At 45.0% G+C, this 72089-nt stretch overlaps 1 protein-coding gene across 1 annotated transcript; it reads left to right on the forward strand.

Annotated features, from left to right (window-relative positions):
- The first annotated feature begins 5234 nt into the window (after positions 1-5234).
- Positions 5235-60533, forward strand: cdh2 (cadherin 2, type 1, N-cadherin (neuronal)). Its single transcript, XM_076144682.1, has 16 exons — positions 5235-5507; positions 7181-7289; positions 40123-40343; positions 43418-43585; positions 44503-44658; positions 45529-45673; positions 45996-46168; positions 47231-47368; positions 47813-47998; positions 48682-48935; positions 49642-49784; positions 50621-50854; positions 51634-51867; positions 52167-52306; positions 56287-56451; positions 59633-60533. Exons 1-16 carry the CDS (start codon positions 5448-5450, stop codon positions 59837-59839), a joined length of 2733 nt encoding a protein of 910 aa, XP_076000797.1. The 5' UTR covers positions 5235-5447; the 3' UTR covers positions 59840-60533.
- Positions 60534-72089: the final 11556 nt, after the last annotated feature.

The raw sequence follows: 72089 nt of genomic DNA on the forward strand, positions 1-72089 counted from the left end.
TTATGATGTTTTTTCTTTAACTTGAGAAAATCAAGGACACTATGAAGAGTCACACTGATAAGTTCTATGAGAGATTGCAACCATTTCTTTATTATTTCTTCATTTTATATTATATCCCAGGCGGGCTAAGACAGCGTTGTGTGAATATTGGGTTGTGTGACTGCTGGGTTGGGTCGTTTCCTCTTCTCTTCTTTTCTTTCTCTTCTTTTCTTTACCAAAGCGTATGATGCAATCTGTAGTTGCCTACACTGTATGTATGTGGGTTTACATCACAGACTCCCCTCTAAGACAGGCTTGTGATGCCCCTCATGAGAGACTTGGCTAACCAAGCCCATTTATTTGGCAGTTGGGACCCTTGTTTGATATCATCCTGTAAAAATTGTACATATGACATCATCTTACTGTGCCATGTTCTCACTACCTTCAGCGTGTGTGGCTTCCTGCTGTTTCCATTGCAATCTTCATATTGCCTATTTTACCTCAGGGTTAAACAACAATGATAAAAAATTATACAACCTTCTTTCCTTTTTTCTTTCTCTCTCTCCTTTACCCCCTCTTTCTGTATAAAAAACGCTCTCCAAAATGTCCTATAACTGTACGCGCACTGTCAAATGCCTGCTTCAATAAAAATATACAACAACCAAGGATACCCAGGAAGGCAGGAGGTGGAATTTCTGACTTTGATCGCACCAGTAATCTGCAACTTATGATTGGGATCATAACAAAATAACTGTCAATTAAACCATGATTTACTCTTTTGACTCTACCAAGTTCAGCGATGCTTGCAGGGTTCCACAGTTTTGAATGGAAATTATGAGCAAATTAGCAAGCAATAATTAACAAGCGCAATAACATTTGGACATGGTTTGAATACACAAAAACAAGGGAAGAATCAATAATTGAGACAACCGCCTCTTTGTGCACATGTGGCATCACAAATCAATAGTCACGCTTTTATTGCATCACTAAAGACGCTTTCTTCTCTCCTTGGGTTGCTGCAGAGTTCAACACAATTTGCCCTAATCAGGCAATCAATCGCTATTAGATCTGTGTGCCACGCCAGCACACAGCAGGCAGATCTGGCCCCCAGCTAAAAGTACGACGCCTAAATTGGGGCAGACACACATTCGCATGAGCCCTGTGACTCAGTGGAGGTCGTTGCCAGAGCTGCTGCCACTGCCAGAGCTCGCAAAGCAACATCTTTGCTTTATTTGTCGACAACAGGGAGGGGTGGGCACCAAGCTGCTTTAATGAAATGTCATTTCACCAGGAATGACATCGTCGCTTTGCATGAAATGACAAAATCAGACAATCGGGAAATTCTTAATTTGCACTAAAATACTATTTAATATTTTAAAACCATTTGCTGTATGCTATGTATGGAGATGATGGCATGCTGTGTACATACTGTAAAATACTGTAGCAAACACACACGCCCACACACTATACAGAAACATACCATGCACATATGCTGCTGTTTGCACCCCGAATACACACACAACTCTATTTGGCTCCATTGTTCAAATAGCATAAAAGATTGAATGAGCCGATTTGGCACATGAGGGGAATAATCAGAGCATTACTGTGGTCCTTTGAGATCCTTTATTGAATGCATAACAATGGAGCTTGATTGGAATTGATAATGGCTTTGAGGACTAAGTTGCTCCTTTCCATTCAGTAATTTGTTCCATTGCAACCTTTGACGTGCATGGGATCGCCCATGACAAGGTAATTAGCCAACTCTTGAAAGGGGTCAAAATATGTGTGTTTACACCAGAGCAGAATACATTCTCCCTGAGTGATTTAATGCTGAAGCTGAGTGTTATTTGAAAGTACTGCATGTAAGTCCCTGTCAATTCAAGAAACCAGGCAAAATCCACAGACGGGAAGCATGCATCTCTGTGAAAAATATGTTACATTCTGTGTTCGTTTCTCTGCAAAAAATGACTGAGCTGTGCAATCCAGTGTGTGGGTGTGCAGCGTGAACTGTGTGATATTCCCATTTCAACACAAAGTCAGCATGAAGAAGTGCCGCGGTTGTGAAAGTGTTGCTGACCTCGTCCATTTTTGTCCCGGTGCCATCAAGGCCACTGTGCTGCAAAGCTCCACGTTGCATCCAATTGTGCAGAGTAAAAGGTGTGGAATCAAGGGCTCGTCCAGGCCACCAACCCTCATCCACCTGCACTTATGAGAGTCAACCGCAGTGTCAGCATCGCGACCAGCATGCATCACTGCTGTCTCACAGCTGCCTGGAAAACAACGTTATCAGTCTACACATAGACAACACAAGCTTGAGTGCGTAGCGTCCAGAAACTGCACTGCGGCTATGGTAGTAACATTACATTTCTCTTTTGGAATGCACATTTTAAACCATGTCAAAAAATGAGTGTGTGGCCAACAGCATTATCTTGCACACATACAGTTCTCAGGGGCTCAGATTGGTTTCATGAAATATGAAACATGATATTGTTTGATTGAATGCACCAAGTCCAAATTGGATTCCCACTAAGGTCTCCTCCCCTCCCTGTCGAGACAAGTACTGATGAGAGATAACCGCTTTTGCATTAATCAAAGAGATGGAGCATTTTGATCCTGCTCTCAATTAGATTAGATAACATAAATTTAGCAATTTGTAAAGAAAGCGATATGAATTATCAACAGGTCATTCAGTTCTGCTGGATCAAATTAGGTTGAATACAACAAGCTGAATCTTATCTTTTCAGAGAAAAAAAAGATTTTGTTCCATTCTTCGTAATGACTGTGAGGTAAAATGAGTGTTTGTGCTACTGAATTGGCTTCATTGTAAAACTATGACAACAACAGCCTTCTTTCAAGGGGTTTAAGCATCTCATCTTCATTTCCAGGCTCTGTTGTTGGCTGCATTCAATGAGGCGTCTAATTATTATAGAACATGTATGATCATGAGAACGGCGTGAAGTGACATGAGTCGCTGATTATGAGAAATCAAGTGAGCACTTTCAAAAATCACTCAGCTTGCTCTTCCTGTGCTCTCTGACTCTAAGTGGGATGTGATAGTGCCTGCTGTTTGTTTAGGATTACAACAGACTCTCAGGAGTAGATGGTTTGATTTGTTGAAGGGAGGGAAGCAACATCTCTCTCCCCTCTGAGCACCAGTAACTTGGCAAACTGCAGATTGCCCAGAAGGAGGTGAGCCGAAAGTCAGCACTTGTTTATCATTCGGAGATATAATAAGCATTTTCTAGTCTAACCAAACTGAAATATCTATGTGTCACAGATACGATCTATTCCACAGAGCAATCTCGTGGTAGTTAATTGGGTGTCAGCAGCACAACTGAGGTAATTTAACCTTCATCAGGCTGTATCACATGGGAAGATAATGTGAGGGAATTATTCATTGCATATTTTAGGGAAACATGAAAAAACTTTACTTATGGATTCTTGGATTAAGTAAAGATGAATGAATGGAATGCAAAATTCAAAAATTCCACACTGATCGAGTCATTTGTGAAACAGTAATCTTATTAGGAGGCAATGAGGGAGGCTGTATGTGTTTGTGCTTGTGTGCGCGTAAGGGAGAGAGAGCGAGAGAGAGAGAGAGGAAGAGTCAGCACCAAAGCATGGACAATTAATACTCCCAAAGATCAAACCTGTAGTAAACAACAATTATCTAAGGGCAGCATGATCAAAATCTATCCTAATGATCAACAGAGCCTGTGCAACTCAGTGAGCAAAATCAGAGACAAGCAACTGAAGCTAAAATTACAAAAGCTCCTCATGGCTGGTAGATTACATCTTTTCGAAATGAGGCTATAGCTAATAAGCATGAAATTCAAAAATACAAAGAACTGGTGGATATTGATAAGAATAATTTTCCAATAAATTGCCAAAAAATTGATGATTACCCGACGCAGTGTATGATGATATGATTTAGGACAAGATACTGATGTTTGTTTTTAGGATTTGTCAGTCTTTGTATTTATTTAATGCCAAATGAATCTTGGCAGGCCTGTAAAAGAAATGAAGCAATAAGCCAGTGACCCCTAAATCACATTAAAGCTTAGGAAACCAGTGTAGAACGTTGTAATCTAAAATGTGAAGATATATAGCTCTTAGGGTAACAGTATCAATGAGATTTATTTGATATTAAGACTGTAAAATGGCTTAGTGGGAGATGAAATCATGTTTGTTTGGAGAAATGATAAAGGGTGAGGTTGAGGATAAACCCACAATAACACTCTTGAGCTCTTGAGTTATCTTTTCAGAATTTTAATTTTCATCAAAGTTGGTTTCATAAAACATCAAATCAAGAAGACTTATTATCAATATTAGATTTGAGGTCGAATTTTAAGACAAAAGAGTAAACACATGTTTGTTACTTTCTGTAACACTGTACAATCAATGTATTTTTAACATATAATCAGGTCAAATACATAACAAATTTGCTGTGAAGAAAGAAATTATGTTTATTTTTTTTTTCATCTTAGACCCCCTTTTCAGCTGTTTCAAATGTCATTTATTCTGATAAAAACAGCATAAAAAACTACTGTGATTATTATTGGAATACATTTCTTTTGGACTTGTCTGAAGTCAACCTGATGACCCTGTTGCAACCAATCAAGAAAGCAAAAACTGGTGAAAAGAATATAATAATGATTTAAAACTAAGCAGTGAATGAACATGAATCCGTAAAAAAACCACTTAATTATTTTTTTACTTTTGAATCATCTCTTTGAAAAACAACCAAACAAGATAAATCACTGAAATATTCAAGTCACATTTCAGCCATTTTGAATTTTTTTTAGGAGAAGGTTGGGAACTTGGGGACACAAATTATGACTCCAAAGCTATTTTTTACTCTGTGATATGTTAAATGTAGTAGTTCTATCCCTCAAGCTAAATTGTGTGACACAAGTAGAAAATAAAAACGCTAAAAATAAAAAAACACTATAAAATGACAAAATGCTGTATTTGCCCCTTGTAACTGTATGTCGTCCATATCTGTCTGGCTTTCACGCCAAAAGTTGTGACGCTTTAAATACCGCGACATCACATAGACTTCAAACAAAACCTCTATTTGCTTCAACGTAAAAGAAGTCTTAAATCTTAAAAGTAACCTCCTCTCCTTCCCCCGGCAGTGAAATTGTCCGTGCGGCCAGTAGGGAGAGACAGTGAGACGGTCGTTTTGGTGTTATTGTGCGGGTGTGGATGGGAGGGAGCAGCAGCCTCAGTACCAGGCAGTGCTCAGCTCCTCTCCTCTCCTCCGTGTCGCCTCCCCACTGCACAGATCGGATCGAGGAGGACGAGGCTGCGTACATGCTGCCGTCGCCGCTCCTGCTGCCGCCTTTGTCGTAGAGGAACGTTTTCTCCGCAGAATTTAAACACAGGGATATTCTTTATATTTCTACTTTTTTTTCCACCACTACACGGATTCCAAAGAAGGAGATTAAGCAGCCGAGGGCGCAGTTATGTACTTAATCCACGAAGGCAGCGGTCTGCTTCTGCTGGCGCTCTTGGCAGGACTGCAGGTACGTTTCCTGACCGTTTTGAAGCGTAGTTACACCGGACACTTTGCCTCGTTGTTACCCGGTGCGGACACTAGCTTCCAAACTGACTCGCAACTCACATTTGTCCGTTTTTAACGCATTTGGAAAACAAAGCTAACCCAGATTAACGACCCCGCTGCTTCCACACTATTTTATTGTTCGCTAATGTGGCGCTTGGCAGTTAAAAACTACGGACAAAAGCGAAATTAAATAACGGTTGGTGGTGCGTTTGAGTGTCGAAGCCTAACTGATTAGAGGGTGATACGTTTTTGAAGCATGAAGTGGAACAATACAGACGCATTAGTTTAGGTTTGTTAATATTTATGTCTCCTGTCCGCCCGGAGAGCTAATTGCCCTTTTGCTAATGAATAATGTAAAGTATCGCTGTAAAATATAGTAGCATTGCAGGCGACTGTGTTGATCGCCGTCCAGCCCGCAGGATGGAACAGTCTTCGTGTTGTGGAGAACCTTTGTGCCACAATTCATTCCCTATAAACGCTCTTGATTTATTTCCCAGACTACGGTGCTAGTTGTTGGAATTGTGTAGTTTCCCCCCCAGAGCAGCAGCAGCGTGTTTGCGGATTCTCTACAGTACAGAACAGCAGTCACTCAGAAAATAGAGCAGAATCTTGGCAGAATTGACAGATGAAACCTGAGTTGCCCCCGTGGATTGGATTGTATGTTAACAGACATTTCCAGAATTGTACATCCCGGTGCATGTTGTAGAGCAGTTTGAAGCCCAGCCCTGCTCCTCCCCCTCTCTCTTCAAGCGTTTTCCCCATTTAAATTCCTCTGATTAAGAATGGCAAGTGGCACAGATACGCACAATGCTCTTTTTCAGCAGGACTCCTCTCATTTTACATTCTTTTGAGAGTGTAAGCAAAGAAACAGGGCTCGGCCCCAGTTTTAAGAGCTGGATTAATACCCAGGCTGTGTCATGGAGACTACTTGGACATGCTTGTGCTGAATTTGTGCTTCTAATCCATGTTTTTTAGAAGTGTTTTAACTCCAGAATAAGAAATGTTATGCTCCATTATTAAACAGATGTTTCCTTTCCTTCTTTCTCCTAATCTCTAAAATCCCATATTTTTCTAAACACCAGCCCCATTGATTCCCAGCAGCAGGCTCGTTATAGATTAATATTATTTGGTGTTGACAGCTGAAGCTAGGCTTCATTAACTAAAATTATACAAAACTGCACATGCGCTGTTTTCATGATGACAGCATAGCTTTTCTGCTGCATTTCTCTCAGTTATTCACACGTCCACACGGAAATGTTTTCATTGCCCCAACTGTGGAGCGTTAGCATTTGCTTTTATTTCCTTGTCCCTGTGCTTCAGAGTGGAGTGTTTGTCCAGAGTGGTGTGGTGATCACAGAGGCCGACCAGGAACATTGGCTGTAACCCCAGCACAGGCCTGGGCCCCTCCGTGGGGACAAATGGAGCTTGTTCTTGCCTAGCCATGCTCTTGGGCTAATGCTTAACCCTTTTGGCCTCATTATCCTAATTGCGGTCCCTGCTATAAAAACAACAGATGCTTTTGTACAACGGTGGGGACTTTAGAACGTGACCAAGAGGTTGTGGTGGTATGGGAGAGCATTTTGGAAGGTTGATTTATGGCTCATTTTTGCTCCCCCTCTCTCCCCACTATCCCAGATTGCAGCAGAGGCCAGGGGCACCCCACTATGCAGACCAGGCTTCTCTCAAGACGAATACAAGGTTGCAGTGGCAGATATCACAGAGAAAGGACAGCCTCTTTTTAATGGTGAGTTGTGAAATTCTCCTGGTGCTGCTTCTGCATGCTGCTCGCCTGTTGTGTTTGTGTGTGTGTGTGTGTGTTGGTATGCACATGCATATATGTGTCTTTGTGTTTACCCCCATGTGTTACGTCCCAGGGAGGATCAGTGTAAGCCTGACATATTTAAACAATTAGCTTCAGTATACTTGTGTGGTATCGCCAGTTGTGTAGTTTCCCTTGTAAAACAACTCAAATCTGGTTCAGCTTTATATAGCTTCTGTCCATTGTGCTTACATCTGTTTTTATTTGAGGAGAAACATAAAACTTAAGCAAATTCTTGCTGAAATGAGAGGACATGGAGAGTTTGTGTTTGAGTGCAACTTGCGTCTTATTACCTGCTAGGTCTTTTTCCATTGTATATAAGACTATTGATTTGACAAGAGACACTCAAAATCTGTTTAATACAGATTTCAATACTTGTTTTTATGCTGGTGGTAGTGAATTGTTCCATATATCATATATTAGTATTTCTCGAATTGGTGTTGTGCTTATTAAACAGATACTTCAATTGCAGTGCAGGAAGTGTGTCTGTCAGCTTTTGCTAGGAAATTAACATTTCAAAGCCAACAGGTTCCTCCTAGAACGAAATGAGAACGTGTCCAATGCAGTGTTACCTTGCTAATCCTACTCAATGGCAGTAATTGTTCGTTACAGCAATTAAGGTATCTTTCCAAGCGTTTTGTTGGAGCAGTAGTCCTGAAGGATGACAGTTGTAGCTGCTTATAATGTGTCCAACAACCTGCTGCTAAACAAGAAAGGGGAAAAATAATGGTAAAAAAGTAAGTCCATTACATTGCAGCAGGCATGACGAATACTCTCTCTTTGGAGTTTAATATTGGCAAAATAAGGATGCAGCCACCGTGAAACACTTCGGAGGCCTATAGACGGCAATAAAAACCTGGAATATATCACCCGCGTGCCATTAGAGGGGTTACAGCCTTGAGGTCATTTGGACCAGAAAGCATCCTAGCTCGCGCTGGATTTCACAGTGTGCGTCTAAAACTTACACGCTGCCGTCGGTGTGAGTCAGAGGGGCGGAGAGGGGGAGGGTAGGAAGTGACGAGGAGAACAGAGAGTGGCGTGGCGAGAGTGTTTTGGATGGGCGGGTGCAGCTTTCACCGTGCTCTACCTTGTGCACAAGTTTCCGTTTGATCCTGTAGGTGATGGATTTCCCTCTCTGTTGGCTTGTGGATGAGCCGTGACCGGGTGTAATCAGGTTTCCTTTTGTTTGTTCCCCCCCCCCCCCTCCCTTCCACACTCCTCTTCACTTTTCTTGGCGTTCCCCTCCCCCGGTCTAGTTGTGGATCTATGGAGACTTCCTTGTCAGAGGGGGCACTCTTGTGTCATTGTGATTCAGCAAGGCTCAGCAGCGTGGGATGATGTTAATGAAACTCCATTCTCTTATGAAAAAGCTCCTGTGGCACGTTTTTGAAAGACAAAGCCCCCATGTCGTGACGAGTATCCCCATAGTATTTCAACTTTGCTTTCACCCATGCTGGCTGGGAATATTGCTTTGACCAGGAGCAGAGGGGTTGCTTTTCTTCAACAGGATGCTTCCATAGCCGCATGTTGCTGGCTAATGCTTTATGTTCCCATGCATTTCATTAACTCTGTTAATTATGCCCTTAAGCTTTAAATAATGAATGGAAAAGCACTGAGTGATTCTTGGTGGGAGTCATTCTATTAAACATACGTGAGAGTCTGGCCATGTTTCTTGAGAAAACTTGGCCTTTGTTATTCTATAAATAATCAGCTAGTTCCAGCGCTCATAAACCTGTCCTCGTGAGAAGTTTTGGTGAGTGGTTGCTACTTCTCTGTTGAGTAGTTTGCTCGTTTGAAATGTGATCGGCTTGGATATCAAGGTAATACTATCAGTGCATTGTGTAAGGTGTCAGTAATATGATTCCGTTGCTCTTGCTGTATTGCTGTTGACCCCAGATATGCAAGAGATGCGGGGATGGGGGGGATGGGGAAGCTTTGAGATATCTTTGTCCATCTAACTGCAGGCTCGTCTTTGCTATTGATTTAAGACAATCCACATCCTGGGGACAGTAAAACCCGGAAATAGAGGCAATTCAGATGCAAACAGTTGACATTGTATGCGCTGAAGACATCCTGTGTACTTGATGATGGCAATTGCAGAACAGCTATTTGATGGCAAGATTTAATCATGTTCCTCAGGGCGTAGATCTGGACTTTAACTGTTAGCCGGCCACGTGAACGCCCCATTGATTTTCAATAGAAATGTTCACATGCGTTTCTTCAAAGTTGCCGGGAAGAGAAGAAAGCCAGGAAGGACAATTATTCTTCAACGAACGCTCATCTCCACTCATCCATTGAAGGCGGTTAGGCTCATTGTTTGCAAATGCAAAATCTCATCAGGTTTAGGAGGCTACCCACTGTCTACCCTCTGGGGCCCACATGACCTTGTCTTTAAAACTGGAATGTTTGCTTTGGCCTATTACTCAGGGAAAAACACCAACGCGTTAACTCTTATCACTGCAATCCTACTGCTACCATCTGTGGCAGGGATCTTTAAACATTTGTGCATTGCTTCCTCCAATCTTGTTTAGCCGTCTGATAAAGTGACTTGTTTTTCCAAATTGCATTTAATTTCAGGTATGCTGCGGGCGGTTTGCCCCTGGGTGCATAATGGAATTTGTTGGCTTTAGAGAGCTGACACACATTGTTCCAGGTTTGAGATGAGGCCTTTAAAGCGGGATTGCAAAGTGAGTCAGACTGAGCATTATTCAGCAGAGGCTTCCCTCTGAAAAATGGGTTAATGAAAAGCCCAAAAGCCTAATTGAGCTTAATACACCCTCCTATGCTGCTGTTCCACCAGCCCAGCCCCCCAACCATCTATTCCTCTCTCTGCTGCACCCTACAGCTTTTTTGTGTTGCTGCCTTTCTTGATAGCGACGTGAGCGCCGATGACAAAAGAGGAGCATGTTTATATTCTGGTGGAGCCTCATTTTCAAGTGCTTTAAATGCGATCGTGTCAAGTGGGCCAGCGAGCTCCACAGAGGAGCTAGAGGAGTGATTCACCAGTTTAATATTGTGATTGCAACAATTAGCGATGGCATCAGCAATCAGAATATGACCTGGAAAGATCTCTCGAGGGTAAAGGTATGTTAGTGTTTCCAGTTAAACTGTCATTATGTGCAATTCTCTCTTCTGTGTTTGACTAAAGCAAACATTTTATACACACACCACTTTTACCCCTTTGACAAGAAAAACATTGCGGTGCCGAAGTCCAGACTATTTCAGCGGCTGAATCCATTTTCAGGTTGTTCTGGTTCTCTGCGCTCTGTTAAGATTTTGATGGACCCAAATACAGCTGGGGCCACTCACATGTGTTTTGGGGGGCCCCAGTGTTTGGTCAGACATGACCCTGCTCGACCCTCTCCCATAAACTGGGCCAAGTCCTCAGCAACAGACTCAACCCCCTTTCCTGCTCTACCACGGTGGACGAGGACGGTGGGGGTTTTCCACCCAGTGAAATCTGGATGAATGGGAGACCGGTTAAGGAGGTCCTGACCAGTCACCCAGGAGGCCTCAAACGCAGCGCACCTCTCAGCACATGTTGTCTTGACCTACGGTGCTGATAATTTATCACTTGGGAAAACAGACAAGCCCAAATTTTTAAAACCTGGAGTGTGCAGGCAGCGATAGCAGTTATCTTTGTCTTCCACCGGCGCGATTGTAACACCGAGTGTGGCCCCTGTAGACTTTTTAGTGGCTTTCTCTGCAATGAATTTCAAAGTTTTCGTTAAGTACAAACAGACTCTGTTGTTTATTGGAATATTCAATAACTAACTTAGAAGAACAGGCACAGAACACATGTTTGTTAAAGCCCACAGTTTCAGAAAAAAAACCCGCCTTCAAAGGGCTCTTTCTGTGTCGTTGAGATCTTTGTGCTTGAGGTGTATGAGGTCAGCGCTCATGCCATTGCTGAATAATTACGTGATCAAACGCGATTTTTTAAATAATCGAATCCTTGTTAAGGATGAGGTCTCGCTAGTGCAGAGGAGAAATCTTGAAGTCAGATGAGAAGAATTCAGAGCACTGGACATTTTTCACAATACAGGGGCCGCTGTGTGTTTGACGCATTTTTTAATCGCTCTCGCTCTCATATTGCGACATCATGACTAAACGCCGTCCTCGCCTCTCCGCTTGCTGGCTGATTTTTAAAACAAAGCCGGCACATAAGCTGTTCTGCGGAGCTACTCCATTGCTCCCCCCATCCCCCTCCCTTATTTTTTTCTGGCTGTGGATCAATAAATCTTTGTTTGCAGCGATCAATATGTTGTAATGAAGGCTGGATTGCAATTCCCCCCCAGCTCAAGCACGACTGGGTTGAATTTGTTTAATTCTTTAAAGTTATCAACCAGCATACATTTATTTTCATTGGCAACTGCTGTGTGTTTGTGTGTTTGTCTGTTTTTCTTGGGAGTACCATGGTTTTCGATCAGCACCGCACATTGTGTTTTTTTGCTGAATAGTTTTATCGAGGAAAGCGTTTGACATGACAATGAGCAATGAGGCGAAGAAGAAAAAAAAACATTAATGAGAACAAGGATACGTGACACACATGTGAATTAGGTGGAAAAAAAACAAGAGTGACTAAGCACAGCCAGTTATGATGACATCAGAGAGTCGCTTGAGTCGCCCGTGGTGCGGTCACGACCTTAATTTGTCAGATGATGGTGGTTCCATTGTTGTTTTTGGGCCATATAGTAAAAATAAAGACATAATAATGTTAGTGTCTGTGGCTAGTTTGTGGGGTTGTTGTCAGGGCCTGCTGGGCGAGATGACAGGAGAGGACATATTTTATTTATGCCTGACCTCTTTCCACCAGCGGCCCGATAACGAACAGGTAGTCTGCGTATCGCCTCTCCATATTCGGAGGCAGACTGGTGGGCTTTTGTCATGCCTAAATGTAGATAAAGTGTTTTGTCGTAGGCTGACATTACCCTGCGGGCCTCGTCACCACCTCTAGTCATATCGCTCGTATCAGCCACAAAGCCCTGCCCTTTGCTACCGGCACCTAAGAGTGAGTGTGTGTCTGACATTGGGCAGTTGCTGAGGTCTCTCTCACCCCCCCTTCTCTCTCTCTCCCTCTCGCGTGCCTGTAAATGTGTGTGGCCGTTTGTCCTTGGCATATAATTAGCTTGTTCAACCCAGACAGCTCTTGATGGTGACGTCGCGTAGAAGAGAGAGAGAGAGATTGTTTGTTGTTTAATACCATGTTGCCTATAACTGCATTAGATTTGATGGTCTATTGTAATCCACACGGAGCGGATACAGATTTAAAAAAAGGCCCGTCTGTCATTGTGAAGCTCCCTCACACAGCCACATGAAGGTTAGGAGGGTTTTATAGGTTATTTGGTCCTAGATCACACCTGGGCCCCTCCAGCCTTGATGCAGTATTGCAAAGGTTTTAAAATTGATGTGTGTGCTTCCATCTAAAAGACTGTCAAGAGGGAAAGGATTTATTTATTTTTCTTAAACAATCCCCTCGCCTAAGCAGCTGGCTGTGGCGTAAGAGGGAACCAGGGGATCATTCTTCGTCACTGCGGGTGCAGAGAGCCGGACAATCTGGCTCAGGTTTTGAGTTTTATTTAATGCGAAAGACATCCTGAAAGTGCAAAAGATGACCCCGCTATGTAATGAGGTCGTGTATAAATAGCCGTATTGACCTGACTTTCTGCATGTATGCCTCCATATAACTAGGCTAGTGTTATTTTTCCACCAGTGTAATGCCAGAACCAGCGTGTAGAAAGAAAATGCCAGCTTGCACATAGAGGACAATAGATCAGCACCATGAAGTGAATTGTTTACTTTTCCAGGAACTGATTTGTGGATTTCGCAGCTATTTTTCTTCGGTGGGACAGCCTTTTTGGCTGTTAAAGTAAACAGCTCCATATCTCTTTCACAGCTCTACAAAGAAAGGGCTGTTTGCAGTGTTGCCCCAGCCGTTTATCGTGCAGCATTCGTACCCCCTTGTTTCGATTTTGTCTGCCTCTCTCGCTCTGCTGTGCTTGTTTTAACTCATTACGTTACGCTTAGGTCATGATATGGAGAGACGTGTTCTCAGGTTTTAGCCCGCGGCCTTCATTTAGACATCAGCATGCATTGTTCTTCATTCATGTTCACAAATACCTTAATTTGATTTCTTGTTTGTAAGGTACACGTAATGCACTCAGCGTCAGCTTCGCTTGTGTTGGCAAGGAGAACGTTCGCCAGTTGGCTAGATGCAGATTATGCAGTACTTATCTGTCTCACGTGCCTGTGAACGACAGACATTGCCTTTGTCTGCAGGGTCAAACAGGGAAACTAATACCTCAAATGAATATATTAATGAGGTAGTTTGAGTGAACTTAGAAAACACCTCAGCGGTACAGACTAAACTCTGTACTTCTACTTTGGGTTTGATAGTGTTGTGCACAGCTCACAGTTCCAAACCTCATGCTGCGTCCCAGAGACTACACAAGTTGTCACACCATTATTCCCCCCGACAGCAAAAGAGAAATTTGAGGCAGGGACACATTAATTGACCCAGATACTGAAACCGTGTTCACAAAGGCCAATATCCTGCCTGGGAAGAAGCGGCTACCTCCTGCGAGTCCACGCCAACTATTGTGTTCCGGCCGATGCTTCATTTCAACGCACCAGCGCTTCTCTGGACACTGGCCTCTGATGACTGGCTAGGTCGTATCTCCTGACATTCTTAGTGTATCTTCCTTCTGTGCACCCCCCCGCAGCACCACCACCTCCCCCCAATCACCTACCCCAGCCACAATTTCCGCACCCCTTCCCCCACCTGCCACCAGCCAGCCTGAAGACGGAGGGGCTCCCCAGGCTCCACACAGTGATTGATGTGTCTTAATTGAGTAATGCATGGACATAACTACAGCATTTAGTCCTTTTTATTCTACAACTGAGAGTGTTTTGCGGAGTGACCTTGGCTCAGTCATAAGTGTGATGCGGGATTTCCGCGTTGTAATATTCTTGATAGATACCTGTCAGGCATTTTGTGGAGTCGGTGTTTAGTTTATATTTCCCTTAGGCTAGTTTTTTTTCTCTATCTTGCCTTTACTAAAGACTGCTCTCTTGCCCGCTGTGTCAGAGCCTGACACAAGACAGAGTATGAGTAATAATTTAATGCTAATAGCATTCCAGGGAGCTGAGAGGCAAGCAGTGTTTGCTTTGAAATTTCAGTTCAAGATAGGGGGGCAGGGGGAACTCCTTACATATATTTGTCATCGATGAATCCTTTAATGTAAATTCAGCGATTGGCAACATTGCCTCTCAGCTCCTGGCCAAAGTGTTTGCTCATCAGACGGGCATATGTTGCCCACGAATTAGTTGTCTGAAGTGATCTACTGTTATAAGACCTTGCTGACACCAGTGCCTGCACAACACGGATATTATGATTGACCTACAGCAATTTCTGGTCTCCATTTCAGCATATACTAGGGCAGCGAGCAACATCGCTCTGTCGCCGGTGCTGTCTCGGTTTATATTATCTCTCCCTCTCTGTCGATATTTACTGAGGCATTAAAGAGCTCGGAGCATGTAACCGTTTTATTTCCTGTAGCAGTGCCGGCTCAGCAGGACAGATTCTGGAGGTGTTGGAGTTTTACTCAAGGGTATGACTGCTACTGTAAGCTAAAGGCCTGCTCACGACACTTTGAAAAATAAGTTTGAAGCCACAATGTTAGGCCTGCGGTGTCTTGAGACGTTTGTGTTAATCGGTTTATCTAAACTAAACGGCAAATCATTTAAATTTCAAGTGTGGGTGGAGATCATCATTTGCAGTATGAGAATTGCTGGAAGTGCCACGCTTGTGCTCACTATTTGCTCCATCCATCGCGAGTTTTGAACTGTAGGGAGCAGGAAAGTGCCAAAACAGGTATTTGACCAGCGAATTTGGACTTAAACATTGAAATCAAGCTTTCATGGATTGTACGTCAGGTATCATTTGCCGGAAAGCGGAGGAAAAAATTCCCACTTGGGTCCTCATGACTTCACTCTATCTATCACTGACTGTGACTGTGTACACCACCTCCTCAGGAAACAATGTGGCCTCTTTGCTTTTGCCTTGCTGGATGTTATTTTACCAGACTGTCTGATGAATCACCTCTCTGCCCTTTCACCCCCGGGCAGGAAAGTGTACCATCAGCTTGTGGGAGCTTTTTGGGCGGTGAGTAACAGCCCACAGGTTTATACGAACCATTTGGCGAGTTAAAGCACCTGAAAGTTGTGCTGAGCTGCAGAATTGCATGATGACTCTCTGTGTGATTTACAGTGCCGGCAGGGCTCTCACATCTCGGGGAGTCATTTGTGTTATAGTTAATATGATATAAGTTCAAGCTTAAACATTTTGTCGAGGAACCTGACAGAAAAGTCCGAACCCTCCCTGGTTAATCTGTATTTATCTCACAGCTCGACTCTCACTGTGTTTGTATGATCTGGGTAACACAGGTTTCCAGGTGCTTTCCAGCGTCGCACCAAACTCCCAGCTTACTCTGCCATACACTCTACCCATAGCCTCTGTGTCAGCCGTTCCCTCACACACTAAGTGATCTAAGCACTGTGACCTTTGTCGGAGATAAGCTTCCTTCGGCTGACTTGAAGAATTTGGAATAACGGCCTCAACCATTAATTTATGGCATTACTAACCATATGAGGGCTATAAGCCAAGGTTATTGACCTTTCACGCCTGTCAGTAGTGATAGAGGGAGCCAAATCCTGGAAGAGAATGAATTGGGCTTATTAAAAGAGCTGGGCTTTGAATCAAAACCTCGGGACCAACTTGATTCCCCAGTATACCTTTCATTTAAATCAATGCATCTGTTCTCTTGGACCAATTGTCATGCAAAGATGGAAAATACACTGTAACATTGAAGCACTGCCCATACTAATGCATATAATAATTCAAAGTGCAACTATTCTCTCTCCATTTAGGCCGTCCATTCACACGCTAATGGTCTCTCTAATTCCCGTAAATAATAGTCAGATCAGAAGGGCTCTTCAGATTGAATTAATGGTGGACTATGGAGGGAAAATGTATATTTGAACATATGCTACAGTTTAGCCGAAGTGATAAGATGCACAGTTGTTGTAGCCTCCAATTGTTTGTGTAAACGTTCATTTTGTACATCAATGCAGTCAATCAAACAAGTCAGGCCTTTTCTTTGACATGGATTTATGCAAAAGTGCAAAAAAGCCCATGGATTGCTTTTAGCCTTGGTTAATAATTGGCATTTATTTATTAAATCACAATTTATGCTCTGTCTGTCTGCGGAAACAAAAGAAACTTCTTTGGATTAAACACAATTAGGCGATAGTGGAGAGGAGGTGGCGACAAAATGGAGGTTAAGCCAGCTGAAATGTACATGAACGGCACCTTGTTTGAAATTAAACACATTTTATCTGCCTTCTTGTGGACATGGCCTGAATCGGAAAGCGTCGACAAATTTGCTGTGATCAGGGTAAATGCGTGCGAACTGGCCAGCGGATCAGCCCAAATATTAAAGCAGCGGATTTGAGCAGAAGTCGTAATTATTAGATGAAGGGTTCTGCGGATTCTGAATGACTGATCTCGGTTCTTATGCAGAGGTAATTAAATCTGCGACGCAAAGCTCTTAAGATTTCACTTAGTCACAAATCTTTGTGATTTGCGATTCGAGCGTCTGCAGCACCAAGGCGAGGGAGGAAACCTGAACCGGGCCCGAAGACATTAGGATAAAATGAAGCATGTGAAGAATGTTATGTGGACTAGAGAGCAACAGAGCCATGGATGGAGAAGATTGACCACATGTTATTTCAGCCCTGTCCTCCCTCAAAGCTCGCAGTCTGTAAAACATTGCGGGAGGCGAGGGAGTCATGCATTTATATTGGATCAACATACTACAATTTTATTTTTCCGGCCCCACTTCTTGTGTGCATAATCACACTCCTCTCCCTTACGGGGTTCAACTAAAACCGTTTTTATTGACTCTTTAGAAGCTTATCTCAGCCTGATGCATGGCTTTGTACATGGGACCACAATCACATCCCCAGTGGAAATAAGCAATAGATGATGAAAAACACAAGAGTTGGGCCATAAATGTGTTATTAGAGGAGGGGGTTTCCCTGGTGAGGTCTAACTTAAAGGACATTTTTAATATTATAAAGCTTTGGCTGGTCCTTTGTTTAGTGATTCATACACACACTTCAGATATTACATGTGGCTTTGGCTATAACCTCATTTAGAGAGCAAGAACAAAGCCGGAATCACTGATGCCGTCCTCTGTAGTATTAATTTAGACGAGCTTGTTGAATTTTTCAAGCGTTTGTTTACTTGCAGCCAGATAGCCGGAGGAATAGGCAAAAATCGACTCACGCGTGGTGGTGTTTGTGCGGAGTGTATATTATGCGTATTTGTGTGTTGGGCGGGTGTGTCGGGAGGCACACAACTCATTTAAAACTGTATGTAAAATAGCGAGGGATAAAAGAAAATCTGTGCCTGTGGATTGCAGAGGCATGAGTGGGAGATGGGTTTTTTTTGTGTCACACACACTCAGACGTACGCTTAAATTACAGTCACGCTGCTGCTAAATATGGTCGTCACTCCTCACCGGATCGTCGAATCCTGTTTTGACTATCAAACCGAATGACAACTGAATTCTTCAATGAAAGTGACTTGCTTGGAAAATCTCAGGAAGTCGCGATTGAATTTGAATGTGGATTTGATTGATTTCTGCAGAACCAATTTCTGCTATTTTGCTTCATCTTTACATTTTAAACCCAGTTCATGTCTCTCCACTGGAGTAAGGATCTGAGACCAAATTCCACATTGAGCAGTTTCTGTTTGTTAGGAGGAAAATCATAGAAAGTCGGCACAAAGAAAGTCTGATTGTTTATATAAATTTGTTTTGAAATGCCATGTAAACAGCAACATATTCAGGTAGAAATTGGGGTAAATCAGTGTTTGCTTACTCAGAATGACTACAGGGATATACTAAAGCATGTCCAACGACTATTTAGTTTCTTTTGTTGTTGTTGCTACATCTAAATCCCAAATGTCTATGAATATTCTGAACGAGAATCCCAATCGTGTTGGTTGTCTGTTAGTAATTTTTGGTGGTTGTTTTATCAGTGTTCTCTTGTCTGTGGTCTTCTTTTCACGGGTAATGAATTATACCATTGTTACATTGCTGAATATCTCTGGCATCATATTTTGGTCTTTAAAGGAGATTGTTCCGCATGACTAAATCCTTCTGCAGAGGGGCCAAGAACACTGGAGACAGGTCCTTTGTCTGTTAAAACAACACGCTCATTTGACGAAATCCTGCGACAGTTAGCCGAGTATGAGTTGTTTTAATCAAGGACGGCCCTAATGAACACAATCCTCTACAAATCCCCCTTTGCAATCTTGAAAGGCTGTGGATGACTGGCCAAGAACATAAACCAGGTTGAGACACACACACACACACACACACACACACACACACACACACACACACACACACACACACACACACACACACACACACATAATGAATGTCTTTAGAGCAGGACCTTATGGGACAAATAGTGGAAAAACAGCTGTGGGGAGCCCATTTGAATGTTGCCCCGCTGTCCTACCAAGAATGTGTTGTCTCGGAGAGCCGGGGTCGAAAAGACACAAACAAGGCTTTGTTGGGTTCCAACATTATTTTGTGCCTGGTCACTATAGTGGGCAACACTGGCACACATTGTTCTTAACCGCAGCACTTATATGATCAACTAGTTGAAGACAAAGTGTGTTCACGTCTAATAAACTCCATTATGTGTGTATCTTAGTGAGTAGTGGAAAACACGTTTAATCGTACATTCCCACTTTGTTTAGAAGAGTTTTGTGGCTTAACTGATCGATATTAGATGATGCATTAAAATATGTTGTTGTGTTTGATATTCTAACCTAAATGCAGGCGTACAATCCCCCGGTGTTGTCCTGCCTTCAGCTGTAAAAGCAAACCATTATTTCCAGCGTAGAATGGAAAAACAAACTGCAGTACCAGGGGCTCGACACCTACGTTCACTTGGAGAAACGAATATTATAAATGATAAGGTGGGCAAAGCATCTCCTGATGTTAATGATTAGTCCACAAGCCCTGTCAGATTTGATTCAGTTTCATTTCCAAGTCAAACTGGTAGAAACGGTGGGCAAAATAAGAAACTGCTGTACTCTCACGCTGAGCACTTTATTAACAGGCCTGTTGTATATATGAAAGGTGTGCTCGAGTCTGTGTGTGTGCGTGTGTGTGCGCACAGTAGTAGGTGTGGGACCCTGCTGACAGTTAAAACAGGCCACAGGCCACAGGCAATGCAGCATCTATCCTCTCTTCACTCCATCTTCCGATAATCCCCAGCCTTCGTTTATCGGCTTGTCTGCGGCGCACTTAGAAAATGCAATTGCACCACCATTGATTTGTGTGGGCCAGACACTGGGCACATGCGTGTGTGTGTGTGATTATTTTTTTTTTTCTCCCTCCCTCCATTTTTTGCTCTTTTCCTTTCTTACGGTCATTCCATTTCCTCTTCTATCTTCCCTACACCACCACCACTTCTTGCAAATCCGCTCACAGCATGCCGCACAGGCAGGCAAGACGATGGCTCCTTAGCCGCTTATCATGCCTTCCACGAGACCACCAAGGGGTCTAACCATGTGTACACAGGCAGCTGTGCACCACTGTTAAACTCCATTCTGTGCGGGATAAGTGGGGATTGGCATGTTCTCTGCCCCGTCTGAGTGAGTTTCATCTGCTCAGAAAGGCGACAGCTGGGCAGAGCTTTTACACTCCTCCCATATGAAAACGGCAGACAGAAACGCAGAGAGACGGAATGAGAAGGGGGGGGACCGTAACGAGCGGGGATGCCACTGCTTCCTGACTGTGGCTACAAGTAAAGCAAATGTTGGCGCATGTGTTCTGAGTTAGCGCCGACATAACTGTTTTAAGAGTGGCCTAACACATTAAAGATGTGTGGCTGGCTGCTCTGCCCTCATTCTTTACTCTCTGTGCTGTAAACACTGCGCAGTAATGGGAGGAAGGGCATAAGAAGAGTAATTTATGTGCAGAGGAGATGCCTGAGATGAGCCCTCCCTCTGGGATTAATGGGAGTCTCTGTCTCTGTTCACAGGAAATATGAAAGGCCCTTTGTTGGCAGAGGGCTTGCCGCTGCCAGCAAATAACTACCCCCTGTCATATCGAAAATCCCCCAACCTCTAAATTCATTGCCTTCTCTTCTGCTCATCCTTCAACCTTTTTTTTTTTCCTCTAAGCCTATGTGTTTTGTGTCTAAGTCTCTCATTTATGATTCTATGCTGCGCCTGCTGTACAGAGGCCCAGGAGACACTAGCTCATGTTGTTAGTATTCACTGTCACTTCTGGCCAGTGGATGAGCCCGACGCAGACCGGAGGAATCATGCTGTACAGGTGATGATTGACACGCTCACCTGTGATACGGCGTTTAGACGTTTCTCACCCTCCTGCCGTCTGTCTGATATATCTAATTCCAGGGGCTTACCGTCCCATCAGGCGGGCGAATATCTGTGTTTTTCTTGTTAATGTGTAACCAGTGGGCCGTGTTGGTGGTGGAGGTTTATTTTTAGTGTTGGTAGCGGTGGCTAAGCATGTCTCCTAAGGGTGCACTAAATAAAGAATGGCCTATCAGTGAGGGGAAATGACTGTTTGGCACCGCACCGGCAGTGTGTTTTTCATCAGGTCACACATTGGGCTCCCCACACCTGCGGCTCAGGACAGGAGGGTGAAAGGCTGTTGGCAGGTGTTAATTGCTGAAAAGGCTCTTCTAGAAAAGCGGGCATGATAGAATAAATACATTTCTGGAGACTGTTTATGCAGATTTTTTCACACTGCAAAGAAATATACCTCAAACACAGATAGGAGTTGTGAAAAACTTCAGCGTGATTGTTTTGTTCTCGGTCTGTCCTGCCTTGGATTATCTCAGTGCTCCACCACTTCAGTAAAGTAAACAGATAAGTGTGTTTATACAAAAATCCTCTTTACTCCGGAAAAGGGCTGCTTTGTGTTCTCACACCTATCCAGCCTGTCTTTGCAGCCTACCAGCTCGACAAAATGTGCAATTACTTGTCACATTGCAAGAAATAAAAATAATTTACGGAACATCTCTGAAACACCTAAGTCTTGATGGAATGTGCGAAAATGTCTGTTGAACACAAATACCAGGTTTTTACCCAATTTCTCTTCCTGCCGGAGATAAAGCCTTGTCGTCTGAGCTGTCCGTGATAGTTTCAGCCGTGAATGTCATCCCGGCCCGAGGAGCTCCACGGTGAAAGCAGAGAACGTAGTGGCTCCATATTGACTTCCTCAGGCTGTCTCCAATGGATTTGACATGGATAACGCTATTGTGTTTGTAAGGATGGTGCAGGGGTGGTATTTAATAAAGGAGGGAGACCCCCAGCTGCAAAAGAAGGAGGAAAAGGGAAAAGAAGAGGGAACTTAAATGAAGAGGATTCAACCTGGCAAAAGCCGCGGTTGTCGGGGGCAACGAGAAAAAAAGGCTCTGCCTCCCTGTCACCCTCCCTCGCTTCAAGAATCACCTCAGAGGCAGGCACATAGCAGGGTCCAATACAAACATTAGATTGAAATGAACAAAGTATCGGATTCATTGCCTGACTGATAAATTATTTATAAATTCGGTTTTCTCTGCTCTGCATAGAGTGTAGATGCAATAGAGCTTTAATGGGCTGTGTTCTATGTTATTGTATACTTTAATTGTAATGGTAAGGAAGCCATTAATTTGTTTAATTTACTAGACTGGGAGTTGATGGCTGGACTGGCTAGGTAGGGGGGAGTGTAATGGTCATCCTCTGGAAAGGATAAGGCTTATTAGGTCTGATGGGCCTCCTGTCTCATATAACCTAATGTGGCTATGATAGACTGAGGATTCTCGGTTTGGATACATTGGGCCTATAAATCGAAGCATATTCCCCAGCCCTGGACTTTGTAATTGCCCATTAAGGGCCATGTTTGTAGATTGAGGGGCCAGATGTCCCTGATGTGGCCCACGGTCCTATGAGGGCTTTGAGGCAGAATGCAGTAAAAAAGAGGAGCGGCACGGGTTGGACACTGCCCCTCATTAATGTGACCTGCGCTCTGCTAGCAGACCCATAAAAGCCCTTTAATGTTCTTACCAGAAAAGCTCCGGAGTTTGCCCACAATTCGTCAGCCGTAAAATGGAATTCAATTCCTTAAGAATTCTCTGCTGCAATAGTGCTCGGCACCAGCTGTCCGTCCGGGTTTAAATCTAACCCTTTGGCACTGTGCTCCCCCTCAGTTTGGTGCGCTCCACATGTAACATTGATCTTAAAAGTGTGGCTCCCACTAGTCTACTTGAATAGAAAACCTTAGCCTGATTGAGTGGGACATATGGAGGGTCAACATCAAAGATTTCAGTATTTGGTGTAAGATCGCATGGCCCTGGTGATGTTATCATGAGTGATTTATGATGCAAATGGGGTTTCTCATGTTACTGCTTCCATTATTTCTCATCCCTTACCTCTCATAGTAAATATAGGTAAATGTTTACATGGATACATGCAACAATTTGTCATGAAATAGGGATTTAATTTACTACAGGCACAGTCTGGGGCATCCAGTTTCAGCGTCATCTAGGCATGGCAGCACCCGTACCTCTCTGAACACCCAATCTCTTGTTTTTGTTTGGTCCATAAACCCCCATGCACAGCTGTCACGGGAGCACGTCTAGGGGTCTTTGCAATGGTGATGACCTCCTAATGTGGATTCCAGCGAGGCAGAAAGACAAATGTTTGTGCTTCCAGGTCCTGCTGGTATCCTGGGTCACTACAGTTGCTCATGCTATCTCATTTCTGCCGGACCCCAACAGCGCCATGCAACACAGTATCTGCTACTACCCCAAACACTTAAACATATCCACTGTTATTGTGACAAATGCTGGCATACTTCATCATTAGGCTCCCAGCACAATAGTTCTCTTCTTCCCAATTGGAAACAACAACAACAACTGTAGTTTTTAAGGAAGGAATGTGATTTAATGCCCTCATAATGCCTCGGTCCGCTAACGGTGCTGAACTCTGCACAAATTAAACATATTAAGACAATTTAAACCCTCGGTTCCCAAGAAAAGGTGTACTGTCTGCTTAGCTACGCTTGGTTTGTGTGCATAAATGCACACAATCCCCACCATGCCTTTAATTTAATTGTATTCTTTGTTTTTTCTTTTGCGGAATGTTATTGCCCCCTTTGTATGGCGGTCATAATGAGCGCCAATGGAAATCTTATTTACACTAGCCGGGTTTAAGAGTGTTGGCCAGTGCAGTGGAAAGTGTCCCCTCTTAGCACAGTGTATTCCCCGCAGACTGGCAGTTTCTGATGGATGAGCCTTTTAGTGTGACAACTGAAAGAAGCCCCATGGTTTCCACCCTGGACCAGGATACCACAAAACAGCTACTAGCAACCCCCCCCCCCCCCACACACACACACACACACACACACACTCTTCTTTCTCTTTGGTTCACAAAGCTTTTTTTTCCTTTATTCAGTTCCCTCTCCCTTCACGCACAACTCTCCTCCCTCTTACTCTCGGGTGAAAACCAATATGTGAAAAACCGCTTCAGGTTACAGTCCAGGCGACTGTAAGATTCTTTTGAAAAGGTAAAGCCAGTGAATAACGGTGTGGTGGAGGTGTGGGCAGCAATGGAGGAACGTTGTACCCCTAAAGGAGCCGCTCTCCCTGTTGCTGCTAGGCTACAAGCATTCAACCGCTGCCCGTTGTGGCCCCTCACTCAAAGGGATTTGTGATGGGGATGATCTTTGACCCCTCTACGCCCACATTATGTAAATTAGTTTACAAAAGAGAGGGATGATACAATTAGTTTTCTACACACAAGGTGAGCGTATTAGAGTTTGTGTGTGATTGTACAATGTTTGCGAGTGAAAGGCAACAACTGAGGGCAACACAACATTTGTTTTGAATCGCAAACAAGGCAGTTTGTCTTTCATCTGTACAGCCACCTTACCTTCCTCTCTCCTGTGTGTGTGTGTGTGTGTGTGTGTGTGTGTGTGTGTGTGTGTGTGTGTGTGTGTGTGTGTAGGAGAATGGGTTGCATGTTTACTGCTTAAAAATCAGTGTCCTGAGGCATCTGAACAGCATAGTGTTTCCAGAGAAATATACCAAAATGAACTTGTTGTCATGTAACTGAGCTTCCTTCATGTGTTGTTATGGCGATGGTTGGGAAGCAACCAGATCCCCTAGTTGGCCCTGCAAACCCCCCCCCCCCCGCTTCCCAAACGCTATTGTGCCTATACACAAAGGATGGGGGGACTTGTAACATAAGATGGAGCGACACACTGAGGTTGGCGGACAACGCCCTTTCCCAGACTGGATCTGATTGTACTGGACTGGGCATTTCTGCTTTAAGAACTTTCACAAGCTTTCACACCAAAGAGAATTACTCAGTTTCAACCAGCTTCCAGCATGTGTAGGGTTACAATATGGCTGCTATACTAATCCAAGAGTATAAGCCTGCCATAGGAGATAGCAGTGGTAACTTTTATCCCTCTCAGCCATTGAACATGATTGTGGAACATAAAACGTTGCATTAACTTTTCATAAGATAAGAGAATAAAGAGTAGAAATCCTATTAAATTACAGTAGACTGTCCACACTGCCCACTGCTTTAAACCTAAAGTGTAAAATCAGCCTAGCAGCAGCCGCTTTTAATGATTTACTGTGACACGCCTGTAGCCTCTTTTACTGTACGTAAGGTGTTACATGATTATATCGTAAACCAGTGATGTATAATGAACAAGAGGCCACGTTGTACTTGTATGGCCGGGGGGCTTTTGTGGTCTTGTATGTACCCGTGGCACAGGCGGTCAATGCGGATGTTCAATAGCTCCCGTCATCAAGGCTCGAGTGCTAAAGTGGCTGTTGACGCCGGCCCGGTGACCCGAACCGCGCTCCCATAGAAGCGCCGCAACGTTTATTTACAATTTTGCTCCATTTGCTTTAGCTGTCTGGAAAAGTCGCACACTCCCCTCGCTTTCTCCGCGTTGCTAATGAACATTGAACACGGTGGCACTCTATTTGACGCCATGGTAATGGAAGCCTGCACAGGTGGACTTAATGGCTCTTGGTTTTCAGAATTGTCTTTTGTGAACCTTCTGTGCTTTTATGTCGATTCTGCTCGGCACAGTGAGGGACATTTTAGATGGAATTATGCTCGCTGAAAGGTGGGTGGCCTTCAACAGCAGCGAACTAAAATCTTACATCTGTATAACTGGCAGCTGTTCTTAAGTGTCTTTCCACAGAGTTGTGTTTGTCTTTACCTCTCAACAGTTTTTATCTCTCAACAAAAATACCTTTTTCACCAGCCAACTTCCCGTACGGACAAAAACAGTTTTTACATCAAACAAACTTTCATAGTTTCAATTTTTCCCACCTGAACATTAATCCTTGGAAGTCGGAGCATTTTCGCGTTGCGTATTCCAACACCACTTTATGGAGCCAAAGCCATGACTTTAAACGCAGGGGGCAGCTCTTTTTAAAACATTACTTACACATCAAATATTTAAGAAAAGGGTTTAAAACTAAACGGTTGACAGAATACAAACGAATAGTTCTTTGTGTGTTTCTCTTTTCCCCCTTTCCTCTTTCCAGCACCATCTGCTATTGGATTACACGGCAGCAGAAGTAAATAATAGTGTCAGTTTTTCTGTACTTAAGACGGATAATATGATGTATCTGTCAGTGTTTCTAATTAATAGAGTATTTGCAAACACACGGAACCTTTACTTGTTTTTATAAAACCCAGGGTGACTGATACACTTGAGTCGAACCATATGTCGAGGGGGGGGATCGAAAGGGTTCAGTAACATAAACAGACACAGCTGGTCTGCAGTGTCTGATCTCACAGCGGCGGATGCCATACTCCGCCATGCTCCGCCATACCTTTCGCGTGCGCTAACCTCCAGGGCCGACCTGGTGTTGCGCCCTCTTGAGAAAACAATCGGTAGCTGGCGACTCAAAGATAGCGCGTGCAAAGTTAAGGGTTTACAGGGGCACAAATGCTGACACCGCAGAATCGGCACAGCTGTAAAAACATCATCTGAATGCGTTATTTATGGACGTTGCGCCTGCCCGGTTTGGAGGAACACCTCTTCGGCACTGACGTATAGTGTTTGCACGAGAAATACAGTCGGCGGTGGCAGCGAGGTGGCCATGGACGCTGAGTTACTGCCTCACTGCCCCTCAGCACTCAGCGTTAGCAGTTGTAACACACTGGGATATTAAAGTTTGTTTTACTGCTCCCATCAACAGCCATGCAGGGCTATAGGCATGTGTTATTGAATTCATATAATGTAAGTTATTAGGCCGTACATCTTGAGTGTCCCGGGTATATTGCTGTATCTGTCTGATGTGGTTCGAGAGGAAACGGAGTAGCGGCGGACATAATATTGGTTAATGAGCAGCTGTGTGTTACCCTGACCACAGAAGATATGAACAAAAAATGATTATCGCCACCCGATCGCTGGTCTGTATTCCTGCTCGCATCTGGGCAAAGCCTGTATGTGCGGTACAGATAAAAAGTCCGCAGCTCACTTTCAGCGCTGTGTTTTATTAGCAAATGAAAGCAATGTGATGAGCTCTGTTCTCAAACCGATGACTCACGCGGATAACTAGGGATAAGTGCCCCGAGCCAGCCTGAGCGGAGAAAGCCAATCAGCAATGTAAAGTAATAGACAAGCCGCAGTCCAAGTGATGCAGCCCCATCATCCCCGTTCGTCTCTTTTATGTGCGGCAAAGAACAGGATCAGTCTCCGACTCTGGCATTGCTATTCTTACACCTGGAGGTCTGGCAGGGGACTTTAAAAATGGGACACCACCTGGCACAATTTAATTCTTCAATTATTTCCATCAGAGAGGCAGTGCTGTACCCTGGGTGTGGCTTTACTGGAGGCTCCTGCTGGCCAGTCATTGCCAATTTTAAATTTCCCTCCTTTGGCCTTTCCTGTGCACTCAAAAAGCAGATCCACACCCAGTGTACATTTTCTTTATTAGGTTAGCTGTAGCTCCCCTTGTTTGCAGGGGAAAAGCCTCACGACTCTGTGTAAAAATCCTACTGCTCCTTTTCTAATACATCACAGCATCCCGTTGGAGGATTAATACAGAATAGTGTTCAGCTTGTCTCCGTCTTGCGCGTGTGTGTAAATGGAGAAGCGAGTGGGACGAGGAGTCACATAAGGAGTTGGGTGATAGATTAGGGTGCGGCAGTGCGGTTTGATGTTTAATCACTCCTCACTCCTGAGAGGTTCTGAGGGGGATAGAGAGGCTTTTGTTGATCTCTACCGGGGGGTGGTATGTCTAACTGAATCCGACCTCCGTTGGAATAAGTGAACAAAAAGTTGCGTCTTTGTTTTCCTTTGAGTACGACTGAAGCAAAATAATAGGACAGTGATATCTAAACATAGAATCTCTCTCTCTCTCTCTCTCTCCATCTCTCGTTTGCTCTCTCATTCTCTCTCCCTCTCTCCGTCTCTCTGTAAAGTGGAGGTATCATTCCTGCTTGTGTCTGAAAGCCCACTTAACAAGTGGGTGCTGTCAGGCCTGGCTTGAAAGCAATGTATAATTGGAGAAAAATTACCCTGCTTAATGACAGATTAGTCTGCTTTGGTGATATTTCAAAGCAAAAGAACAGAAACAGCAGGAAAACAGAACATGTCATTCTCAATAATGTAATGTTTTGTTCAGAATGAGAAAAACACCCGTGATTATTGATCATTCACATGCAAGGCCACACTGCAGCACCTGAAACTGTCTACACTGAGTCCCACTTTGTCTCACCTGCTTGTTCATGCCACCACTGTTTGCGTGAGTGTGACCCTGATGAACATTGCTATCAGTGTTAGGTGACAGGCGGTCCCCACAAGCCCCCGTGTAAGAAACCCAAGGTCTGGAAACATTTCCGCAAGCAGCCCGTCCAAGTGGAGACAGATTTGTACATGGCAATGCTTGCGGTTGGGTGTTATAGCTTCAGACAAACTGAGGACAGATGTGCTTGGAGTCATTTTCCCCCCGCGTTTCACTCCCCTCCTTCCCCCGCGATCCTCCGCTCCATCCCGCCTCCTTCCAGTTCCCCTAATCTGGGACTCATTGTGTCTGTAATAAAGCACAGCTGCAGAGATCCTTCTCTCAACCCACTCAGTTCAGCTGATTACATGGGAATAAGAGGGCTCTCCTCTCTCGGAGCACAGTGACACAGCCATGCTCCCTACATGGTAATGCTGTGCTGTTGCCTTAACAGAGGTAATACATGTGAGGGCAGGAAGTTCCTTGTGCCGAGCCGATGCCAAGGCTAATTGTTTACACCTGTTATAGGCGGCATTTGTGTCGGCCATCGCTGCACTGCGCGTGAAGTGCCGTGTCTCTTGTGTTTTAATGTGTCACAGAGAATTCGCAATAGGGACAGCAATCTTCAATAATCTTCATGCAAACAGGGAAGAAAATAAACATATTATGACTTTGCAGACTGCACACACGCTTGTGCATCTTTTTTCAATCTTCCTGCATTTTGAGGACTATATAATTTGGCTCATTTCACTCAAATGTTAAAACCCAAAGCCTTTTTGAACGTACAAATTATGTGTGCAGTTCCACTGAGCCGTACCTGGCTGCTCACACTGCATTATATAGAAGCAAGTGTCAGTCCTCCAATGCAGTATGTGAATTTGGTGGACTGGATTGTGTCAAATTGCTTCTGCACTGAAATAAAATGAATTCATGCATGTGAAAGTGAGCAGCTCTAACAGAAAGATGTGTCTTCCTTACAAATTGATGCTGCATTCAGCTTCAGAGGCTGAACTTATGCATTTTTTAACAAAAAACGTAGTGACTAGCCGGAGCTTTAAAGAGCCTTTACAAGATTTCTTTATTGATATGCGACAGTCGCTGCAATTACACGCAGTTGTTGTATCAATGTGAAATGATTAATTCAACCTTGAGATATACACATTAATTGCTTTCCACAGATGAATACTTCACTATTATCCACTGAACCACTCCCTTTTTCTCCTCCGCCACTCACTTGATCTCCTTTGACCCATCAGTCCCTTCCCCTCCCCCGCACACACAGGCAGTGCTCAAAGTAGGTTAGTAGTGGGATGCACACGGTATCTCGGTAGCGGCTTGATATCGCAAGGAACCAACACTATACAAACGGATAAGCTCAGCCGACACACAAGGCAGCGTTTATAAATTCAAACAAATGCGTGCTCTCCTACTATTTGCTTTCTTCCACTGGAGCGGTACATAACAAGCTGTCATGTGCCTGAAAGGCTACGTATGTGCCGAACGCGGAAGCCGTTTGGAGGAACACTGTGCTTGCCTTTAATCTCCCTTCTGTGCATTTTTTTCGTCTTTTTCTTTAAGGACGGGCTGATTGTGTTTCATGCAGAATTTGACACGTATTGATTCAAACACGCAGTGGCAAATGTGCACACCCTGTGTATTGGCAGCTGCCCTAATCCCTCTCTTTTGAAGACGTCTCTATCCTTGGCATCATTGTTTTGCAGGGTGGTTCTTTTACATTTTTCCTTATTTCCTCCCAGCCTTTCAGACGAGGCAGGTTTGTCATTCATAGACTTTTTTTACATGTTGGTTTAGTATCGCTTTTTATTAAGGGGACTTTGAAAGAGAGTTGTGACGTGCCGCCCACTGCCATGAGTCAGTAACTATAAAAATGACATCATCAGCAAAAGGCTTTAATTTATACTGATCTTGCTCATTCTTGTAATATTTTTTTTTTGTAATGAAATTTCATATTTAGGTTATTAATGGCTGCCCCATGCATGTATTTATACACACTGGTAAGGCAATGATGCATAATAAATGAGTCTGCGAGTGTGTGTGTGTGATGTTAGTATGTGTGCCAAAGAGTCGCTGAAACATTTTCCCCCCCTTTACTTGGAGAAAGAAGCACAAGCAGCCACTACCTCACCACATCATTGTCTCTCTCCAGAGGCTGTCAGCTTCACCTTCCTTTGTCTGCTGCTTTGTTTTCCAGCCAAAAAGGAGTCACACGTGTTGCCCCTGTTCCTCCCTGAGCCTCCACTTCTCCTGTAAGGAAAAGGCGGAGTTGCAGGAATTTGCTTAGCGTCACTGTCGGAATTTCAACATTGCATTACGTACACACATACACAGTGTCCCAGGAGCTGATCCCGTCAATTGATGTTCAGATTTAATTTCCCTCTCTGGATTATTAATTGGCGTGTTTTATAGACGGTATAGGTTCTGAAATTGCTGGGCTTATTCTTTGGCTCTTGTAGCTGCACTGTTTATTTTGAGCACGCACAAGAACAGAGGGCGACGTGCGCGCGTCTACACATGCGGCCATGTGTGCGTGTCTCAGACTGCAAAGAAGAGCGAGCACCAACTGTACGCTTGTGTGTGGTTAGGTTTGTAATTGGATGCAGTGGACCGTGTCAGTCTTTACCTGAGCAAGACATTTGCATGGGTTTGATTGACAACGGAGCATGCAAAGCAGGCACAAGCAGAGGCTGCACAAACTGTGCCATTTTGGTTAGCCATCACTTCCCAGTTAATTAGTATCGAATCTTTATTGCAGGAGATTTTACAACATTTGGAAGAGGATAATATACAGGGAAGCAATAAAAAAAATTAATGTGTGAATTTTAATTCACATAAAGGAGCATCGGCTTCGGTTCACACACACACACACACACACACACACACACACACACACACACACCCCGGTGTTTTAGAGGTTGTTTTTTTTTTGGCGGATGAGACCTTTTCTGAAGCTGAAGATTGGTGTGGCTGTGTTGTAAATTTGCTGAGGTCGTCAAACTTGATATACTGAAAATAATCATAAAGGTCTTAGTTATTCCACCCTAACGAGTGCAGCAAAGCTAAGTCAGGGATATATCAAGCACGAGCACACACCCAGGCAGCCAGGGTGTCACACATTTTACTTTGTCTCTTATTTACACCCACTGCTAAAGGCTGCATTCACACCCAGCCATTTGTGAGCAGATACAGAGAAGTAGTGCATGTAAATTGGAATATTCGTTTTATTCTGTTACATTGCCCTGCGACATCATGATGTGCAGGCTAATGTGCATTTGTTCTAGAGTGGCTTGTGTTATTTGGGTGATTCAGCTCTGCCTGGTGAAGCCGCGAATGTGTTTTTCCAATGGCGATCGGGAAGATTACATTCATCAGTAGACAGAGAGCACATGAAGACCCCTGCATTAAGCCCTCCTCGAGTAAATGTATGCAGGGCATATCGCATGTGAAGCCAGGGCACCTACGCCTGTCACGCGTGATGGTTACCATTTACGGTGGCTGAATCCGCTTCCTTGCAGCATTTAATGAACTGCGTGTCGAGTAATGACACAGGAGGTTAGACAATTTGTCTGAATTTAATCACACCCTAATATACAGCCATGTTAATTTTATCAAAATTGATAACGTACAAATAGCTTACTCGCCGGTCAATCCCAAGGGAAATGTCTTTGTCTTCTTGAACATTAATTTGCACAACCTTTGCCCAGCATAAATCAAAGTTGTAATGAATTGTATGGTTTGTTTTGTCCCAGTAAAGGCCTCGTCTCGGAAATGTATTGAGTCATGCCGAATGGGGATCTGATTAGAATGTGTGATTAAGTAGTCATTTGCATTTCTTCATTAAATTCTTCATTTTTCATTCTTGTTGTGAAACTTTTAACAGGAATCTATTTGTATCAATATTTTATTACAAGTATTAAAGTAGGGGGGGAAAAAGGTAAAGATCTCAAACTAACAAAAAAACAAAATCTCATAAATGTTTGGTAAAAAGAAAATCTAATTATGCTTGTGTTCCAAACAAACTTGATTACAACAAATCTATACAGCACTAGCAAATATTTGTCTGAACGAGCATCAGTGGAAATTTGTCTGGACTTGATTATTTATTTCCATTTCCCAATAGCCATCTTCTTCTTGCCCAATCCCATTACCACAGAGACACCAGAAGATTGTTTCCTGCTGGGCAAACAGTATAGCTTTCACCCGAGACAACCCAGTGGCACCGTCTCCTGCTCTCTTTGTAAACAAGCGGGTATCTTATTGCACACCCGCCTTTCAGGTGATTGTTGGTTGGAGTTATTTTCCATAAACATGCACAGGCGTCTCCATATTGGGCGGAGACACGAGAGGAGATGCTGCGCTAATGTTAGGCTGCAACATTGGCCAGCAGTGTGTGATGGAGGGTGTTTTTCTACAGCTCGAGGGCGTTGGAGAGTGCCTGAGTGCCGGATTTTTTTTTTTTAGCAATATGAGTAGCTCCATAGTAAGTGTAAGAAGTATGAGACATTGGTCATATTGCAAAAGTCATTAAAAACCTCGGATAATGATTCCCCGGTGGAACATGAAATGATACTGCAGTGGATGCAGAGATTATTGCAGTTTTTCTTCTATTGCGAAAAGTCAGACAGCATCCATTTGGCTGGGTGGTAAAAGCTCACCAGAATCGGGGAGCAGTGGAGGTCACCGGCTCTCTTTTTGTTTTTATGACGGTATTTCGACAGGAATGATCAAGGGGGTGAACTAAAGAGCTTTGAGGCTGAGGTTCTGAGATCAAAGGGGCCTAATAATGCCCCATTACAGGTTGCACTGAGGCAGTTTAGTGGCTGGTCCTCGTGATCCAGCCTCCAGGAAAAAAACAAAAGGGGAAAAAAAAACAGGTCAGCTTGGTACCAGTGGTGTGTGTGTGTGTGGTTCACAGTGATCAGCTGATCCAGCAGTTGGCATCTTTACTTTTCTTGACAGACTTCGACTGAAAGTAATGCTTCAGGCTGTGGATACATTAAACACAATCATTAAATGTTATTTTAAAGGGAATATCTGACAGGGCCTGGAATTGTGGAAGTATAATAACCACCTGTCATCCACAATTACACACCTCAGGTAAAGTAACAGTTAATACACCTACCATCACGCCTTTCATCTATCTCAAGCAGCCGTGTGCTGTACAGTCTAAGCTGTTGTTCGACATCTTCACCCTATTTATCATTTGCATTTTGAAAGGTCTACAGCGGTGAAGCTGCGTGATGCAATGGATGTCGTCTTACTGAAAAACCGAGATAGGTTTTTGAGCGAGTCTGGCAGGGCTTAATACTTTAAATCTTAAGTAGCGTCTGCGTTTTCATCAGAAGGCGTTAGGTGTTCTATCTACCCGGCCAGAGCCCGCAGATGGGTTAACTTGTGTACTATTGGAAATGCCTTCCAGGCAGTAGGATTGTAATGGTGCCACAGCCAAGCAGAGATGGATGCACGAGGCAGTGGAGCATTTCCCAGAATGTGTATTACTGCACTTTGTGGTCACCAGAGAATGGCCTCTGTAATACAAGAACAGTAAAAAGTGATGCATGCAGACACCTTAAATGGCTTATTATTCACAGTATGATTTCGAAAAGGCCTCTCGGTGTCTCCACCTGCCCCTGGCCTCCAACCTCACACAGATTGCTTTTTCAGAACTCCACCCGCTTTTTTGTTTCCGGTCTCTATCCCTCGTTGCATCCCCGCTGCGATGCAATCTTGAAAGCCTTTGCTAATTGAACAACGAAAAGCTACGCCAGCCGTAATTACGGGGAACCGGATTATAGAGAGCAATTAAAAAACACGCGACCTTTGAGGGACAGAGAGCGGAAGGTTTAAGGACAGCAGTTTGTGTACATGAAGTTCAACACCTCATTTCAATAATAAATAACATCATAAACATACCGCTAAGTAATTGTCCCAGGCAAACTCTTGGTACTGCCTTTTTTGTCATTTTTAGCAGCTTGATTTACTGGCATATTAATGTGTCGCTGTTGTGATAATGACCTTCACCTGTAAGCATTTGCAGAGTTCACGGAGCTTTGCTGAAAGGCATCATAAAGAGCAGGAGCATCTGACATCCTGGTAATGTGGTCAGTTTAATACCCCGCCAAAGCCCCTGTATCAAGCCTCTCGTCTCGATAACTCACAGAACAAAATCCCAGTAGCTATGCGCTGATAACTGCAGAACGATGTAGCTTAGCCTTATCAGCTCTTGGCTCTAGTGACACAGTAATCCACACAATGCTATGCTGTCATTGCACTGGAAAACACAATCATTTCATTTTGCCAACAAAGGCCGTGGAATAATTGTGATGTTCCCCATGTGCCTCCCCGCCTTCACCGCGAACCCACCAAGATTGTTAATTGTAAAGGGCCGAGCATTGCTTATTCAGAAGAGCTCGGCTGTCATCACGGCATTCGTTCTTCGCGCTGAAACCTGTTATGCAGAAAAGAAATTTGAAGATGAGGGGCCCGGCCGGTTGATTCCGGTTAGCGTTTGCTTTGTCAGTACCCAGTAGATACTGCGTGTAGCAAAGCACCGGTACAGTTCACAGACATTGAGGCCATCAGTGCGGAAGGCTAATGATAATACCCCATGTCTCGCCATTGCAGAAGGAAATGGAGGCGATTCCCACTCTGGCGTGAAGTCGCTTCGCCTACCTTTTTATTGTCGTTTGAATACAATGCTTGTGAATAGGCTAGCTGTACCCCAGAGAGAAAATGGCCATGTGCTAATGTGATGAAATGCCAGTGTAAAAAGCAAAGAGAGAACCAGCCAAAAATGTCCTCTTACTTAAGAGCGCGTCTGCAGATCAAGGGAGCTTTAAAATCTGGCTATAGCCACCCGCTTGTTATATTATCCAGTGTGGGTGTGTGTGATAAGGGAAGGAGGCATCAATACGCCTTTCGCAGGCTTCTTCACAATTCTCTCATCGAGGCTACAGTTTCAGGACGGAGGAATGGCTCAAACAATATGCATAAGCTACACAAGCCAAGTGCTGGGGGAATGGCCACTGCAATCAAGAAAAAGAGCCAGCTGCTTGTAAAATGTGTTTTTGGTCTGGTGCAATTCCTCTTTAGTTTTCCTTAATTGCCAGAGACAGCGAGTGCAGTACAAACACTGCATGTTTTTTTCATGTAAATCTCTTACATATTTTAGGCCCGGCTATAAATGCAAAGAACTCTCCGCACGTTTGATGTGAAGTGCATTAGTAAAACGCCTTCAAGGGCTAAGTCTGGCAGTATCGTCATGCCCAGATCCAAGCTCCAGCTACAAACTGTTTACTATTCTGTAAAGAATATCACATTTTTTGAAAAACAGGAATGCAACTACCTCAGCCTCGTCTTTGCACATCAGCAACTTGTAATGGATGCGCAAGAATGTCTTTGACTGGAGTAAAGGAATATGTCACAAGCTGTTGGTATCTCTTTATACCAACGGAGCCCATTTTCTTTTTGAATTTGTGGTTCCATATATTTAATTCTTTCATATATATATACTGCACATGCATTATAAGGTTAATTCAAAGGTGTAACAGTGATTTGTAAATTGAATTTCCATGTACATATAACATGTGTTTGTAAACAGAACCTGCATTTTTATTAATTGCATGATCAGAAAAAGAAAATACAATTCTGTCTTGTGTAATTTAAATAGATAGAAGACTAATTGCAGGAAACGTAGTGGCATCGCATGGAAAGAAAGTGTATTGCTATTATGGCATCGGAATATTTCTATGTAGAAAGAATCAACACATATCCATAACTACAATTAGGCAACATCTATTCTGGTAAGAACAGTGCAATGTTCTTATTGCATTTTGTGCAGTAATTGGCCAATCACACAATGTGCCATGAAAGACGTTTTTTTGTACTTTGGCTTAAAGTACGATTTCAGAGAACACTGACCTTAATTTTCCACATTCCCCCCAATTTATAATGAGATTAGAATTCATATCACAGCAGTTTGAACCGAGGTACCCGAGTCCAAGCTCCACTGGGGCTTAACCGGATCTTAGACTGTATGGAGTCAGCGGCTCTCAGGCAGCCCCAGTGATTTGGAGCCTCTGCTACAAATGCATTGTATCATCAGTGTGCAGGCCGCTGTACTCAACCTGGTCACATGCATGTGTGAATAATGCATTTTGTCAGGGATGTTATACTGGTTTGCCGGGGGAGGGCTGCCACTGGGGTATTTGCCGAGGTCTGCATTATCACCGGGTACTGATGAAACACCCAAGCGGAGAATTTCTCGTCTCTCTCGCTGACCTCACTTTCCCGAACTGAATGATGGCGCGGTACGATGATCTCACATGAGGGGTCTCAGTCTTGTCACATTACAGGGACTTCTGCCATGCTCACTTATGGTTATTCACAGAAAGCCTATTTGGCAGGCAACCATAGAAACCCAGCTTGAGGAGCATTTTTGCTGCCCATTTACATTTACCAAACTCTCATGTTCCAAATGAAACACATCTCCTCCCTTACACGCACATACGCACACGCACACACACATACTCCGTCTCTGTCTGAGTTAGAGCTAGGTCACGTGATGGAGCAGACAATAGTGAGGCACTTTGGAGAGGTTAGCTTGCGTTTTTGTGTTGCTCGTCAGTGAGGGGGGCTCTAAGCCGTGAATAGGGTCATTGAGTCGGAGGTAATTTTGGGCCCCGGTGCAGGGCATTAGCTGGACAGGGCTTTCTGCTGACAGGCCTGTTTCCCCCCCTCTCTCTCCCTTTTTTTTATTTCAACTCCCAACCCCCAGTCCCCCTCTGCTGCATCGGCGTTTCTGTCCAAGCCTAAAGGCCTTTATCTCTGTGTCCATGACGACATGTCTGATTGGGTGTGGCAGCAAAGATCTGTTTTAGGACTGTACCTCGGGGAGCCTATATATCTAGATATAGATACCTCTCAGGAGGCAGTTTTTAAGCAGTGACACACTACACATTTCTGTGTAGCTGCTTTATACGCCACCAGTGAGTATCTGACAAATGAACAGGCACATGCTGGACATCCCATTCATTATCATTGGAAATTGCAGTGCCTGCTGGGAGTTTGTGCAACGATTGCCATGGGGGCCGACTGCCGAAGGTGTCCTGATGGCAACATTTCCTACATATTCACCCCAATCCTCTTGTTGAACACGGCTGTGGCTCATCTGGCAAAGTCTCAAGTGCACCACAACACATGCTCACAAAAATGCACAGTCAAAAGTGCCAGTATAACAGAGGATAGAAACACATGGGCTACACGCTTGGTGGCAGGAAGTGAGACGCCTGTAAAGCCAAGTTTCAGAGTGTGACATTTATAGTCGTTGTGATGGTCACAGTAATAGCAAGAATCCAGAGGTAGAAACAGAAGCATTTGCGCGCACACACACACACACACACACACACACACACGCACACGCGCACACGCACACGCACACGCACACAGAGAAGCCAGACAAACAAAAAGAGACTGAGGTGTTGCCTCTGACCTCAGACTAATACAATGAAATACAAGGACATTATCCTGCAATGCCCATACCTCTACCTGCGAGGGGTGTTGAGACGCACGCCCACACACACACACACACACACACACACACACACACACACACACACACACACACACACACACACACACACACACACACACACACACACACACACACACACACACACACACACACACGCCTGCACAAAAGCACCGTAGACTATTTTTATGGTAATAAGGATAGCGCATAAGATTTCCTCACCCCTCAACATGGTGAAGCTTTTCAAATCTGCGGCCTGTCTGCCGCTGTATGGTGAGCTGAGTTATTTTGACAGTCCTTACTCTGTATTCCAGCTCTGTCTGAGCGTATGTGCTGACTTGGGCTGGCTAGTGATCGCTTGAAAGCTTTGAATTTACAGGCGTCTGGCTGTAAGGCGAAACCTTGCGAGAGAGAGAAGAGTGAAGGTCATCCATCTAATGTCAGCTTTGGTTCAAACACACAGGAGAGGTGGGGGGGGGAGAGAAATCCTAATTGGTCAAGGGTGATTGAGCAAAAGCTGCCAGGAAGCAGATGGTCAATATCAAGTGTATTCTATTATAGAAGAAAGCTCCTCTCATCTTATATCTCCATTATTAACACGGCTGGTTCCTCGACGAGGCTATTTCACTTTCTGTACCCATGGGTGCTCCTCGGCAATTTTTAGATTAGTGACGGTTCTTTGAGTAAAATGGATTATTTGTAATGTTTGTTTTTGTTTTAATCTTTAAGCCCGATCCTTGCAGAAAATGTGCTTTCTGTGTTTGGGATTGATCAAGTCACATTTTCATTCATCACAGTGAATGCTTTGTGATTCTGCCTCATCTCCAAACTTTCTCGCATTTTTCCCCGCCTCACTTGTGCTCTGCTTCTCTTACTTCCAAAGCCAGTCTCGTATTTTGACGGCATTTTGTATTTTCAGCTCAACCTTTTTCCCCCCCTTCCAACCACACGCACATTGCAATACCTCTTTTTTGTGTGTAAGGATGACAATTTGCCAGTGCTGTCCCGCTGTGCAGCTTTTAGCTATTGTTCCTTTCACTGCTCGCTGGCTGAACACGAACAGGTACTGTACGTCTTTGGCAACACGTCAGCCAGGCTTCCTAGCTGAAAGCAGTTCTCCTATCTGCTCCTACAGGCGTGCTCAATTGTTGATAGCGTCAGGACCCAGTGATTTTTTTTTTTGGTGCACGAGGCACCCGTGTGCTTACAGTGCCCGGCCAAATTAGAGGTTAAACTTAAAACTTCCCCTTTTTAGCTGATTTTCTGCAACCCCCTCCTTAAGCCCAGAGGATCTCAGTGTGATCTGAGTGCAAACGATGCTCTGAAGACATTGCTGTGTCCCCAAGGAAGCAGCACAAAGGAAGATTAGGTACCCTCCTTCAAGGCTTTTGTTAAGTAATTCCACATGTTCTTTAATAATTCAAAGCGGCACCAGCAGAGCCTCCACAGCAGTGATATATCTTAACGTTGTGATCTCAGTGGCCTGGAGGAATTTTACCATTCCCTTTATGCCAGCTTTTTTGTGCTAAAAACACGAGGGAGGCCGGCAAAGGAAGTGTACCCATACAAAGGATCACGGCGAAGCTCTTGTGTGCCGAGGTGTGTGTGTGTGTGCGTGTTTGCCAGAGACCGCGTGTTTTGCCAGAGACGGCGTTGTATAGCTTCGTGGACTTTGCTGTCATGTCACTCACTCGTAACATAAACCAGTGTTGCACGGTACTACTGCCACTGATGCACCTGTGGGACTCCAGTCCCTGCAAGCCACCTGTCTGCTGTGTGTGTGTGTGTGTGTTGGTGAGAGAGAGTTTGGATATGTTTGCAGTGTCTACATACTGATAAAATAAACATCACACACATTTCTGGATCCGGAGGAGCGGTGGATCGGTAGTCATCCGTGGAAGGCATCCCGGTGTGTCATCAGGGACAAAGCTAGCATGCAATGGCCTCGGCTGAAAAATATACATTCTTGCTGAAACCCAACACCAACAGCTCGTTTAGTCAGTGTAATTTACACACAAGGTTTTAAAAGTGGCCTTGTTGTATTTAAGGTTATTCTATAATTGCCCTTAAGGGCCACGCCACCTCTTTTTTCTCTTGAGTTTTCTCTCCCTCACACTCTTTCTCCTCCACTGCACCTGTTTTGAGCAATACCTTTGGGGCACAGCTTGAGGTGAATAATGTATGAGCGAGAGGGAGAATCGGAAAAACCTTTGTGGACCTTCTGTCTGTCTGCGTTTCCTGTCTATCTCCCCACTCCTTTGTCTCTATCTTTTTTAGTCCAGGTTTCTCTCCCTCGCACAGTTGGGCCAATATTTATCTTAAGTTTCTGTCTGTGTTTGTTTCCCGCAGTGAGATTTGTCGACTGTGGTCGAGGTGGTCCGGTGCACTTGGAGTGCAGTAACCCCTCTGACTTCCGGATAGAGGCTGATGGAGTGGTGTACGCCGCCAGGAGACTCCAGCTGTCCGTGCTCCAACCGTTGCCATTGGTGATCAAGGCGAGTGACACCAACACCCAGCAGCAATGGGTGACTCGAGTCAGACTGACACCTTCCACCGATGCCGGCCAGCAGGTACGCACCCATCGACGACTTCTTGTACATTTCTGGCTTGTTTGTCGATTATCTGACTGATGATGTCGCCCCAGAAAGGTGGAATGATCAATTCTACCCTCCCGTCAAATAACTTACGCTTATTAGGCGCACCGCACATTCACAGATGACTAGTTCCCTAAATTGTAGCAGGTGTTCCAAGAGACTGGATGGATGCTTGCTAATTAAAACTTAATGTGTCAATTTACTAGCAGCACAAACATATACTCAACACGGTCAGTGGGTAGCAAGAGCAGATGCAAAATAGCTCCTCATAAAGTTGATTTCAGCGAGCGTGCCTTGTGATTGTTGGGTTATTGCCTTATCATCCAAAAGGGGCTGCGCCGTTTCATTGCTCGGCAAGACGGGAAGCATCTGTCTGAGCTTTGGAGTGTCGTTCCTGCCGTTCCGCTGGACGCCACGCGCAGTCATCTGCAATTAGTTAGAATGGCCGTGTGCACATGTGTCAACATTGTGGCTGGCGGTAGATCAGAGGGAGCGCGCACATAAAGCACGGCAAAGTTCCCGCCTCCGACTTGTAACCAGGAAATGACAAGAGCCTTCCACAGCTGTTATTGTGCCGGCGGATTATGTGATCCAGTTGGGTTAGATAATGTCTGTAGCTGTAAACGTCCAGGAATCTCAATTTACAGGAACCTCTCCTCTCCTCTCCTCTCCTCTCCTCTCCTCTCCTCTCTCCTCTCTCCTCTCCTCTCTCCTCTCCTCTCCTCTCTCTCTCTCTCGCTCTGGTGCTGTCTTTCCTGAAGCCTTCTGTAGGGGTTTTAATGATCCTTTTTGTGCATATGTCAGTAATCATTGCTGTAATGTGCTAAACCATTAGGCCTCTTATTTCCCCAACGAGCACCCGTACTGTACATACAATAATCACGTTTCTTTACCCGACCACTGAGGTTTCCCTTTTTAACCTCCGAAAATACACACTCACAAATCACCAGCAGCGGCTATTTCTAGATGCTCACCACAGCGGATAATCTCGGGAAAGTTGGGAGTCATATTTTTGTGTGGGTGCCGATTAAAAGTTAACCGTGACAGTTATACGTAGTTACTGTCACTGCTGCAGCCCGCGCTGGTCCGCCGGGCTGAAATTAAACTTGTAGGTGATGATTTACCGGGGCTTTTCAAAAACATCGTCGTTAGCCACTGACACTCATTTACTATAGGGGCTCCTGCAGGTATGTGATTTTAATGATACCATTAGTCACTGTTGTCGCTTGGTTAAAGGCAAATGCATACTAGTCGCAAAGCAGGTAAATATAAACACGCCGCATTTCTATTTCAGCAGTCGGAGTCAGAACCTCGCATGGATCAGGATATTCAAACACGTGTATACAAATTAATGCTCGTCTCATCAGCAGGATTTGTATCTGGGGGCATTGGGCTCTGCCTTGATTGTTTATAATGAAATCAGGGATTGACTCCCCCCCGTCCTGCATGTATATGAGGTCGTGAGCAGTTATCTCACTCGCAGCACGATTATTGTCATGAATCATCAGGCATCTCTTAATCACATCAGCGATTACTTTTTTTTTTTAAATTAGTGCCTTGAATGCATCAGCCAGTTGACAACTGAACAATATCCTCATTAACTGCGGAGTGTTTTGGCCCGCTACTACCACCACCACCGCAGTCGGCAGAGAAGAGGAAACGCACAAAAACAAACATATGCAACGCTTCCCGCTCCATCTCTCCCATCGCTCAGCTCAACACTCTCCAAAGACTCCGACGTAGCCTCCCAGACGGAAGATGGGGGGTTTGGGGGAGGTTCTGAGATTGCGTGATGGGCGCAGACCTCCAGCACACCAGAGACTTATGTGTGTGTTAGGCTGAACAAAACCCACCGTGCCATTCATCATCCGAGACGCAGGTTGCAAATAATTACTGCTCCCGCTCGCGCCCATTTTAATAGGGTAATAGATATTTCTGAAGCACGCTCGTTCACTATCTGTCGGGCTTGCTTGCTCGCTCTGAATTTCCAATGTGTGAAAGAGGCATAATCGGATTTCAAACATGATTAGTGGAAGCTCTCTCGACAGTTCCCCCCCCCCCCCCAGATGTTGGAAGGGGGGACGGGTTCGGGATATGGGTCACGTTGTAAGGTGGTTAAGCGGTAATTAATTTTCTATGTTTGCGTAGGAAACTTTTCGGGTTTTTTTCGGGACGCTTGAGTAATTATGCAAGACAGCAGAGGAAGATCCATTAGAGGAACAAAACAATTCCAGTTGAAATACAGTTGCAACTCATTGACACCGACAGATTTACATTTTTTGTTTTCCTTCCCGTCTCGTTTTGTTCAAGGTTATTTTAACTTTCCTTGGCACCGCCTCAGTCTCTCGAGCGGCATTGGCAATTTGAGCCATCTGTGTGTTTAGTGTCTGGCTTGCAGGTACCATCCTCCTTTGTTTCAAATCTCATTCATTACAGCCGAGGGAGGATGGCAGATCCATTATGGAAGCCGGTCTGTCTGTGTGGGTGCATTTTATCAGGACATGAGACGAAGTCCGCCATTTAAAGTGAGCCGGCGCTGGTGGAGCCACGGCGAAGCATTTCAAACATTCGCTCAAAGGCATATCGTCGCATGTTTTGCTGGAGATATATTAAGCTACAAAGAATGCCATAAAGGACGCGGATCGTCTGATTGAACACAGTTCCGATTGGAATTAAATGACATCTGGGAGGGCTTTATTGGGTTTCTCAGAAAATGGTTGTCTGTTTTCTTTTATCGCTGCATCAGTTCCCTTTTGTACACAGAAAAAGCGAAGGGTCAGTGGTCAGCACACAATGTCATTCTTTTCAGCGAGGCAGTAATTAGCACTCACAGCCGTTGATTGGCTGTAGCTCAATAGGCGCACTGTCAGGATCAGGGCTTTCATTCCCACAGGCGGGTGGGTGGGGGTATGTGTGTGTGTGTGGGTTGAGGGGGAAGACATCAAATAAATGCATGTGCGTGGTTTTGCTGCGAGCCTTCAGATACAAGGGCACTGCACACGTCACAAACTTTGATCCTCTTTCCTAAAATAAATAATTTCATTTGCCAGGTCCAGGAAGTTCCCGTCCCTCCAGTCATGCCCAAAGACTTGAAGGAAATAGCGTTTCCAGCACGGAGCGCGGACAGCCAGCTGAAACGCATGAAGAGAGACTGGGTCATCCCCCCAATCAATGTCCCAGAGAACTCACGAGGCCCATTCCCGCAGGAGCTTGTTCGGGTGAGATAGCGCACACAGAAACGCACACACACACCTGCACGCATACACACACACACACCTCTCTCACAACTTCACAGAAAATGGTTTCGGCTTGATATGACAACCTTGTAGGTCCCGGTTGCCCTGAGCTCCTGCTCAAGAGGCCACAGGCATCAGGCTTATGCCTTCAACAAAAATGCTTCAAATTCACAGCACTTTGGTAAAGGTCAGATGCCTTTTCCCCCCCCCCTCGCATTATTATTATTTATCTTTTGTTTCTAGGGGGAGCCAGTCCCCATGTAAACTAACAGTATTTAGACACAGACAGGGATCTCAAGTGCTCACCAGTGCCTTCGCCTGCTGAGATATTATTCCCCTTTTATCATGGCTCAAGGACGCTCTGTCCCATTCCTTTGCAACAATCCCCCGGTCACGGCTTGTGTGCGGCTGGCAGAAGAGAAGTAATGTGGGGCGTCGGTTAAGAATTACGCCGCTTTGGAGCATAAGCCGACTCCCTTACCGAGTGTGAAGTTCTGTACATACCATATGTACGTCTTACGTTTAATCCAGCCGTATTAGTGGGGATGTGTGCAGGCTTTATTGGATGATATCAGGATGAGGAAATACTCGTCTTGTTCCGCGCGGATTCGGGATGAAGGGGGCGGAGGGTCTCGGCTTACACAGCAAACAGGATAGACGACCGAGTGCAGCCGAGGCGGAACTTAACCACACGGACTGTTACCACACAGATCATCCCATCAGGAAACAGATGATTTTTTACACACTTCTATGACAAGGGCTGAAACCACGAATCAGTTGAAAATTCTAAGTTATCAGTCACCAAAATTAGTTTTTGGTTTTTCACTTCAACATGTAATCACATAGTCAAAACCATGTTGATGAAAATAATTATTGTTGCTGATTTGGTTAACCCACAGATCCGATCGGACCACGACAAGAACCGCTCCCTGAGATACAGTGTGACCGGCCCGGGCGCCGACCAGCCCCCCACCGGCATCTTCATCATCAACCCAATCTCCGGCGAGTTGTCCGTCAACAAGCCCCTGGACCGAGAGCACATCTCCAACTTCCACGTGAGTCGGAAAAAACGGGGATTAGTAATCTAACGGTTTCGCAAATGAGTTCTTCCTAGCTCGGGTTTGTGTGTGCTGTACATTCCTCCAAGCTGGCATGTGCTCAAGGATCATGTGTAGCCCAAACAGTCCCATCAGACTCAGTAAAGACGGGAGCCTAATGAGGGTCTCCCAGGAAATCTGACTTATCCGTCTGAGAATTTAAAGGCTTTGGTTTGAGGTTTTTTTCTTCTTTTTTTTTCAGTGAACCGGGTGTGTGTTAGAGGCATTACGATAACCCTTCGGCTCCTTCCAAGGCTGATTTATTCATTAGCGTCGCGTTGCATTTGTCTGCAAATTATTTAGCCTGCTGTTTGAAGGATGGATGGAAAAAAGAATTTAATCCGATAGATTCTTCATACTGGTTCCATTTTAGTATTTGTCGGAGCAATTTCGGGTCCAGTTTAGAATTCCGAGGCTGCACTGATTAGAAAGGAGAGAAAAAAAAATTGAAAATGGAGAAACAAGAGTGTATCTGTTCCGAGGAAGAGGGTGAAATACAGCCGAAGGACTCGCAGTTATCTGAAACTAAATCTAATCATTGTTTTTGTTATGCTGGACCTGTGGGAAGGATTTGTGCTTAACAAAAACAGATTTTCTCCCTCTGTTACATTGGTCTGAATGAAGAGGATTCTCTAAACTGTTTGGTCTTCCACAAACACTGAACGACTTTAAGTGATAGTTGGCTGTGTTTCTTGTCACAGCAATTTAGTGGCTGGTTTGTGGTTTGTTCCAGTGAGTTGCCCGCACAGTCGAGAACTGCCTCACTCCATCTGAACAGGGCTGCAATCCCTTTATATTTACTGTATATTTCTACCTTTCCCCCCGCAGCTGAGAGCTCACGCAGTGGACCTGAACGGAAACCAGGTCGAAAACCCGATCGACATCGTGATCAATGTGATCGACATGAACGACAACAGGCCCGAGTTCAGCCACCAGATGTGGAACGGCACCGTCCCCGAGGGTTCTAAGCCAGGTATGATCACACGACGCTCGGCTGCAGCCCGAGCCTCCGCCTTCACACGCTGCCTCATCGTTAGCAGATCAAACGGCACAGACAGCCTTCCTGCGGTGGCCACTTTGTTAACTTGGCTCCTATTAAGCATGAAGCAATCATGGCTGTTTTTAGATCACAGGAAAGTACATTGGGTTTCTTTACTGCAAAGGTTTAAACCTGGCACCTCAAACTGGCAACGTTGAAGAAAGCACAGTGCTATTTTTACATCCTCTGTCTTGTAATTGTTGAAACAACTTTTCAAAAAACATATGCTGCATGTAAATGTCTTTCTACCCCATAGGTACATTTGTTATGACCGTGACGTCTGTGGACAAAGACGACCCCAAAACGGCTAACGGGATGCTGCGGTACAAGATCCTGTCTCAGAATCCCGAGAGTCCGTCCTCCAACATGTTCACCATCAACAACAAGACAGGAGGCATCATCACGGTGGCAGCAGGCCTGGACAGAGAGGTGCCACCTTTCTTTCTTGTCTTTGTGCTTTTCACGCTTGTCAGCCTCTTTTTCTTCTTCTTCTTCTTCTCTCACTCTGCCTCTCAGTGTATCAGTTAAACATAAAGCCTTGCAAATCCTCTCTCTCACTGCCGGTTGGTTGGTTCGTGACTGTAGCCGCTTTGAACGAGTATTGCTCAGACATTTAACAGTGTAAGACTTTCATGAACACAGACATCCGTTGAATGACTAATTTTCTTCTTTCGTTTGCCGCTGATTGCATCTGTACATATATATCAACATAGTTTTCTGTGTATGTACAGCTTGGGTATATTTGCTAATATACCGTCTGTCTGAGAACTAATGAACCAAACTGAACACTGCTGATTACAAACTGAACTAGAAGTAGATATGGACTCTGTTCCTTCACACTTATTTACTCTTTTACGCGGACGTGGCTCGCATGTTTAATATTCCTCTCTCCTCGTCCGCTCTTTCTCTGTCTGTCCTTTTTTGGAAAGCGGGCACTCGTTTTGTTTTCCTTTGTGCGTCCCGCGCTGTAAATGGTCCTGCTTTCACCTAATTGGATCATACCGTCTGAAAACAAGAAAATAAATAAAATAATACATAAAGCTCAAGCCAGTTGGTGCGATTCTAGTGGGGGCAATCTGGCGCGGTGGCTTCTCAATCACTTCCACCCTGGGGCCACGGTTTTATGTCCGCCAGTTGCCACGATGAAAGTAATTTCCCTGATTCTCATTACCGAGCAACTGGTCCGTCACCTGAGTGGCTTTTAATGTGAAAAGAGGCATTTGTTCCCATCAAGATGAAACACATAACAGAGGTGGAGATTTCACACATGCACTCATAAGCTCGCTATTCCCCAATATGGAATAAATGACTTCTAAAAAGAGCCACCGTTTGTCACCGTAATTAGGAGACGAGCCAGTGATTTGTGTCATGTTAGTTGGGCACAGCAGCACTTGTGTGCACACATGTCCACAACACGGCTTCACCATTCTTCTATTGTTCTAACGAAATGTGTTTTATCTCTCCCACCGCTTCTCTCCCCTTCAATTCCAGAAAGTGCCTCAGTACACGCTGATCATCCAGGCCACTGACATGGAGGGAAACCCCATGTACGGCCTCTCCAACACCGCCACGGCCGTCATCAAAGTCACCGACATAAATGACAATCCGCCAGAGTTCACTGCTGAGACGGTAAGAAAGTCGTGTTCGAGACCCCGACACAGTAATCTCACTGAAAGCACCAGAAGGACCCCATTTTCACCCCGGCATGTGTGTGTAGGCACTCAAGCGTCAGTTGTGCCTGCCCAGCATTTCTGGAGCCATACTAATACACAAGTAGCCAGCCATGCGGAAACTGTGGTATCCTCCTCCAAATGTTGACACATTCAGCTACGTGGATGTCTAGCCGAGTGACTGAAGCACAAACAGCGCTTGTGATTCACTGAAAATAGTAATGTTTCTGTTGAGCTATCAGGGGAGGGACAGGGAATGAAATGACCGTGATGACATGATAAGTTGCCTCAGATGTCTATTTAGCCCAGATTGGTCCTGCTGGGGCCGTGTGTGTTTTCTGCTGCCACAGCAGTATCTCTAACGGCTCGCTGTTCGCCTTATTTTCATGGTTTATTCATGCAGTTCTTCGGCGAGGTGCCTGAGAATCGTGTGAATGTCATCGTGGCAAACCTGACGGTGACTGACAAGGACCAGCCCAACACACAAGCCTGGAACGCCGTCTACAAAATCACCGGGGGCGACCCCACTGGCAGGTTCTCTGTGCCCACTGATCCCACCACTAACGAGGGCTTAGTAACGGTCGTCAAGGTAAGACCGCCCCTCACCACCCCCGGGAAATATTTACCTTGAGTGCGTTCTGTACTATCCACACAGACATCCGTGAGCTGGGGAGTTAATACGATGATGAATTTGATGGGATGTAAACTATAGTGGGATGGTTGGGGTTTGTTATCGAAATTCAGCATCTCACTGAATATATCTTGTAGAATGTGGCAAACTATTTGAGTTCAGCCTAATGATGAATAATGAGTAAATAATAATAACAAATAATCAATATTTCTGTAAGGTTTTGATTGAAATACCTCAGGTGTCCTAAATTCAGAGACACTTGTCATTTTTTGTTCATATTCAGAACCTGCGATCCAATTTAGAAGCACAATTCTTCCAGATTCAAAAAGCTATTTTCAAATTTGGAAGATGGTTTCAAAGTCTGATCACATTTTCAACGGCTTGTTGCACAACTCTTGCAGCATCGCTCGGGCTGTTGTCTCTCCCTCACGAGCGCAGAGGGACGCATTCTTTCATCTCATTTCTATGTCTAGCCTCAGCTTTCTCCAGTAATTATTTGACATCCACACGAGAATGTTTAAATTCTTTGAGGTTGAGTTGCCCCCTGTCTCTCTCTCTCATTCTCTCTCTATCTCTCTCTCTCACAAACATCAACTGGCCGACCGCGTTGACCGTGGCGCTTCTCTCCTGCTATTTTACAGCCCATCGACTACGAAATCAGCAGGACGTACGTGTTGACAGTGGAAGCGAAGAACGAGGTGCCACTGGCCCGAGGCATCCACTCGCCCCGCCAGTCCACCGCCACCGTCTCCATCCGAGTGATAGACGTCAACGAGAGCCCCTACTTCGAGCCCAACCCCAAACTCATTAAACTGGAAGAGGGAATGATGCCTGAGTCGACGTTGACTACCTTCACCGCTCAGGATCCCGATCGCTTCATGCTGCAGAACATCAGGTACATATATGGGGGGTGGGAAAGGGGGGTGTGGGGGATGGAGCGGGGGAGGCAAGTGACAAACGAGTGCACATCTTCCCAGGAAAACAACTCAGGCTCACTGGGCCAGAAAGATTTCTCTTGTGGTAAAAAGGATTTGCTGCAGATCCCAGAAAGTGTCTTTCATTAGTTCAATTAGTTGAAATAATTTCCCAACAGTGTAGCACGAGTGTTACACGAGTAGTTTGATAAACGAACACGTTCTGTGACATCGAGCCCGTTCTCCTTTTTTTAACAAGTCCCAATGCCTTATTTTCATCATTACAAGTCCTGCTTCACATGGCGTCGATCCGCCTGAATGTGGTCTGTGTGGAATAAGCTGTTTTTTTCTGCAATCCCATGTTTTTGTGCCGCAAATTAGTTTGAGCCACTGATAACGACAGCAACCTACTTTGGGCTCCACCAAGAGGCTGTTGTCTTAAAGTGAGGAGTAATCACATCAAATTCACAACTTCCGAAAGATTTAACCGAGCGAAAGGTGTAAAATAATTCCAGCATTTATCAGATGAAAAGATGTCAAAGCGGGAATTAAATTCATGAAAAATAGAATCTCCCTCGGCACCTACGTGAAGCAAGCTGCTTAAAATTCCTGTCTCAAAAATGCTGCATACAGTTAAATGCGGTTGGAATTCCGTATCCCTTACTTGAACTGCTTTCTTTCCCTCAGATACTCCAAACTCTCCGATCCAGCGAACTGGCTGAGGATCGACCCCGACACCGGCCGCATCACTACAATTGCCGTTCTGGACAGAGAGTCGCCCTACGTGAAGAACAGCCTGTACAACGCCACCTTCCTGGCCACCGACAGCGGTACGGAGCTTTTCAAGCTGGACTCAGATTTACCAAAAATATCTTGAGGCTCACTCGCACATCTCTGGTGTTTTTCGCAAGGCTTTTTACTCGAGTGCACTGTTTTCAGCTTGCATGTAGTGCTCAAAGCTCTAAGAAAGAAATATTCCAGTGCTGCCAACAACAGCACTACATTTGAAGGTCAGTCTTGTACCAGGTACTCGGTGTGTGCAGAACGAAGGCACCTTTAGTCAAAGGTTAATGCGGTAGCAATCCCAGAACCAGCCACCACGTGGATACATTCACCTCCTCTGCACTGCAGGGATTTACCTCTGTTCAGGTTTACCCTGTTCTACGGAGCATAGCACGGGCCAACAGGCTTAAAAACTCCACCAATAAAGAGGTTTCTCAGCATTAATGGGTCAGGATTGGATGACTAGCTCCTTTGAGCGTGGCCTGAATGGCAAAGAAGCCTCTTAGCCCAGTGAATACATAGAGGAGTCTGAGAGGAGCGACAGTGGGCTCTGTATGTCTGCTTTAGTATTCCCATCCCGTGTCCTTCATCAGGAGGATGCTCTTCACACACAGATAGACACACACTCAAGACACACTCTTCACAAATGTTCTGATATCTGCGATTCTGTCTACCTCCTCACGTGAGATTAGATTCCCCAGATCAGTTTGCTTTTTTAGACGAGCTCTCTCTCCCACTGGAGGAAGCTGTTCAGGAGTGCCCCATTGTTGCATGTAACCTAAAGAATCCACTTTCTGTATCAACTACGGAGTGAGAGATGGAATTCTGTCGCATTTACTCGCAGATATATGGCTCTAGCATCATTTTCTCCCTCTTTATGCAGGTATACCTCAAGCAAGCGGCACAGGGACGCTCCAGATGTTCCTGCTGGACATCAACGACAACGCCCCACGGGTGTTCCCCCAGGAGACGGAGATATGCGAGAAGCCCGAACCGAACGCCATTAACATCACGGCTCTGGATGGAGACCTGAACCCCAATGCCGGACCCTTTGCCTTTGAATTGGCTCACAGACCCACAGATGTGAGAAGAAACTGGACCATCACAAGACTCAGTGGTAAGAAGGAGGGGGTGGAAAAAACAAGCGTGAAAAATGCGAATTAACCTTTTGAGCATCTGTACTAAGTGTTTTTTCTTATTTAATTGGAAAATTGAAGAAATAAAAGTGTTATATGATGTAGAACATTCAGCAGTCAATTGCCTGGCAGTTAAATATCGTCACTTCACTGTGATCTTTCCATATGTCGAGCAACAATAAAGTAATTTGATTAAATAGCAAACTGCACAGAGTTGTGCAGAGCCGTGACCCACCAGGCGAAGCTCTCCATTTTATGTAAGCTTTAGCGAGCAGCCATTAATTGATTATGCTAATATGAAACACAAACACCACCACAAGGCCTCAGTTGTTGTGCAGTAGCGATTAGGTGGGGCGAGTAGAAATGCAGTGAATATATCTTATAATAGGATAATAAGCGTTTGGAATCGTAGCGGCTGTGAATTTAGTCTAAATGGCGCTATCAAAAGGTTTTCAGTCGATTTCTAAGCTCCAAATATAAATCCTGAACATGTTTCAGCTTAGATATGCCGACACGATTTATAGGTAGGAATTAATGCTGCATATTTGTGGTAATGATATTGTAATCGCGCTGTGAACACGGCCTGTACAAATGACTGTTTCAAGTTTAGATTTAATCCCTGCAGTATATGTATATGGCAGCTCTGCTAGAATAAACATCAAGTTATTGTCATTTTAAACAGACTTCACTCCGCTCTCAACACACTCTCTCTCTCTTGCTCGCCCTCCCATCTGCGTCTCCTCTCCCATTGAAATCTCAGGTGACTTTGCTCAAATGAGCCTGAAGATCGGCTTCCTGGAGAGCGGCATCTACGAGATCCCCATCATCATCACCGACTCGGGCAACCTGCCCATGTCCAACACCTCCTACCTGCGGATCAAAGTCTGCCAGTGTGACTTCAACGGAGACTGCACCGACCAGCAACACATCATGGCCGCCGGTCTGGGCACGGGGGCCATCATCGCCATCCTCCTCTGCATCATCATCCTCCTCAGTGAGTCGCAATGCCCCCCTCCCCACCCCCACACACACAAACCCAGACAGCATCTCGCACTAAATCACAAAGGGATTATAAAGACGGCTACATGTGATCTGACCTACTACTAGATTACTGCGGGATTATGGGGAAGATAGCCTCGATCAAGCCTCAATCCAAACCTCTATATCATCAGATCTGCTTACAGTTGTACGAAAACATGTCGGTCATTATGCTTTGTGATACGAGATCATCTCCATTGTCCTGCCTCACCTCATTATTCCTCTCTCTCTCTTTGTTGCTCTCTCTTGTCGCAGTTCTGGTGCTGCTGTTTGTGGTGTGGATGAAGCGCCGCGATAAAGAGCGCCAGGCTAAGCAGCTTCTCATTGATCCTGAGGATGATGTGAGAGACAACATTCTCAAGTATGATGAGGAAGGTGGCGGAGAGGAGGATCAGGTAGAGTGCCGTCTCTCTCTCTCTCACACACACACACACACACACACACAATGGAATACTCCTCAAAGCCTCAATCAGGGAACAGTCTCACCCCCGTGATCTCATTGTGGTTGATGGCGCACACTCCATATTCACTTCAGCCCGTGTTCAGCGCTCCGCCATCGCAGCATTTAGCAGCCTGAGTCGTTCAGATTAACATTTTCTTATTCTCTCCCTTAAAGCAAAAGATCCGCTAACGTATCAACGTCAAATGCACAAATGAGGGTGAAGAAGCAACACCGTCTGGGGAAAAGGAAAGCAGTTTTGAAGAATGAACCGTGCCCACTGAAATTTGGCTGCCGATAATGGCAAAATGTTAATGAAAATCAAAAATGAAAGATACAACCTTTGTCCGGCTTGGCTCAGACATTCAATATGTAGAATTTGGTGACATTTGACCCTATTTTGTAGGAGGAGATGAAAAAAAAGAAACTGTTTTGGAAAATTAAAATGGCTGAAAACGTAGTGCGGTGCAAAAGGGATTCATTACTACACGCATGAATGAATACAGGATAAGACCCTAGGAATACAGGGAACAAATATGGTTATTATAGCGCCACCCTCAGGCACCAGTGTCAAACTTCAACGCGCTCTTCCCTTCCCTCTTCACGCCCAACCTGAAAACATGACCGCGAATATAGCGACCTTGACGGAAGTATCTCATATGTTTGCTTTGGGCGCTGGAGTACCATTAATATATCCAAACATATTGTACTCTGCATCCAAAGCCGAATAAATAAAACTCCACATCCAAACACAGCGCCGGATAAATAAAACATTCAGTTTTGTTCGTGAGTCGGCAATAATTTCTTTCTTCCTCCAGGCCCTGAGCTTTACATTTTATTTAAAGTGGGCCATGAAGGGGAGTGTGTGTTCTTTGTTAGGGTGGGGAAATTCGGTTTACATCAACACAAAGGCGACCTCCTAGAGTCTCTCAGCAAGCGCACACGACCGTACGCTTATCATGCATTCTTCCTCATGTTAGCCGCGCTCATTACGCGGCTATGCGCTACAGCTCGCAGGCAAGACACAATAAAGAGCAAGATTCCTATTGTGAATTAAGAAATAGTACTTTTTCCAAACCGGAGATGGGCGCTGAAAAGTAGCGCGCGAATCGAAACACCGGAATCAATAAGGCAAACACATTTCGATCTAATTGGTTCTGGAAATATCGGCGCCGCTACCTTCCGACCGGAGCCGAGTCTCTCTTCACGAGCCATAACACACACATACACACACACGCACGCACACACAATGCAACGGAAAATGGAGTGCCACAGGCGTCGATGGTGTTCCATCTCTGCATCACCCCTGTACTGATCGAGAACACACACACGCGCGCACACGCACATGCACACACACACAAATTCAATTGTCCTAATGACCCCTTGTTAGCAGAACGGAATCATTTCATAAAAAAGGCTGTAATATACAAAATGGGCAATTTCCTTGCTGCGAGCAGAACTGCTTCCACGGCTTAGGTGGAGCAGGAATGAGCAGGAGACCCCAGGCTGACCCAGCACAGTGCTAAATTAGCCTCAGAGACTTGTAATTGGTAAGCTGATGTCATTTAGAGACAGACATCTGCTGTGGCGTGATAATGAAGCTCTGTCTAAGGTAACAATATGACTGGAGAGCCATTACACATCTGCCAGTGATTAGGCAGGGGGAGGGGGGGAACGACGCACACGCATGTACCCGCCGCCTCCGTTTCACACAAAGTTGCGAGGCAGAACTTGTTGAGGGAAGAAACTGTTGCAGGGCACAGCAGCCCCTCAATACGCACGGGAGAGGGAGCTTCCATTTTGAAGCGGTGCAGGATGGGGCAGAGCGCCAGGAGAAAAACGGCCTCGTCTGTGGAATTGGCGTCTGTGTCGATAAAAAACGAGCTCTTGCTTTTTTTTCCCTCCTCCCAACGTGGCGGCCCTTAGAATGCCCACCTCTGTTCTCCCTATCGCCTGCTGGGAAGGAAATTGAAGTGTCAGACCATTCGTCGCTCTCAAGAGTGTATGATTTTAGCCGCCGCTGCCATGGCTCCGGCTCGTATTGGGTTGTGAGGCACCAGTTTAATCAAGGGCAGACAGCTGATCAGGCCGCGCTCGCCAGCCGCCGGCGAAATATGCAGACCTATTGTGGATTAATGGAGTTTGGAGGGTTACCCCGCTTTAAACGCAGGCAGCTTTACAGGGGGGGTATTTGGAGTCCAATCTGTTAATACTCGCCTGACCACTTAATAAGATCCAATAGAATCCACTTTGACAACAATATCATAAACAAATCCTACCTTTGAGCAGCTGATAATAGCTGATGTGTCTTACTGTGAGGGGAGAAGAAGAAGAAGAAATGAAAACTAAGAAATCCTGATCCCAACTAATTACAATTGAATCCCATATTGCCATTCAGACCAGTAAATGGTGCCCCGTCCCTTTAAGTGTAATATTTTGGCTGCTCAAATGATTGATTTCTTGCATTTTTAATCATTGATTAGTCTCGTTCATCAACATTATTTACAATGGGCTTCACCATTGAGTTGAATCAAAATGTCAACAACATCATCAGTTTCACAAAGAGGCAGAATTCATAGCAAGAGTGTTATACTGTATAGAAACGGATCGTACACACACTTGTATCTAATAAAGTGGCCATTGAGCGAAAATGTCTCATTCAGGCTCGTCTCCAGTGTCTGAATGTGGGTCACGAGTGCCGGTGGCCATTGCACCAGGTCAGCGTGTGCGTGAAGAGTCGATTCCCTGGAGGGCGTTCGCGTGCCATTTAGCCCTTCCTGCTTAGTTCAGCCATTATACTGCTACGTTCCGATTCATGTCACCGACTTCCCAGCTCCTGAGAGCGAGGCGAGGAAAGCCAAACGAGGGAAATCAGCTCAAAACAGAGCGGGGATGACGGACAGCGTTTTTGTGTGCGCGACGACCGTTGTTGTTCTCCGGCGAGCCCCGGGGGCGCCGGGCCGAATCCCATGAAATCAAATTACACATGAATAATCAATGTGTTTGTTTTGGCTTTTTGAGATGATACTTATTAGTGTGAAACCGAGTAGGTGTTTGTCGAGGGCCTACTTGGTTGGACGCGTTTTGTGTATCTGGGTTGTTTGTGCATCATCACGAGGGTTTATATTTATGCCCGTGTTTATTCTTACACTCGGCTGTCTGCAGCTTCCTCTTTTTTTTTTCTTTTTCCCTGCAAATGAGCATGCGAGCATCTGTGTGCGAAGGTACATGTGCAACTGGGCAAAGACAATTTTGAAGGGGGATATTAGAGATGGATGGATTACAGAAAATCTCCTAAAGAGGGGACAATCCATCATACACGCTTATTAGGCACACACCGTGGTTCTCAAATGTCATTTCTCTATCATATCTGCTGTCACCATCTCTCCATCCAATCCTCTCAGCTCAGCCCTGCGCTCTGCCATGGCTTTGCTCTCTCTCTCTCTCTGCCTCACCCCAACTCACACTCTCTCTCCCTCTCTCTCTCTCTCTCTCTCTCGCTCCATCTATCTCTTCACTCCTTCTCCTCCTCTTCCCTCTGCCCATGACTTTGCACAAACTGTAAGCCATTCAGGTTGCCTTGGTAATGTTAATAGGATTAGAAATGGCTTACGCATATCCACCATCCCGTGTCTGGGCATTGATTAGAGCAAAATCGCCTCCTGCAGTACACCACGCAAACACAAGCACACACACACATACACACACACACATACACACACTGCGACTTATGATCTGGTCTTTTAGTTCGGGCCGCCTCGGTGCTGGCTGTGTTCGGGGTGACTTCATGTTCTTGGCTCTCCTCATTAAATTCTAATTTCAAAATCTTTAATCCTAATGCCAGTCAGTTAAACTTTACTGCCGTTAAAGCACAACGGAGGAGAGATAGGTGCGTGTGTGCTGTTTAACTCACCTGTCTCCGCGTTTGCTCTCCAGGATTATGACCTGAGTCAGCTCCAGCAGCCGGACACGATAGAGCCCGACACCATCAAGCCGGTGGGAATCCGCCGCATGGACGAGAGACCCCTGCACCCCGAGCCACAGTATCCCATGAGGTCGGCAGCTCCCCACCCCGGAGATATCGGAGACTTCATCAATGAGGTAAGAAAGGAGGAAAGGCGGCAACTCACACCCTCCTGTGTGTCTCAGACGGGGATTATTAAAAACAGTCCCAATTGTTTTGCAAGGAGAGGAGATGAAAGGATCGGCGCCGCCACAGAGCTCCAGTTTCATTTTCAAGTTGAATGGCTTTCTTCTAATAAGCCTCGTATCTAAATAAACAGTTTGCTTCTTATGGCTGAAGTTTAGTATAATTCTGCCTTTGCGGTGAGAGAAAATTAAATCAATTATTATTAGGAGGTGTTTTCATCCTTTTTCCCAGCAGAAAGAAAGACAGGAAAATCTCCCAATGTATATATATTTGTTGGGACAGCCGGGAACGTGCCTGATTCTAACCGGCTTGGATGTAATTGTTTTTCACTCCGGCTCGCTTTGCACCAAAGCAGCGGCGTAGAGGCGTCGGCGCAGAAACAGGAGATGAGAGAGACGACGCGCCGGCTTTGTATCGGAGCGAACCGCCGAGCGTGCTCTTGTCTGCCCGGGGCCATCATTGACTTCGGCACGAAGGCAGACTGTAAAATGAAAAGAGCAGTCGTCTATTTTTCACAAGCTCCAACAGACAAGAGATCCACAGCATTACAAATGGAGCTCGCACCAGTTTTTTTTTTTTGTGCGCGGCTCCCATGTTTTTAGATTAGAACTTGATCTTTCTGCACTGCTCCACAGCCAAATAACCCCTCCGAAAAAACCCTCCTTTCAACGCCAGGCCGCATTCCATTTTACTCTCACCGCCTGTCACGAATACACAAACGCGCTCTTTATGTCATTAGGGTTCAGAATTAACGTTTTCGAAAAGACACAGAAACCTGAACCGGGCGGTTTGAGATGTCTGTGACCAATACGGAAGAAGTGAACGAAGCTCAACCTAGTATACACTTAAGGGAAAAGGTTAGGATCAGGACTACACAGCCTGAGTTTCAGACTGGCACCGCCGCTATCTGAGGCTGCACTTCTCAGTTGTTGTTTTCAGCCTGAGAAAGGGCAGACTGGAGCCAGCGTTCCATTCTGTGATGTCTCAGGGCCACAGCGGGGGTGTTTTGTTATTTTTGGCCAGTGTTATTACTTTCACAACGTGCATAATATTCCAACAACTTGATCATCCCTGCTGCACTTCTTTTGATTATTTTCCCCTGCCACCACTGCGAGTTTCAGCGTTATTTCTCAATACACCGTCTCGCTGAGCAAACGGTGGCTTAATAGCAATTAAAGCCATTCGGTTTGTGGATTCCATTGTTTTCAGTTGCCTGGTAGAGGATTTTTCTTTCTCTCCCCATTTTCTATGTTTAGAAATAGATTATCTGCATCTGTTGTCTACAAATCCTCCGGTGTTGTAAGTGTGGAACCCCTGCGTCTTCAAACCCCTACGTCGCTTGTTATGTTGCTACAGAAGCCATGGAGCACATGGGCCGCGTGCGCACACGTCCAGGAAATCGACGGCTCGGCCTCCGTTTAGCACCGCATGCGTCATGCAGAAGGAAGCAGGAAATTGGCTCGGAGCTTTGATAGGAGTCGTTAGAAGGCGGCTATAACGCTCAGTCATCGCTGACTCGGCGCGTACAAGGACCTGGGGCACAATCGGACCAGAGCGGGGGGAGGAGGAGGAGGAGGGGGGGGGGGGGGGGAGTGCTCTTAATTCAATTAGAGGGACAAAGAATTAGACGTAGCTTCAGCAGGAGGGCTCTGACCTCACTGCGGGACAAACAAAGGTCTATTAGTCAACCCCTAGTCTGCGTCCTCAGAGAGAGGCGACATTAAATACATTAGCGCAAAACTTTAACACGACCTTTGTCGGTCACAGGTGGACGGGGAGGTCGCGCGCCGCCGCCACGGAGGGAGGCAGAGACGGAGGCGTCGTATTGGTTGTTTTACATATCGCCTCATTTCCAAATGAACTTTGAACGCCCGGGCAAGGTTGTCGCTGAATAAGAACGCCTCTCGTCTCTCTCTCGCCCGCTCGCTCTCTCTCTTCCTCGCCGTCTGTGGGACAGTAACTCCCAAAAGTGAGGACAGTTCACCGTTTAACTAATGGAGGTGACTGTCTCCACACGGCAGCTGACTCATTTTTAATGGAATTACTGGGCCGAGTTCTGCGACTGACTAACCTTGTGAGACTGCCGGTGGGGTTTGGGTTCGAGATTGAGGGGCTATAACCAGCAAAGCAATTACGGCTGTAATTGTAATGAACGATCCATCTGTCATATTTCGCTTCAAATGATCAGCACCGCAGCCCTGAGCGAATACTTAACGAAAGCTAACAAGTGGAAAATAATCACTAAGTGCTCAGGCACTTTAATTCAATCCATCTTTTTATTTTAGAGCATTCCGGTACTGTATAATAGCAGCAAAGAGGAACCTATAAATCTTTGATAGTGAGCCGAGTTCTTGTTTCTCAGTTATGTTGCTCTATTTTTTGAAATTCATTTATTATTTGTTGGGTGTCCTCAGTTGTGGCGATAAGAGAAAAAATAGGCTGGAATCCAAGGCCCATCTTTGGCCAAAGCACATTTCAGCTGCTAGATTAGCAATCCATCAAGTCTCCTGAGTCGCGTTAAGGAATGAGGCTGGAAATCAATAGCAATCCATAAGGACCTCTTATGACGCTACGAGGACGCCAGGGAATGTTGAGTAGAGTCTTCAGACTGGAACCACACTCGGCCTCATGAGCCTCCAGATAACACGTTCACAAACATCCAGCTCCCAACACGTCAGAAATGAATTAATATTTTGCTATCTGGACCGCAGATGATTACAGACTTACAGTGCCTGTGCAGGGACCTCGGGGGAAGGTAGCCGGGGTCAAAGGCGGAAGGAGCGCCCTCATCAGTGGAGAGGATTCCACTGATCTGAGGCTGCTGGTCTCGCTCAATCTTGACTTTTGATCAAGCACCGGATAATCCCACATCCCAGAAGCACGAGCAGAATCCTGACCGAAACACAGAGCAAACTGGCACGACATTAGAGCGGCCGAATTAATCCGGACAAGAACCCGTTTTCCTGAACACGTAGGAGGCAGAAGCGCCGAGCGGTGTTAGGAAAGATTAGCCCGCCGCGGGGTGAGAGCCGTGTCGACGCGGCCGGCTCCTTGTTGCAGACGGGCGGCAGCGTGCAAACGGATGTTTAATCTCCACATCTGATTGTGTTTTTTTTATTTCCTTCTGTTCAGGGTCTTAAGGCGGCAGACAACGACCCCACCGCTCCTCCCTACGATTCCCTGCTGGTGTTCGACTACGAGGGCAGCGGCTCCACAGCCGGCTCCCTAAGCTCCCTCAACTCCTCCAGCAGCGGGGGCGACCAGGACTACGATTACCTCAACGACTGGGGCCCTCGCTTTAGAAAACTGGCAGACATGTACGGCGGGAGCGACGACTAGGACACTGGAGCCACTCCTCGAGGGGGGGGGAGGGGGACGGAGAAAAAAATTTGACGAAGAGAGGGAAGAATCCCAATTTCATGTTGATGGACATGGACGGCTTCTGATACGACAGATACTTTCAGACACGCGTGACGGAACTGTGACAGAAAAAGAAACAAAAAGAAACATTGATCCTGAATTTTTTTCAAAAAAAAACAAAACCAACCAACCAACCAACCTAGGCTTATTGTTGTAGTCTACGCATACATATGCTTGTTGAAAAGCTTAGGCATAAGCTGTGGTCCAGTTTTGGAGGATATGGGAGGGGACACTGGTGGACTGTCACCATTTGGATTGTGGGTATCGAATGCGCTCAGTTACACTTGAATTTCACAGTACAGAAGCACTGGGATATAATGTGCCTTTTTGTACATTTTTTTGGATCTAAATGATTAGTTTTATGTTCAAGGCTTTAATGGTACTGACTTTTGGAGTGATTTCGAAGTATGTTACACTATGGTATGCTTCTACATGCTTTTTTTTCTTTCTTTACACGATGCTCATGTTTGTTGCAACATTATTTAAAGAAACTACAAAGACGAGGAAATGAAGGATCATTCAATAGCTTGGAAGGAAACGCAAAACAATTAAGAGCAGCACTGTACAGTACGCTAGACCTTCTAGACTTTTTCACTAAAAAATTACAATTCTGCAGCTGGTTGCAAATAAAAGGGAGTTCTGAATCATACTTTTGTAGCAGATTTGTTTTGTTTTTCTTCTGAGGTGATGTAGTATTACAAAAACACAAAAAAAACTGTTTTGGTCTAATCTATGTACACTTCATTTGCCTTATTCATCATCCGATACTTTCAAAATTTTACTTCACTGTAAAAAGATGTGTGTACATAATGTTTTTTTTTTTTTTTCTTTCTTCTTTTCTTTTCGATGTAGTATATGAAGAAGTGCAAAAGGTTCCAAACTTGTAAATGTATAATTTGGACTACAAATTCAAGTTTTTTGCATGTTTTTATCTTTTCATGATGACAAAAATGAAAAAAAATGTTGTTTCCCAAATTTATTTACAAAGTGGAAAAAAATAAAAAATTCGGGTGACATTAAATGTGTAGATGTTAATGTTTTTTTTGTATAAAATATGGGGGAAAATATTGATTTAAAAAAGAAAAAAAAGAAAATTTGTGATCTTGTCAGCACAACTGTTGGGATTTGTACCAAATGGGGGGTTGGAGGCGGGGGGGCGGGATGACACGCTTGGCACTACTTACTGAATCAGCTTTAAAGACTGGAGAGGTTTTGGACTTGAGCCTTGTGGATAAACATATGTACTGGACACGACCTATACATCTCTGACCCCGAACATAGAAATAAAATGCTAATTTTGGAGCTAAAAAAATCCGCCTCTATATTTCTTCTTTATTCCAAACAAACTGTGTTGTTTTGGGGGCTTAATTAGTTTGTGAACTGCACAGTTTATCTCAAAGTAGAACAGTTTTACACAAACAATAGTTCATTGTACAGTATCTTACCAGAGGGGAGAATAAATCATTTACACGCTTATTCATTTGTTGTTGGAATAAAAAGCAAAATGCTTACGGCTGGCGCAAGAACGTCGATGATAAGTTGCATAGCCGGGAGGTTAAGACGAAAACAATAAGCTAATTTCTGCATCACTATCTTGTCTGTCCTCAAGTCAAGGTCACAAGGCCAGAGAAACACCAAACCATCCTGTACCTGTCTGTTATCAGGGATTTGGAAAGTACCGTAACAAAGGTCAGAGCCGACTTGACCTCCAAGATGAAGGACACCAACACACACATGGCCTCCTGGGACTGTGTGTGTGTCTGTGTGTGTGTGGATCTTGGACTTCCCCCTCTGGGACGTGTGCAAAGGACTGAAGCGTGCGCGGTGTGGATGGTAACGATCTGCTCAGCCGCCTCGTGCTCTCCATCTTTGAATGCTGGACCGGCGTCCGCCCTTCCTTCACTCTCTCTCTCCTCTGGGACTCTGTGGGACTTGTGATTCACAAGAGTCGTCGCCTGCACCCGCTTGAATAGATGTGGACATGGCTTATTAATTCAACCAAATTAGACGGGAGCAAGTTCGCTTTGTAGTCCGAACACAAAACACGATGAATAGCTATTATAAAAGAACCACTCAACCATTCTCACCCCTTTGTTTTTCCTCCATGTAGCCGGTGTAGCTGTTGTGTGTTAATCTATTGCACATACGCTGTACCTCTTAAGAATGTCAGCATTTCTCAGTTACTCTCACCGAGGCCTTGTGGAGTGACCTTGTCTGGCCCGTATCACGTAATATCACAGTGTACATAGCTATGCACGCCGTCTGCCAGAGTCAACACAAAATGAGTCGGGTGAAATGTTAAACGGCTACACGGCACGCCTGAAGCCACAAAAATGTTGTCAAATGAAACAAATCTCCAATTTTGCGACTTTTCACGCCCTTAAAATGGACATCATATGCCTTTTTGTAAGGTTTCCCTGATTGTTTAGTCTAATATGACAGGAAGTCTGTGTTGAACGTTGTCAATTGTGTTGTTAAAGCCAAAACAAACCGTCTGGTCCTGAATCAGCCTGTGAGCTTCTTTGTGATTGGTCCTTTCCACTTCTGCTTCCATATTGATGTCAAATATGTTACAGACGCAAAGAACGAAAGTACGAGACTAACAAGCGGCTGTTAAAAAAAAAAACCCTGTCGAAACTCACCGTGCACAGCAATGCTGTAGCAAGAGGGAGTACAATTGGATTAGGTTTTTAATACAAACGCTAAAGCTCATCAGGTTTACTACAAGCACAATATTTCTCTCTGCAACATATTGGAGCAGTGTGTTTCATTAGGCGTGTGCCTGGTTGGTAATTACTGTGGAGCAAGCCGTATGTACTTTAGAGGAATGTTCTGTACCATTACATTATAGAGAAAAGATGAGCAGCTTTATAGGTGCAGAGCAGTGCTGCAGTGCATAAAGGTCCTCTGTCCACTTCTTAATGCTGCACCTTGCTCGGCGTTTAACTCATCTGCAGGCCCTCCCACCCTGCCGCCACCGCCGCATCTTGATTTTCAGATTGCTCCAAAGGCTTCATATCCGCCGAGCAGTCAAATCCCGTTTCATTTTTAACTCTCAGCAAGGGAAAAAAGAAGAGGGGAAGGGGGGGGGGGGGGGGGGGGGGGGGGGGGAGAGAAAAAAGGAAAAAGGAATTGATATTCCAGCACTGCACTTCAATTTCACAACATGGATTATCCCCGAAGGAATGCTGGCAATCTAAGAGAGTCGAGGACATAAAGGCGGCTGCCACACGTCTCTCTCACGATCCGCGCCTGAAATATGCCTCTATGTGTTTACATATGCGGTGTAATAGACCGATGAGGAGAGCAGGAGCAGGACAACACGCAGCAGACACAAGAATACTGCAGCACTTTCCACCCCGGATCTTTACAATGACAATACATTTGGAGGATTACATTTGTTGACATGGACCGACTTAATGGTAATTGCAAAGACTATTGTGTGCGAGAAGCATATTTCCATCATTTAGTTGCCATATGGTCCAGGAAAGGACGGCTAAATTAATTGCTGAAAAACAGTATCTCATTTGCACATTTTAGTTTGCTGACAACAGGCAAAAATAGTAATGCGAGGGAATTGAAATATGCAGAGAATTATTTTGCAAAGCTAATTGAGTGGGATGGAAATGGCATCACGTTTATCTGCCAGTTTATGTGACGTACGGAATTAAAGTCAAATGCACATGAGGTGAATGGAAAACTCCTCTGTAAGACAAAATGAGGAGTAAACAAACTCTGTGAGCCTCGGTTTGTTTTGTTATCCTCATTAGATCACAATACTCTGATATGTGCTGGGCAGCTTTTTTTTTTTTTTTGCTTTTATTCAAAATATCAACAGCAAATACAAGGAGAAACTCAACTTGCAACCCCTCCAAGCATTCCCAAGATGTTTTCTTTGGAAAAACGGCTGCAGATTGCTGTTCTTACACGCACCCGGGGGCCTGTTTTATTGACTGTGAAACAATGCTTTCACCAGCAACCCCTCGCCATCCCAGATTTACTAGACAGCCATGCAAGCTCGGTGTCTGAACGGTTCAGCGAGTGTCACCCAAGCCGCCCGGGCCTCCGCGGGGGGAACTGTCAGCAAAACGGGACAGCATACAGACTAGAATCACATGCAAAAAAAAAAAGCTTCTAAGTTATGCCGCTCGTGACCTTTGGTGGACTTTGGGAAGATGGATGCCGCCCAGGCTACCGATAGGAATTTCCGTCTCGCAGCACAGAGCGTATATCCTCTCCGTGAGGGGCGGCAGCTCGGAATAAATAAGTGAACATGCCGGATGACAACAGAGGAGGCGTGCCATCTTTGAATGTGTTTAGGCGTATACCTGCTTTACGTGGAAGGAATCGGCCCCCATTTCATTCCCAACACCGCTGCCCTCTAACTGTAATATCACATCGATTTGTTTGCGACGCTTCGCCCACAGAGAGCGGAAGAGGCCGTGCGCGGCGCTGGTGCAGCCATCAAGCCAACATCCAGTCTTGATATACAGCTCCCTCTGTTCTCACTGACTGCAGCGATATCTCCACAATGGCTTTCCCCCCTCTGTTTCAGCAGATATTGTTCTGCCTCTGTTCACGACGCTGATTTATCAGCTCGCATTTATCAGGCCCCATCCCACCATTACTCTCCGTCCACACACACACACAGGGAGAGAGAGAGAGAGAGAGAGAGAGAGAGAGAGAGAGAGAGAGAGAGAGAGAGAGAGAGAGAGAGAGAGAGAGAGAGAGCCGTGACACAGCGGTCATGGAATTGAGGGCTTGGATGGTGGGGTGGGGGGGGGGGGGGCAGTGAGATGAAAATGATGAACGCTGTTTCTTTCATGAGATGCATATCGACTGAGCGTGTGATTCTCAGCTTGTATGTGAACATTCAATGTCACTTTCTGCCGCCTGATGCACGGGCGAAGGCATTTCTCATCTTGCTGGGGTTTCTCGTGCATGAATGGTTGATGTGTTCTGCAAAGGACATGTAATCACAGAGCATCCACACACATTTACACACACCCTGGGCCATCTCGCCCTACTCTCTCTCTCTCTCCGTCCCACACGCACAAAGTCTTTTACGACAACAATGTCTAAAAATAAAACAAATGGCAATTATCAACTCTGGAGAAATGTTTTAATTTCCCATTCCCACATGACATGAAACACAAATGTAGTCCTTTCATGCACAAATGAGCGAATCACAAAGGGTTTCTTTCAAATAGCATTTGTTAATATGAAAACGTCAAAACTCCATGTTTTTGGGGGAAGTTATCAGTCTGTGTCAGTGCTCTAATATGCATAATGGTGTTTACTTAGATGTAACTGCATGGTGCATTATGACAAATGATGAATGCTGTTGTCATTTGAGAGTGACAAGAGAAATGCTTCTGCTACATTCCAGGCATAGGAAAGGGAAGAAAATTAAAACATTGAGATAAACATAATATAGAAATGTATGAAAATGACATTTTAATAACCAAGATCCACTTTAACCAGACGGAGTGTGTGACAGAGCTCGACAATGAGGCGGGAAAAGAGAAAGTAAAGAGAGAGAAAGGGGAGTAAAGACTCCTCAGAGAGCTTTTAGATTTATTCATTCTTTTAAACGCTTGACATTCCATCACCCTCTTGTCATTAAGACTTTATGTCCCCTGGTCACAACCGCACAATAAATGGATAATTTCGCTCTCGATGAGAACAAATATGTTACTGTGGGCTTTGCGCTTGTCCGGCGAGGGACTTCAAGATCAGTGGCTAATAAATGTGCTGAAGGCTACTCGGGGCCTCAGATCAATGTGCTGCTGAGCGTACAATAGGACGCTTGTATGATTGTCTATATGGAAGAGAAACGAGGACGGCGGGTCGGGCAGTCTTTCCTGTCTGCTGGCTCCATTGTAGTCGCCCATTCAAATGGATCGCCAAGGGCAAAGAGTGACAAGCCGGCCGAGCCTCGACTCCAGACGAGAGTCAAGAAAACAGCACTTTCCATTCACGCCATGAATGGGGAGACATAATAACAGAGCGCGCATCAACTCAAATGTGTTTTCATCGGGCTGTTATTTGTGTGACATAAAGAAAAATGTCAGAACTTGTGGTGAAAATGTGACGTTGGCATTAAACTATAGCTCTGGCAGACATGTCAACCAATCTGCCATCATTTTAATACAGATAAACAGCTTTTAGAAAACTGCCTTTAATCCTTTTTTTCCCCGTCAAGAGAAAACGACAAATGGTTCCAAATGATATCTCATGCAAATACGGTGTTGGCCGGGGCCACATTTGGGAAAAAGGTGTAAAACAGATTTACACAGCGACTGCCGGATGTTAAATGAGTTTTCACCCTCGGCTCACTAATCTCTCTTCAGGCCATCGTCTTTACAACCGCCGCCGTCTCTTGATTTGGCCCCTTTACCCCCAATTCGGAGCGAAGAACCGCCAGCGACAGAAGCCGAAGAACGTCTTTGGTCTCGGTGTCAGAAAGTTTTTGCCCGAGCCTGCGTCCTTCACAAGTCCAAAGCCCAAGAGGAGATTTTTTTTTTAGATTTTGTATTTTATTCAGGAGGGATTTCTGAAAGTGTCACATTGGGCCTTGTTGCTAACCTGCAGTCCTGCCTCATTTGCATATCTCCTGTGGATGGAGGAGATAGAATAGAATACACTTTGCTTTATATTCTAACCGTACAGAGACCAGTAATGAGGTGAGGGGGCGTTAAAGCTCGGACTAATTGTTTATCGATTCATAACCATTAATCACTTCAATGATTCTGAAATTATAATTCTGAAAATGTCGTTGTCCTGCCTCATTTCATTCCTCCCCTCTTCGTTCTTCGCACACACTTGCTCACAGTTACCGCCGCCGCCTCCGCCTCCACCTCCTCCTCCACCTCCTCCTCCCCCTCCTCCTCCTCCTCCTCCTCCTCGCTGTCTGGAAGGTATCAGGTTTGATATTCTATACCTGGATCGAAGCCTTATGTGATTAGCCACAATTCTACACCGTCTTCATGCCTCTAACTAGCTGATGTACGGGTCAGTAAAATGCATTTGAGGCACAGCGTGGATGTGTTGGGTGTGGAACTAAAGAGAGCTCGTACAAACACATGGATCGTTTTGTTTTTTGAGAGGAAAGTCCTTGGATTTAAAGGATATCAAAGCGTATAGGTTGAGTTATCTGTTGAGTGTTTTGAATGGCTGAAGTTGGTCCGTCGATCCGCGGCGGAACCGATCGATGCATTTCGAAGGAGAGCTCTTGACTTTGTTTTGGAGTTTGTTCACTGTCTGGACGCAGCATGTTATTTTTTTAGAAGACGAGCCTGAAAATGAGACCTGGTTCGTCAATAAATGTCTGTTTTTGGCCCTCAGTTTTGTCTGGAATAAGTAACTAACAAGGCGATGGAGTCTGCTTTCACCGCATCGCCGCTCTCCATGCCTGTCAGGTTTCTAAAGTGAAGTCGAAAATAACAGACGAATAACAACTACGAGCCGGCCGTGTCACGTTTCGTTTAAACCGTAAAACATTCCAACTTGCCAAATTCCCAAAATGTATATCGCAAAAACAAAAAAGTGCTTTACAAGAAGAGACATCACGCAACCTGCAAGTTACAGAGCGCCGCTTGAAGCACAGCAAGAAGCACAACACGTACAAATAAGCCCCTCAACCAAAGAGGAACTGGCTCACTTTACTTGTTTATAAGATGGAAGTATTGTATTACAGGCAAACAAATACACACAGAGCCCAGATGATGCCCATTATTCCCATAGTGCCTACTGTGTGCAGCAGCATGCCGCAGATGAAATTACAAGTCTGGAAAATCCAGGATAGCATATCGTTTACTGTCAACAACACACACACACACACACACACACACACACACACACACACACACACACACACACACACACACACACACACACACACACACACACACACACACACACACACACACACACACACACACACACACACACACACACACACACACACACACACACACACACACACATCCAGCCTGCACAGTAGATTAGCTGTCTTTTAACAGTTGTTGTCTAATCTCCACACCTGTAAGACAAAAGTGCTTTGGCAGCCTGAGTCTGCTTGTGCGTATGTGAACATCCTCCATCTCCTGCAGCAGACAGGTTTGGGTTTTTTTTTTCCTCTGTAAAAGGAAAAAGCAGCACCCAAAGACAGATGATGACAGCAGTGCCAATGCTAAGAACCTCATAAACAATTTACAGTTTATAAACAAGTAAAAATGCGCGCCTGCCAAAAAGGATAAATCATCTCCACGGCTTTCAGGCCCCCAACACAGAATGCTGAATAACTTTATTTTCAATGAGCAGAACACACAGCAGTCGGCTTTGTGCAGGATCGGTGCATATACAGTACGAACGTATACAGTATGAAGCTCTAGACTCTTTAATGAGCAAATTAAAACCTATATATATTGTTTTAACCCTATTATAAAGTTGTATGATCGCATAAATCCCTTTAAATCCTCAACTCCTTGTGGATTGCTCCCTTAATAATAGTACAGTAACACACAATTAACAGTAAAATGTATCGGAAATGAACCACTGCTACAGGACACGTCACACACCTATGAGTTTTGCCTCGTCCTTCTCATCTTCTGCCGCTATATCTGAGCCAGAGGTCACTGAAAGGTCGCAGAGGAGGCAGAACCCGCTTTTTCGGAATCTCCAAAAACTGGAGGTGTGAAGGCGGCGCGAGAGAAGTGAAAGTGAAACTGTGTCACGCCGTTATCTCCGCTTGGAACTGTGAAACCTTGTGATGTTTCCCTCATTAATTTAATTACAAACACACTTTGAGAAAAAGCCGCAAACTTCAGATCCTCTTCGTTTGAGTCCTGCGGCCGAAACAATACATTTATGAATCATTGATTTCTTTCTCTCCAATACTCTGAATTAAATATTTGCTGGGTGAAAACGCCCGCTCGTGGTTGATCTGTGTGTCTGGATAAAGCCTCGGTACACTAATAGATTCAAGTTTCAAAACACGCTTTACAACCTCTGAGACTATACATCAATAACAAGGTATCCAAGGAGTAGACATCAATTGCATACGAGGCAGGGATCAATAATTAATTTAATATGACACACCACAGTTTGAGATCTGTTACAGCACGTCAATGCCTTAAATAGGTTCCTTGGAGATGTCATTAACACGCATTAGGCCTGAAATGACGATGCAAAGCTAATAACTCTAAGGTTATCATTGCTGGTGAGGGAGTGAGCGTGTCATGAAAGATTTATGTGCGAAATGAGCGTTCCTTACCATTCCACCGCTTTATAATACGGCAAAGATTCCCAAAGTTGTTATGACGACAGAAGTAAAGCCTGATTGAAGCGGTCTAGGAGTCAAAAGCAGAGGCTATTCTCCCCCGCTGTGCCGCCCTGACCTTGTTATCCCGACCGCCTTGATTCCAGCTCCGACACCATTAATGGCGCGATACTGTGATCAATCACACCTTATAATGAGAAAGAGGTGACGCCCGCCTCACTACCCTGCCTACTTCCTGTCGTACCTGCGCCTCTTTGTTCCATTCTTTGTGCCTGCACGCGTTCTAACACACACAGCTGAGTTCCGTACTTCCATTGTACCTGCGGTGGGTTTTTCTGAAAGAAGTCGATTTCTCCTCGCCCTATTTTTTTTTTCTTTCCTCCCGCGTCTGCTGTGGATTTTTCCTTTCTCGTTCTGTACGGAGACACGAGTGTCAATAGGAGGCATAGAACTACTCGTCAGTGCAACTCGGCAGGTTCATCCAGCTACAGCGGCGGGTAACTCAAGTAACAATCGCCTCCTAATGAGAGCGGAGAGGAAAGAGAAGCCTTGCCAGAAATGTCCCGCTATACGTGAATGCCGAGCAGAGAACAAGATGAGACGTTCAGATAATTTTCTTACAGACATTTGGCAGAGAATTCGGAGACATTTTAAGGCTGATAAAGGATTGATTCCTTCTTCCACTCTGGGAAAACCATCTCGCATGTGCTCAGCCATCCGAGCACACAAACAGAAATATGTATGTTTGTTTGGGCGGGCGTGATAAATGAAGAGGGACTGAGAGGAGGGATTATCCTCCACATAATCCCCTTTGACAAAATCTGCACCGCTTCCAAAATGAGCCATTGTACCACATGGCAGATAATCTTATCATCAACTGAATCCACACAGAGAAATTCCTGTAAATGAGGAATCACATTTTGAAGAGCACTCATTGTCAGGAATCAGCGTTCAGAAAATCATCACAATCCCAGCGTCTTCATTAAGCCACGGCTGATATTCAGCGTCGCTCTCAGGCATCAGGTGGGTAATCTCATGTTTTCAACTTATTTATTTATGTGCTTATTGATTTAACGTCACGCCGGCCTTTGCTTATTGTCCCAGTCGCGGATGAAGGAGCCATTATGTGCCGCACGTATAGAGAGGAGTGTTGAATAACACACACACACACGAGTGGATTGCTGGCTATCCATCACCATCATCATCATCATCGGTCGGCGACGGAGTACAACTCTATCAGGGGCGACATTCATTTTTTTTTACCTAATAGGAATTACAACAAGTGTGGCTTCCTCCTTACAACGCGGCGCCGGTGTGAGAACGCAGCGATGCTCCTAAAGATTACACAGGAGACTCAGACCTCTGCCATCATTAAAACCTCTTTTGTCATAATGGTGTGTAGAGTCCCGGCGCTGGGTGAATGCATTAGTGGTTAGCGAAGTGCATTCCCCATATAGCAAGCGGGAGAAGCAGGCTTAAGGTGTCTCCATTTGCTGTGTGTGTGACTAAACATACGGAGACACCCACACACTTCCCATTGCACGGAGGCCGTTAAGGCTTAGGCCGCTGGTGCTAATCACCGCGTAAGAGGGAGGACGGGAGAAACGTTTCAACACCGGTCTGACCGCCGTCAATTATCAGTGCCGGGGAGGAATTTAACCGTTCCATGCTGCGACCTTAATAATCAGATTTTAAAGCAAACTCTAAAGGGGATGTTTGATGTGAAAGAAAAAGCCGTCATCTTCTTCTGCGGCTTGATCAGTGGCTATGTATGCAGGAAAAAGGGGTGGGGGTGGGCTTATGCTGAGGCACCCTTCTGTTTTTTGGCTCTGCTCGCGCTAATCCCGCAAATCTGCATCTCCCAGCACCCGGCAGGCAGCATTAAGGTGTTTCAGATGCCGTCCCTGCTGCCAGGATTTGGCGCGAGGGACTGATTGGCTGCGAGACGGGCGCCATCGGATGTGTGTGTGGGTAGGACGCGGCGCGGAAAAAAAAAAAACCAATAGGAGCTCCTCGTACTTCAGAGGACACCCACAGACTGCAGTGGGAGATGTTCTGACTGAGCTGCCTACAAAGCTGGAGGAGGATAGAGGAAGGAAGAAAGAAAGGGAGGGGGAAGTGTAAATTATTTGCCCAATCTACAGAGAAAAAAATGAGATACTGGCTGTTCAGCAATCTGCTCATATCCTAGTTTGCGTTCTTAAAATAGCAGCGTTTAAACGATACTATGGAACGCAGGGGAATTACCCATTGGCAGTGGCCCTGCAGGCAAATTAGCGGAGCACCTGTACCTGCACGGCAACGCTGAAAGGCTTTCTGCCCTGCATTCAGAGCGAAAGGTAACACATTAAAACAAGTTAACGATTTGTGAGTTTGCCCCCGAAAAGCCAATTTCACACTAAACTCAAAAAACCTGTTTATTTTCTATTAAAAGTAAAAACACTGAAATAAAGGAGTTACTTATTCTCTAATTCCCTTGAACTTTGTGTGTGTGTGGGTGTGTGTGTGTGTGTGTGTGTGTGTGTGTGTGGGTGTGTGTGTGTGTGTGTGTGTGTGTGTGCAGAAAACGCTTGCACGCTTCTAATTACAGATCGCTTCGGGGCTGCGATAATGCAACATCAGTCAAATCAAGCAAATTTTGCGTCTTGATAACAAGCAGCTATACATTGAAACTACCAATGTATGTGCAGGTGCATTGGAATCACTCTGTACCAGGCAAGACGCTGCGGCGTTTTTTAATATTCTAGAACGTTGTAAACAATGTTGTAAAGCTGTTAAATCCTTGTCGACAACAATGGAAGAGCTAATTACGGAATATAATGACTGCAGGAGAGATGTAACACAGAAACACACGCTTACGCACACACACACGCGTACACCTACAAT

This window comes from Genypterus blacodes, unplaced genomic scaffold (genome assembly GCF_046128005.1).
Source record: "Genypterus blacodes isolate CSIRO-AG114 ecotype Tasmania unplaced genomic scaffold, CSIRO-AGI_Gbla_v1 ptg000029l_1, whole genome shotgun sequence".
NCBI classification, from domain to species: domain Eukaryota; kingdom Metazoa; phylum Chordata; class Actinopteri; order Ophidiiformes; family Ophidiidae; genus Genypterus; species Genypterus blacodes.

Bases quoted from the DNA above. Each gene is read 5' to 3' on its own strand.
- cdh2 (XM_076144682.1), top strand. From the start codon at position 5,448: ATGTACTTAATCCACGAAGGCAGCGGTCTGCTTCTGCTGGCGCTCTTG. The intron at 50,855-51,633 runs GTAAGAAGGAGG...TTGAAATCTCAG, and splicing joins GACCATCACAAGACTCAGTG to GTGACTTTGCTCAAATGAGC. The intron at 52,307-56,286 runs GTAGAGTGCCGT...TTTGCTCTCCAG, and splicing joins GTGGCGGAGAGGAGGATCAG to GATTATGACCTGAGTCAGCT.